Source organism: Bos indicus x Bos taurus, chromosome 15 (assembly GCF_003369695.1).
Source record: "Bos indicus x Bos taurus breed Angus x Brahman F1 hybrid chromosome 15, Bos_hybrid_MaternalHap_v2.0, whole genome shotgun sequence".
Taxonomy (NCBI): Eukaryota; Metazoa; Chordata; class Mammalia; order Artiodactyla; family Bovidae; genus Bos; species Bos indicus x Bos taurus.
Genome location: NC_040090.1, coordinates 54,212,316 through 54,282,714, shown reverse-complemented (window position 1 = coordinate 54,282,714; position 70,399 = coordinate 54,212,316). Strand labels below are relative to the sequence as shown.

General features: G+C 51.3%; 1 protein-coding gene and 1 long non-coding RNA gene across 2 annotated transcripts; both read left to right on the top strand.

The window, feature by feature from the left end:
• Positions 1 to 11,043: 11,043 nt before the first annotated feature.
• On the top strand, positions 11,044 to 21,719 carry LOC113905049. The gene is made up of 7 exons (XM_027562085.1): positions 11,044 to 11,241; positions 11,458 to 11,567; positions 11,726 to 11,800; positions 19,162 to 19,312; positions 19,385 to 19,770; positions 20,033 to 20,037; positions 21,444 to 21,719. The coding sequence occupies exons 1-7, from the start codon at positions 11,044 to 11,046 to the stop codon at positions 21,695 to 21,697; spliced, it is 1,179 nt and encodes a 392-aa protein (XP_027417886.1). The 3' UTR covers positions 21,698 to 21,719.
• A 7,095-nt stretch (positions 21,720 to 28,814) lies between these two features.
• LOC113905750 lies at positions 28,815 to 50,666 on the top strand. Its single transcript, XR_003514726.1, has 4 exons — positions 28,815 to 29,575; positions 40,383 to 40,534; positions 50,134 to 50,222; positions 50,317 to 50,666. It is a non-coding gene; the product is annotated as an uncharacterized LOC113905750 (long non-coding RNA).
• Positions 50,667 to 70,399: the final 19,733 nt, after the last annotated feature.

Sequence of the window (70,399 nt, the reverse complement as noted above, 5' to 3'; positions counted from 1 at the left end):
CTCTCAATCAGGAGCTAAGTATACAGGGCATCAACTCCTTATCTAAAGACTCAGTGACTTAAGGACCCTCCAGCTTGCAACTCCTCAATACACTATAAAGGCACATTCTCTACACTTCTTTGCCTTTCCAGAAAGGTTCACAGATGGGTGTGGGGCCCACAGAAAATGTGCTCTACTGGCAAACAGGGTGTTTTGAAGGCTGATTTCAGAGCTGCAGGCACCCAGTTGATATAGCAACTCCTCCTCTTCCATTTATCCTATTAAATAATTCACTGACTAAGGAGATCCTGAAAGTACATGGTCACAGACTGCTTTTTCTCTGTTTCTCAATTTGTGGTTTTCTTTCCCCTGACAGTCTCTGGAGACTGATCCAGGGTCTCCACATTACAAGTACATCTTGTATATTTAATCTGGAGCCCTTAATAAACTGGGGGGTGGGGTAGAGGCATAAAGAGAGAATGGAATTAAAACCACAGCCTGGGGTAATAAGAACTAAGCCTTGCTTACTTCTTTTCCCACTCCCAGAACTGCTCCTTTGCCCTCCTTTTTTGGAAAGAGACACATCTCTGTTTGCCTAGTGGGGGTCTGTGGAAAGTCCAGTTCACATACACAGTAACCTTGTTGATAGACACGGTCCCCCCATGGGATAGCTGCCTGGAGGGAACGTGTTCACTCACCATCACATTAGGGTGTCTGCAGGTCTTGCTCTCCAGGCAGAATGGAGCTGGGCTGAAGGAAATACGGGAGGATTTTCCTACTAATGGAGAACCTGGAGGGGGCAGGGTGTCTGCCTGTACCTCCAGAAGTGCAGAGTGCAAGAAGGCTCTGCGTGACATGACCCCTGGGGAGATCTCCTGGTGGGGGAAAGCCAGGGAGCAGATCTGAATGCCGGTAGATTTTCTGTATAGGGTGTGGCTGACTCAGAACAAATTCAAGGCCTAGTTCTCCAGGGTTAGCCATGTAGAGCGAAACTTCCACTTCTAGATCAAGAATGGCTTCTGAAGTCTCAGTGTCCCCCTGGGATTCTGTTCCCTTTGGCTCTGTCACTAAACAGCCAAAGGCCACTCCCCACTGGCTCTAGGTGGCTGATCCCGATCATTGCCTCAATTTCCTAAAACACAGCTGAGTCAAGATTGGGGCATTTAACAAAACATTGCACAAAGTTCAGGGATGATGAAGGGGAAAAACAAAACAAAACACAGAATGTAACATGAAACCAATCCCTGTGCCAGCTTGAGGACCTCAACCTGCCCAGAGCTCTATCCTGACCCTTCACACCTGACAGGGGTCACCTGTTTCCACCTTCTCTGTCCTCAGACATCACTTTACCTTGGGGGATGCAAGGGATAACTTCATCAGACAAGAGCAAATAAACTCCTATAAGACTGAACTGTGGTGTTGGAGAAGACTCTTGAGAGTCCCTTGAACTGCAAGGAGATCCAACCAGTCCATTCTAAAGGAGATCAGTCCTGGGTGTTCACTGGAAGGAATGATGCTAAAGCTGAAACTCCAGTACTTTGGCCACCTGATGCGAAGAGTTGACTCATTGGAAAAGACTGTGATGTTGGGAGGGATTGGGGGCAAGAGGAGAAGGGGGTGACAGAGGATGAGATGGCAGGATGGCATCACCGACTCGATGGACGTTGAATTTGAGTGAACTCCTGGAGTTGGTGATGGACAGGGAGGCCTGGCGTGCTGCGATTCATGGGGTCACAAAGAGTCAGACATGACTGAGTGACTGAACTGAACTGAACTGAAGACATAAACACAGATGGTAGCAGGAAGCTCGATTTGTGACCCTCCTGCAGCTCTCTTCCTTTGGAGTGTTCTCTCTGGCAGCAGCCTAAGGTCATGAGGTCCTCTATGAGGACAAGGTCTCCACTGTCACATTCTGTTAGGTTCTTTTTTAATTATTCTAATTTATTTCTCAAATTGTTCAGAAACCAGACTATTCATCCCTTCGCCTCACCACCAGAGACACCTATTTATTGAGGCTTCCATCAAAGACATACTATTGGAATCAAGATACAAATGTGATGGAAAAACCCTGAAACCATCATCCAAATAGAGTTTAATGCATTAAATGATTATGTTTCTTGGCTGGTCCTTGATTGAAGCTTCCTTCCTGGGTTTGTCTTCTTCATAAATCACAGTAAGGATGGTGTGGGGCTGAGGAAGCCTGGCCTATCCTCAGTGCTCCTGGTGAGAATAGAGCAGAGCTCCTAGCAGTTCAGCTGTGGAGCCAGCTTCCCCAGGGAGTGAGAGAGGTCATGGTCTTTCTCTTTGGGCTTCCTGAAATCCTGTGATCACAGGAGAGGGCTGGCGTCGACCATGATTACTTCATTTCACATACCAACCTCTCCCATCCACCTCCCAACTGGCACTCTTGCCTGCTTCTCTCCAAGCTTTTGTGTCTTCAGTAAAACCTTTTAACTCCGCAGCCTCTTACAGCTGCAGTCTTCCACAGAAATAATTTCACTGTTACCTTTCAAAGCTTACATCATCTCTCCTCTGGACTAATGCAGTCATAATAAGAGGAAATGGCTTATAAAAGCATTTGCTATGTGTTAGGCATGGTCTGTGACAACCTAGAGGGGTGGGATGGGGTGGCGGGTGGGAGGGAGCCCAACTTGAGAAAATGAAAAAGACCTTCACAGAAGCAGAGACTCCCAAACCTCTCTTGACCCAATTCCCCTTCCAGCTACCTTCCCATCTCTCTCTCTTACTTTTTACAAAAAGAGTTCACAAAAGAATGATCTCTCCTCTACTCCTTGGGGGGGAAAGAAGAAAAGGAGGGCTTAGATAGTCACTGTCCTAAAAGAAGTTCTGTATAAAATAATTTTTAAAGTGTAGTGCTGTGCCATGCTCAGTCATGTCTATAGACCCCATGGTCTATAGCCCACCAGGCTCCTCTGTCCATGGGATTCTCCAGGCAAGAATACTGGAGTGGGTTGCCATGCCCTCCTCCAGGGGATCTTCCCGACCCAGGGGCTGAACCACATCTCTTTTGTCTCCTGCATTGCAGGCAATTCTTTACTGCTAAGCCACCGGGGAAACCCTAAAATGTAGTACCTATGCTTATAAAAAATTCTGAGCTGTGGCACTGCTCTCAGCTGGGTAGCCCAATCCAGAGCTTTAATAGATGTCCTGTATGAAATAATTTAAAAAGACATATTAAATGACTTTCAAAGTAAATGAATACAAAGTAAATGCCATTTTTAGTTTGGAGACGTCATTTTTGTTTTGCAAGTGGAAATAAAGCCAACATTGAATTTTAAAAGCAGATGGGCTTCCCTGGTGGTCCAGTGGTTAAGAATCTTCCTGCCAATGCAGGGGACTCGGGTTCGATCCTTAGTTTGGGAAGGTCCCACCTGCCGCGGAATAACTAAGCCCATCACCACAGCTACTGAGCCTGCGAGCGCAACTACTGAAGCCCGCACACCTAGAGCCTGTAGTCCTCAACGAAAGAAACCACAATAAGCTTGAGCACCACGACAAAGAGTAGCCCCCACTTGCCACAACTAGAGAAAGCCCAAGAGCAGCAGCCAAGACCCAGTGCAGCCAAAAATAGATAAATAGATAACCGGAGAAAAAACGAAAAAAACAACGTCATGATCTGGCCTGATTCAACTAGACATGTGCTCTGTGACAACCTAGAGGGGTGGGCTGGGGTGGGAGATGGAAGGGAGGTTTAAGAGGGAGGGGCACATGTATACCTGTAGCTGATTCATGCTGATGTATGGCAGAAACCAACGCAATATTGTAAAGCAATTTTCTTCCAGTAAAACGTTTTTTAAAAAATGAGTCATTTTCCTATCTCAAAAAGTAAAATAGTACAACTTATTGTATACATAACTGAACTGGCACTGAAGTGAGAAAGTCCCGAACAGGCTGTGCTTCCTGGACGTGTTGTTCCCAAGGACGTAAGCTTGAGTATTGCCTTGTTCGCCAGGAGTGGTAGCTGGGAGGCAAGAGGAAACCCCCAACTGCGCTATGTCTGAATGAACATTACGGGAGGATTTTCCTGTGATTAAATGCTCCGACGGTCTGAGACAGAATTATCAGAAAGGCCCAGGTGAGGAGGACCTTTAGGGTAGCCTCTCCCAGGAGGTGATGTTTGTGCAGAAGCGTGAATGATGTATGGCAAGAGATCGAGGTCAGAAGGAGTTCGAGGTAGGAAGGAGGGGTAGGTGGGCTGCAGGGCTGACGGCGGAGGAATCCCGGAGCAGGCTGGAGGCAGCGGTCCTGAGGCGGCGGCTGGGGCAGCCCAGCTCCCGGGCTAGGCATGCTCTTCTCCTGCGAAACCCAAACCCAGCATCTGCAACTGGCTGCTTCTCTTCGGGGGTTCATCGTCTGTCTGCTGCCTTCTCCTGACTCCGGCGTCTTCTGGCCTCTTCTAACTCCCCCTCAACCCTAGGAAGTGGTTCTGATCTCATCCCCGTTTTACTGGGGGAAGACGGAGATACAGCTTAGGGTGGCTGCCTGAGGTCACACAGAGGGTCGAATCCATACAGTCTGGCTCAGTGCTGTGCTTTTAACCAATGCCACCATAAACTGTCCCTCACTGGGGCGCTGGCTCACAGCTCCTGATCCCACCCCCAGCCTTGCCTGGGCTGGCCTTGTGGGCGGGTCTCCACCCCCCCACCTTTATGACCACTGCGGAGGCATCTCCATGTGCCCAGGCTTGGCGGGGGTGGTGCTGAGAGGAGCAGGATGGGGAGACTTAGTGAGTGCAGCCTTTCACCACCCTGGCCCTTCACCCCAGGGGAGCCCAAGGCATGGGATGCACAGCAAGGGTCCTGTCTGAGACTTCTTACACCTGTGCTGCGTTCTGATCACCACCATCATCACCACCACCGAGCACCGACTCTGTGCTGGGCCCTGGGCTAACGCTTTCATTTCCAGATGACCCTGTGCGCAGGATAGAATTTCCAGGTATGGCTTTTCTGATCTTAGGGTGACAAAGGGTATTTGTTACTTGGGTGTCCACACATTGGGGTTTGGGGTATGCAGAGATGTCACGGCTACTCCATTTCTTCTAAGGGATTCCTGCCCGCAGTAGTAGATATAATGGTCATCTGAGTTAAATTCACCCATTCCAGTCCATTTTAGTTCGTTGATTCCTAGAATGTCGACGTTCACTCTTGCCATCTCCTGTTTGACCACTTCCAATTTGCCTTGATTCATGGACCTAACATTCCAGGTTCCTATGCAATATTGCTCTTTATAGCATTGGAAAGATCTTCACGACCAAGATAATCTTGATGGTGTGATCACTCACCTAGAGCCAGACATCCTGGAATGTGAAGTCAAGTGGGCCTTAGAAAGCATCACTACAAACAAAGCTAGTGGAGGTGATGGAGTTCCAGTTGAGCTATTTCAAATCCTGAAAGATGATGCTGTGAAAGTGCTGCATTCAATATGCCAACAAATTTGGAAAACTCAGCAGTGGCCACAGGACTGGAAAAGTTTCTTTGGGATTTCATTCCAATCCCAAACAAAGGCAATGCCAAAGAATGCTCAAACTGGTCCACATCAGAAAAATCTTAATTGAAAAAAAAAAGCTGAAAAAAATAGAAGAAAAACCAAAACAAATCCCTTCCCCCTCCATCTAACAGATGGGGAAACTTATACTTACAGAAGTCAAGTAAGTTACCCAGGCATCCTCAGCTGGTCAGTGAAGACGCCAAGATTCGAAGGCCACCTCTGGACTCTGACTCTGGAGGTCGCACCGTCAAACCACAACTGCACCACATCTTTACAACTTCAGCTAAGGCAGGGGAGTTGCGGTGGTGGGGGGGAAGGGGAGTGGGAGTGGGGAAGTGGCGCTCATAACTGGGCATGCCAGGAAGTCTTCCCAGATTGAGGGACATCAAAGCTGATGTTACTCGCAGAGGAGCTGATTAAGCAGGTGAGATGTGTGGGAGGGATGTGAGGGAGTGGGGAGGGGAGGGCATTCCAAGCAAGGGGAACCGCTTGTGCAAAGACTGGGAGCACCTACGCTGTCTCCCACCTGGTCGGTGCCAGGTGAGAAGGTGGAAGGCCTACCCTGTAGGACCGCAAGCATCTCAAGAACAAGGGCTATTGTTTATTTGCCTGTGTACTCCCAGCATGCTGCCTGGTGTCAGGCATACGGTTGCTATTCTGTCGCTAAGTCATGTCTGACTCGGTGATCCCATGGACTGCAGCATGCCAGGCTTCCCTGTCCTTCACTGTCTCCCAGAGTTTGCTCAAACTCATGTCCACTGAGTCAGTGATGCTGCAAACAGTAGAGCTCACAAATAATTCTGGACCAGGGGACTTTAAGGGGAGGTGCTCAGTGACAGGGAAGAGGAATCAAGCTGGGAAAATTTGCCACACTTGTTCCTGGCAGCACCTTCCCTTGGGCCTTGGCAGACACAGCAGGAAGACAACCAAACCCTCCCCACAGGTTCTAGACTGGACACAGTATCCAAATATTCAGCCCCTGGCTCCTAACATCTCTGAGGCTGCAACATGCCTTTGAATGACTTGAGAAAGCATTCCTGCAGAAAGGGCACCCGCTACACCCATGTGATTCATCCTGGAGGGCCTCTCCCCTGACATCCACCTGGAGGTTGCCCCGTGTGGAGTCTGGACCCCCACCTCCCATCCGTGCCTGGCCCTTCTCCCTCCCGACTCTCTGACACTTGCTGTGTTAAGTGACCCAGCCCCTCCCCAGGAAAACTGACTGGTCTCTACCTCTGTCTCTCTCTTACCCACAGCTGGGTCTGCAACAGCCTGCTCCCGGACTAGACAGCCCAGCCCACTCCACTTCCTAACTCAGGCTCCTAGACCCTGAACCTGAGGGCCTGTCATGATGCCAGAGGTCTCCAGTCCCCTGGGTCCCTCCCATCAGCCAGCTTTGCTCTATCCTGGCCCCTCCCTGCCTCTTCTGACTGGGGCAGTGGCTTGGGAAAACCCAGAGCATCCAGGATCTCCAGTGGGAACGGCCCCCATCCTGCCCGGGCTCAATAGCCCCGCCCTGCTCCCTCCCTCTCCCTCCAAGCCCTTCTGTACTAAGACTGTGTGACCTTGCAGCCATCCCGTCTGGCCTGCTATCAGCTCCTTCCACAAGAGGGTTTTTTTTTTTTTTTTTTTGATGTCATTAGAACTCTGTCTCCTCAATTCTCCCTTGTCTGCATTTTCCTTTCTAGTCTGCTTGGATGACATTATTTCTATCATCCTCTTGCTCACTGGGCAAGAGGAGAAGGGGATGACAGAGGAGATGGTTGGATGGCATCACGGACTCAATCGCCATGAGTCTGAGCAAACTCCAGGAGACAGTGAAGGACGGAGGAACCTGGCGTGCTGCAGTCCATGGGGTCGCAGAGAATCAGACATGACTGAGCGACTGCACAACAACTTTCTCACTGTAAATTCTCTTACCACTTTGCCCTTTTGCTGCTCCTGCTGGGCCAAACCCCAGCCCCAGATGGCTGTGGGGCAGAATCGCTCCAACAAAGGGTCCGGTGTTTCCCTGTGGTGCGTTTCCTTCCCCCTCTCCCGCTTGTGCTCAAAATCCCCTTCCATCCCTCACTCGCAAGGCTGTTTTCCATTTCCCCAGAGATGGAGGGAAGAGAGACCGCAGCGACCAAAGGAGGACCATGGGGTGGGCGGGGTTGAAGGGGAGGAAAGAGACTGCAGTGCTCACTGGTGCTCAGCAGTACTCCATCGTGAACCTCCCTCGCCCTCACAAGGCCTTGGCTGACCTGTAGACACCCTCTGCTGGCCCACTGAGGCAGGGAGCTTGGCTGCCCTACAGTGCTGGACTCAGGAGAACAGACCACGAAGATCAGGAGTCAGCGTTGGGCACGTAGAAGGCTAGGTCCCTGAAGACATCCAGGAGGAGATGAGAAGGCCAGTGGATAGACTGATCTGGAATCTGGGAGAATGATCTTGGTAAACGACTTAACTTGAGAACAAAGTCTAGGTTATGGGATCAAATGTGACCACTCAGGAAATATGTATGAAGGAGAAGAGAGGCCGGAAATGGAGCTTTGAGAAATACCACACCTACAGGATAGGGGTGCTGGTGGTAAAGAATCTGTCTGCTAATGAAGGAGACACAGGAGACGCACGAGTTGAGGGTTTGATCCCTGGGTCGGGAAGATCCCCTGGAGGAGGAAATGGCAACCACTCCAGTATTCTTGCCTGGGAAATTCCATGGACAGAGGAGCCTGGCAGTCTGCAGTCCATGGGGTTGCAAAGAGTTGCACACGACTGAGCACACTCACACTCACACACACACACACATACAGGATAGTCATTGGAAGAAGAGCTTTTCTGAGTTTTCCTGTCTGTAAAGTGGATATGATGATGCAAGTTGCTGTAAAGATATAATAAACACTTAATATGTCACTTAATATATAACACTTAATATATCAAGTGTCTGACTCGGTGTTGATGCTCCCTGATGGATCTTGAATGTGTAGCATGTTTTCACAGTGGTCTTCCTCCTGGGTCACGTTGGTTTGCTGACATCCCTTCAAGAGAAGTGACCAGAGGCCTGGACTTCATTGCTGCTGACTGCTGTCCTCCACTGGACATTATGTTCTATTAATGTGGCCCAAGCTTGCAGTTGTGTTTTCAGCACTGCAGTCTGCTGGAAAGTGTTGGCTCAGCCAAGACCTCTGTGCTTTTGTGAGGAATGCTCTGAATCCAAGAGCCTTCAAGGGAAGATGTGAAGGAAGGGACCGGGTCCTGTGGCAGGATCCAAGGGCAGTCCTCAGACCTAGTGGCTGTCATGTCCTTTACAGAAAGGGCAGAGAAGGTGGCCAGCCCCTCCTGGCTCTGCCCTTCTATGCTCTGGGCCTGCAAGGCAGGAGACCGGAAAGGTAGAATGAGGCTGGTGATGGGGAATGTGGAGGGAAGGGGCGGGTCTGAGGAGATGCTGGGATGAGGCGGGGTCTCCAGGCCAGGTGTGAATGCTCTAGGTTCCCTCATCCGTGTCTTTTACCCCTTCAGTGAGCCTGGGCCCACCTCTGCTGCTTCTGATGGAAGGAGTTTGCCTTTGTCTTTGGGGAGGCCAGGCTCCTGGCTGAAGGGCAGTGGCTGGAGCAACACCGCCCCCTCATGGTCTATTCTGCAAGTGCAGTCAGTGGACCCATCCCGGAATTGGGAGCTGCCTTCTGACACCCCACCCAACCTCTTCTGAGGCCCATAGGCTGCCTCCAGATCAGCTGATCAGCTGACTTTGTGGTCCTTGGCTGTCTTTGGCAGCTTTTCCTGTGTACCTAAGAGTGTCCCTTTGTTTCTGGCTTACGTGAGCCGTCGCTGCCTGCTGTATATCTGTCCTGCTCCCTTGGGCTGTCATCTCTGTGTCTGTGGTCAGCACCTCCCGTCTCTCTTCCCATCAGTCTCTGTGCCCCGGTCTGTGTTTCTGCATCTTCTCCTGTCTCTAACTTGCTCCCTGCCCCCCTCCACTGTCTGTATGTCCTGGAGCTGGGGTCATGGCTGCCCTCCCCCCAGAGCCAGACCGATTCTTGAGAAGACTGGGCTTTTTAGCTTTTTCCAGGATGAGTCAGGAACTCCTGGAGGGATGAGGATCAAGGTCCCACCCAGCAGTGGCCTCAGAGAGGATGCCGGAGGTCAGAGGAGTCTCCGGCTGGGCTGAAGACTGTGACAAGAGATTTTCCAAAATATGCTCATATTTTGGGCCAGTGGGAGGCTGGGTGCATTCCTGCGGATGTCTAAGAAGCAGAACAAGCAAGCTGCTGGCTGCCAGTGTGGAGCAGGGCTGCTCTAGCTGCCAGCTGTATGCAGAGCCTTCCATCTCTCCTCAGTCCTCACCACACTTTCTATGGCCTCAGGGCCTTTGCACAAACTTTTTCTTTGGAGCAGTCTTTCCCTCGAGGCATTAGAAAGCACTTCCTTCAGGAAGTCCTCCTGGATTCACAGTGTCTGAGATGAGGCCTTCGTCTGTGCTAAGGTACCATCCTCTACTTGGTTTAATGTAACCTGGATGCAGTTCTGTCTCCCTGACTTGTGTGTCGGTTCTGGGGAGGGGTGGGTAGGAGCTTTCATGTGCCTGCGCAGGGAAGCAGCAAGTGGCAGAGACAGGGCTGGGGGTGGGCAGGGATGATCCACACGGTACCTCCCTACTCCCCACAGCCCCTGCTTGTTCTGCCTGTTTCTATTCTGACCTTTCTTCCCCCAGGTTTCTCCGTATGTTGGTGCCGGAGGCCACAGAAGTTCCAGGAAAATCTGTCTGGCTTCTGGCCCAGGAGCAGGCTCCAGGCAGGCAGTGGGGAAGGGCTGCTCACCGTTAGGTGTCTGTTGAGTCCTCTGAGTTGGCACTATTGGGGGTGGGGGCCACCTGTGTGCAGCCCAGGACTAGGGTGGATGGGTGGAGGAGGGGGCGCCAGGGCACTTTGTAGACTGAGTGGCCATGTCTCGGTGTGGTTGTGTGGCATGAATGGGCATAGGGAGAGCTTACCTGGGGTTCTCACCTTGGTTATGGGTCCACCTGTAGCCTGGAGTTGTCCCTGGGACCATAGACCTCCATGGTACCTAGCGAGAGTGTCAGGGCCCAGCTATTCCCTGGAGAGCTTAAAAATCTATCCCAGGGAAGGGAAAAGGAAACACTCAGAGAGTTACCTCTTGTGCATGGAGGAAGCAGAGCCACCCTCCTTCCCCAGTTTGTTACATTAAAAAAAAAAAAAAAAGATTTATTTATTTTTCTCTGCGCTGGGTCTTTGTTGCTGCGTGGGCTTTCTCTAGTTGTGGAACAGGCTCTGGAGCACAGGCTCAATAGTTGTGGTGCACAGGCTTAGTCGCTCTGCAGCATGTGGGATCTTCCTGGACCAGGGATCGAACCTATGTCTCCTGCTTTGGCAGGCAGGTTCTTAACCATTGGACCACCAGGGAAGTCCCCTGTTTATTTCTGATGGTCTACCTGGACCTCTTGTGAGGGCTGAGGTCTGCCGTTGTCTGGCTCTGTGACCCTGAGTGATGGAACTGGGAGGCTCTGTTAAGAAGTATGGAGCAGTTACGAATGATGGGGGGCAGTGGGGGTTTCGGGGGATGTACTGTCTGGGAGCTCAGGTGCTGACAGTGAATCCATGGTGGAATCGAGCCCAGGACCCATTGGATCACAGATCTGAGGCCACTCAGATCAAGGGTCGGTTCCAGGCTGAGGCTGGAAGCCCAGGGCTGGGGTGGACAGGGCCGGCGGCTGCATCCGAGTCCCGGCTCAGGATCCTGGCTCACTCAGGAGTGATGGTAGGAGGAGGGGCGTGGGGTTTGGACCCGGGAGTTGACTTCAGTCCCAGCTGGTGATCCAGGCCCTGCCTCTGGCCTCTCTAGGCCTCAGGCTCCTCAGTTGAGGAATGAGGTGGCCAGTTCCTGCGGGGCACTCTGAGCGGACGTGCCAAAGCGCCTGCACACAGCAGCGCCGGGGCCCCTCCGGCCTCCCTCAATGGGCTCTCTGTCCCCCAGGTTGTCGTCCTGGCGCTTGCCGGCTGGATGCACAAGGACTGTAGGAGGGCGGCCCTGGGCTTCCACAGCCCGAGGAGACTGGAGACGGCTCGGTCCCCTCCCCCACGTCTGTGAGTTCCAGCCCGGCTCACCTGGCCAGAGGTGCTGCATGCAGCCAGCACGTGCCGCTCACGTGCCGTGTGCTCTCCTCCACCTACGGCAGGCTGCCTGGGCGCCAGGACTTTTGACTCTGGGACAGCAGCTCCTCACCTTCCACAAAACTGGGCAGGGTGTCCCCTGCGGAGCCCATGGAGCAGGGTGTGGGCTGCCGTTTTCTGGAGCTGTGTCGACTGGGCAACATTGGGTGAGGTGTCTATTCTTGTGGGTGGGTGAGACCACATTCCCAGGTTCTGAAGGGCCAGGAGGGCTGGTGTCCAGGAAGCGCTTCTACTTCCCACCTTGGCCCTCAATGTCCCATCACTGACAGTTACCCTGCCGGGATGAGCACTGGCTTTACCTTAATTCTGGTCCTGAAGTCGTGTCGGACGCCATTGAGTGCATCCCTTCACTTTATAGATGAGGAAACCAATGGTAAAAATATCTGCCTGCAATGCAGGAGACCCGGGTTTGATCCCTGGCTCGGGAAGATCCCCCTGGAGAAGGGCATGGCAACTCACTCCAGTATTCTTGCCTGGGAAATCCCATGGACAGAGGAGCCTGGTCGACTATAGTCTATGGCTTCACAAAGAGTTGGAAACAACTGAGCGACTAACACACACACACACACACACACACACACACACTCAAGGCCCAGAAGGAAAAGCACAGCCCATGGGGCCACGGTGGAGTGGGGGATGGGAGGACAGAGCAATTAATTCAACAAACGCGGTGAGGGCTTCCTGTGTGCCAGATGTGTACAGGGCGGGGTTCTGGGAAGAGGAAACCCTAGCCTCACCCTGGAAGGTACACAGCCTGCTCACGGGACCTGAGCTGTGGGGGAGGGAAGCCGGAGGAGGAGACTGGCTTGGACCCTGCCAGGGGGGGCATCTCTCTCAGGTCAGTGGGCCATAACACGTGGGGCAAGGGACTTAGTCTTTCCTGGTTCTTCTGGTTTGTGTTTAAAAATCTGCTACAAAGTGAAAATAGTAATATCAGCGTATGGAACCCGTCGGGTTGTTGGGAGTTCATTTATGAAGTGTTTAGAACAGAGCCTGTGTACACAGTTGAGTGCTATGTAAGTGCCTGGTATCATTGTGGCAGCTTCTCCCATGGCCTTTTGTACCTAGCCCCCGGGAAGTAGCTGGAGGGGAACAGTTGTGTGGTGTGGGGAGGCAGGGGGAGGCTGGGAGCTGGAGGTGGGATGGCTGGGCAGAGGGAAGGCTGGCCCAGACCCACTGTGCTCTGGCCAGGCCCGGTGTCTGCCTCCAGGGGCAAGCAGGGCATAGTTGACTGGACTGGGGGTTGCTGGCCTCACAGCACTCTCTGGCCCAGAGCGAGAACGGAGTCAGGGATGGGGTGGAGGGCTCGGCTGTTCTTTCCTTTCTATTTTGACTTATTTTTGATATTTTTATCTATTTGTTTGGCTGTTCTGGGTCTTAGTTCCAGCACCTGGGATCTTCAGTCTTTGTTGCGGCCTGAGGGAGCCTTAGTTGTGGCCCGTGGGTTCTAGTTCCCTGACCAGAAATTGAACCTGGAGACCCCTGCATTGGGAGTGTGGAGTCTTGGCCATTGGACCACCAGGGTAGTCCCAGATCTTTCCCCTTTAAATTACAAAAGCATCTAGGCCCCCCTCTAAAACCCTTTCAATCCCTGAAACCTTCCTCAACTCTTTTCCCAAAACCTACCCCTCAAGATTACACACCATTAACAATGTAAATTGCATCCTTTCTAGATCTTTTATATCTTTTAATAACCTATGTATACACTTATAAATACCGCTTTTGTTTTTAAAAAAAGGAAAGAAAATTACATAATATTACACTCATTGTTCTGCAACTGTTTCCCACCTAGCGATGTTGCCTCTTTGCTTCCTTCCCTGTCGAACACACAGGCCCCTCCAGCGTCTATTACTGCAGAGCTTTCATAGCACAGATGGACCAGAATTTATTTGACCATTTCCCCAGTAATGGACATCCGGGCTGTTTGCAGTCTTTTACTGTTACTAACAAAGCTGCTGCAGACATCCTGTACATAGATCTTGTGTCCACGTGCAAGTGTCTCTGAGGCTAGGCTTCCGAAGAGGGATGAGACCCAGGGTGTGAGAGACACGGATTGAAAATCATGAAGCCTGATGGGTGGGCGTCTTTAGGGTTTGATGGTGCAGACCTCCATGTGTGTACCTGGGTGTTCAGGGACCTGGAGAGCCACGTTATGTGGGGAGCACAGGGCCCCTGACTCAGGTCCCCACACTCTCAAGACTGCCGGGGCTCCCCCGTCTCCCCAACACCCATAGTGCTCCTCTGCTTCCCTCACCGGACCTCGGCACTGCCCTGCAATGTCCCGAATCCATCCATTTTCCCTCTCTCTTCATTTAACACCTTTGCTCTTCCTGGAGCCCACCTCCTCACTCTCAGCTGATGACCTCACCTCCTGTCTCACTGAGAAACTAGAAGCCGCAATGGGAGAATGTCCATGGTCACCTACCGCCACACCCATCCACCCACCTGCATGAGTGCCTGAGTCCTCTGCCTCTTTTCTGTGGCCAAAGCAGCCCTTCTACTCTGCACAACAAGATCTGTTTTTAAAAAAGCTATTATTGAGGAAAAAATCACAAAACAAAACCTTCACCCTTTTAAAGTGTGAATTCAATGCTTATATATATTTTTAGCATGTCCACAGAGTGGATATGAAACCATCACCACTACCTAATTCCAGAACATTTTCATCACCCCCAAATAAATCCCATGCCCATTAGCAGTCACTGCCCACTCTACCCTGCCCTCCTCCAGCCCCCTGGTAACCACTAATCTATTTTATGGAAAAGTCTCGTGTCCATAAATTCACCAGTAATAGAGCCAGAAATAGACTGTTATAGACGGAAATATAGACTGTTATAGACGGAAATATAGACTGTTATAGAGCCAGAAACCATACAATCTCTGGCTTTGACGTCTGGCTTTCTTCACGGAGCATAAGGTTGTCAAGGTTCACCCACGTTAGGCCTGTGTCGGTACTTCACTCCTTTTTATGACCGGATAATATTCCACTGTATGGATGTGCCATGCTTTGTTTATTCACTCACTAGTTGATGGACATTTGGGTTTCCACTTTTTGGCTATTATGAGCAATGCTGCTATGAGCTTTTGTGTATTCATTTTAAGGCGGCCATATGTCTTTATTTCTCTTGGTACACCTAAGGGGGATTGTTGGGTCATATGGTAGCTCTGTGTTTAACTTAAAATTGTTGTTTATTGAGATATAATTGATATATATCATTATGTTAGTTTCAAGTATATGACATAGTGACTCAATACTTGTACATATTGGGAAATAATCACCACAACAAGTCTAGTTAACACCCATCACCAAGCACTGTTATGAAATTTCTTTTCTTATGATGAGAACTTTTATGATCAACTCTCTAAGCAAATTCCGAATATACAATACAGTTTTATTAACTAGAATCACCCACGTGTAACTTTTTTCAGGAATTGCCAAACTGTTTTCAAAGCAGCTGCATCACTTTATATTCCCACCAACCATGTACAAGAATTTTAATTTCTCCACATGTTATCAAATTGGATCTGTTCTGTTGCTCACTGCTTACAAAATCAATACTCACAGATGAAAAAAATTGCCTTTAATCAGAATGCCAGCAATCTGGCGAGATGGTGGACTGAACACCCCCCCCCCCCGCCCCCGCAAACTACCTTCAAGGATTCTGCTTGGCTGTAAAAGCTTTTAAAGGGAGACAGGGAAGTAATCTAGATAATCATCGATTTGGGGGTCAGAGTCGTCACCATTCTCCACTGTGTGCAGGCTTGTCAGCTCCTTGGGGTCTTTCTCTAGATGTTATTGTGTTCACACAATTTTGTCCCACAGTTCAGGAGATCACTGAAGGGGAAGCCAGGGGAGAGATCTTGTCATCTGTTACTTACTTATTCTTCATTTCTTCTTCTTTGATCTACAGAAAGAACCAATAAGTTAGGCAAGGCATAGAGTGACTAAAAGATCTGAAAAGTCTTCTTGGGTTGCAAATGAGTAGAGCATAGGGGTGCTTGGTTTAAAAGTTAGTTACAGGGGTGTCCCAGTGGTCCAGTGGTTAAGACTCAGTACTTCCAATGCAGAGGGCGTGGGTTTGATCCCTGGTTGGGGAACTAAGATCCCACATGCGGTGTAGTGCAGCCAAAAATTCTTTTTTAAAGTTAGTTACAATATAGTTTTGCTAAATGACAAGACAAAGGGCTTCCTGCTGAGGGAAGTTTCCCACAAAGAGCTGCTTACACACATCCTCACTGATACACATTACTGTCTTTCGGGTCTTAGCCGAAAGGTGAAGTGTGTGAAGTGGTACCTCAGTGGGATGAACAACCAGATATCATCGCTTCTCACCTGTTGGAAAGTAGTGCTCCCATAATTCTTCCCTATGTCTCCTGCAACAGGCTTCTTTCTCTGTCCCTGGTCACCCCTGCTAGCGTCCATGCAGGTTCTTATTCTTTCCCACCTTAAAAAACTCCAGCTACCTTCCCAGCTCTCTCCTCCCTTTTCCAACAAAAGGCCGCAAGAGAATGGTCTTCACTTGTCCCCAGTTTCTCTCCCATCATTCTTTCTTGCACTCACTCCTTTGTCTCCATGCATTTCCAGAACCATTCTTCTCTAGGTCATCAGTGCCCTCTGCCTTTCTGAATCCAGTAGATCCTTCTCAGCCCTTTCGGGGATTAGCCCACCCCTTCCTCTCTCTTGGCTTGGGTCCCAGGATTCTAGAGTTCAGGTTCCCTCTCCTCGTCGCCTTCTCTCCGTTTCCCTGCATCTTCCTGACCTCATTAGTCCAGGGCTCAGACCTTGGCCCCTCACTTTTCTTTCTATTCTCTTAGATCTCATCTAGTTTTGTGACTTTGATATCATGCAAGAGCTGATGACTCTGTTGTAGCTCCAGGCAGGAACTCTTCCTTGAGCTCAAGACACTTATCCAACTTCTCCCTGGATGTCTAATGGGCAATTCTGACTGGACAAGCTCCGAACAAAGCTCCCAGTTCCTCGCATCAAGCTGGCCAATCCCACATCTCAGTAAGGACAGTACCACTCTTTCTGTAGTTTAGGCCAAAACCTTGGGGTCAAAGGTGGCGCTTCTCTCTCTCCCACCAGCAAATCCTGCCACCCCTCCCACTGCCTCAACTACCCCCGGGCCACTTGCTGTTGGAGGTTGCAGTGGCTTCCTCATCAGTGTCTCTGTTTCCACCCTTGACTCCACACAGGGCCCAGTGAGGTCCTTTTAAAATCGAAACTGGGTCGTGCCATTCCTAAGCTCAACACTTGCAATGAAGCCCACTTCGTGAGGTCAACGCCATTGCAATGGCCTCCAAGCTCCTGCAGAATCTGGTCTCACCTCCTACCATTCTCTGCATACTCTACTTAATCCTCACTGGTCTTTTCTGTTCCCCAGACGCTGCAGGCTCAGTGTGGCCTCTGCACTTGTCTGGAATGTTCGTGCTCAGAAATCTACATGGCTCTTTCCTCATCTCCTTCCAGACTTTACTCAAAATGTTACTGCCTCAGAGGGGTCATGTCTGACCACTCTATCTAAAATCGTAATCTCCAGGGCACTGCCTACCTGCTTCTTAATTTGTTTTTCTCCTGATGCTCACCCTTCTAGCATGGTGTATATTTCCACTGACTCAGTGAACGTGAGTTTGAGTAAACTCCAGGAGATGGTGATGGACAGGGAAGCCTGGCGCACTGCAGTCCATGGTGTTGCAAAGAGTCGGACACGACTGAGCGACTGAAGAACAATAAATATTTATGTGTTGGCTTTGTTTACTGTTTCTACCACTAGAATGTAAGCACTGTAAGGGCAGGGAATTTCATCTGTTTTGTTCGCTACTATTCACTCAGCCCCTAAAACAATGCCTGTTGCACGATAGGTGCTGAATAAATATCTGTGAATGAATGAAAAAAATGCCAGTGATCTGGAAGTTATTCCTGAAGCACAAGAACAGCCCCTACAAGCCAGGCCAGATACTGCCAGCAGGTGGCACTGTGACCACAGAAATGGCAAGCTCCTGGCTTCCCAGCTACTTTTTTTTTTCCCTCCAGAAATTCACTCCCTTAGATGCCCCTGTTTCCTTGGTAAAATGAGTGTGACAATGAATGTGGCTCCCAGGTCTCTTCTGCCACTTTTCGTCCCCTGTCAAGATTCCTGTGAACCTGTGATTATTTCCGGTGTGATGAAGATCACCAGCCCTGGTCCAACCTCAGCTCCCCAGGTGGTGGTGAAGTGTCAGGATCTGGCAGCCAGGCTCTGGCAGCTGGGTGGATGTGGTTAGACCCTGGGGAATCATTCAGGGGGTCCTGGGAGAGGGGTGGGGTTTCTCCACCTGTCTCCTCTCTGCTTTTGGCCATGGGATATGTCCAGCAGTTCCAGAGCCTTGACACTTGGGCTCCGTCCAGCTCCCACCCTCTTCAGCAGCTGCAGGGGCAGGGGAAGGGGGTGGGGCAGGGGGAGGGAAAGGGTGGGGGGCCCGCGGTGAAGCAAAGTCCCCTCTGCTCTGCGTGCCTGCTGCGTCTCACCATCAGCATGTGGAGACACAAGCAAGGACCCTAGGCTGAGATCAGGGCCCATTCCTGGCTCTGCCACTTGCCAGTGGGACGACCTTGCCAAGAACTGAGCCTCAGTTTTACCATCTGTCCAATGGGAGAGATGTGCCCTGCCTCATGGTGGGGAAGGTTTGGTGCTTGGAAAACACCTGCCTGGTTCTGGGCTGACTTAGACAGGTGCCCTCAGTAAGGACTAGTTCCTGTCTTAAAGGCAGGAGTGTGAGGTCCAGGCACAGAGATCAGACCAGGACGAGGGCAGGTGGCCGGACCGTTGTTGTTCATTCACTTACTCTAACATCTGTGTGATGTGCCTCTGGTGAGCCTGTATAGAGCTTTGAGGCACTATGGGGATCAGAAGGATACAGGACTAAACCTAGGTGAAAAAAATTTTAAATAACAAATATGAGACAGGGCACAGGAGGTGTCAGCGGGCAGCTCATGATGAATTGCCCAGGGAACAGTTCCAGGGACAGTCCTGCTGTCTGCAGACACAGAGCAGACCAGGGTGACGACCCCAGCAAGAGGCACCCTGGTTCCACTGAGGTTGGTGGGTGGGGGAAGGAGCCACCGTCAGGTTGGGGAGCTTCTCCTGGGGGTGTCGTTAGGACACTTCAGATCCCGGAAGGAACGTTCTCCTGCAGGACCCTGGGGTGAGGACTGAAACAGGAAGACAAATACAAGCGGAGGTCGTGAGCGCCATCCTTGGTAAAACCACCGCCGCCACCTCAGAGAAGGTGTAAGCAAATGAACACATTTGCCACCTTATGTTGAAGGCAAGAAGCTGCGGGGATCTTGGGTTTAGCATTTCCAAGGGCGGTTACAGCTATAGCACCGTCCAACCCTTTCCCCGGCCTTGGACCTCACGGTCCTCCATCCCTGCCCACCTCTCTCGGAGCGATGCCAGCCTGGGCCCAACTTTCTCTGCCAAATCTTAGACCTCCTGCCTCTGACCTTTTCCCTCCCTTCCCCAAGGAAGAAATTGAGGCAGCAGGAAAGACCAAGGAGTCCCAGGTTCTCCCCCACAACCAACCTCAGAGACCCCACACCTGCCCTGGGAGCTGCCTTCTCTCATGGTCCCCCGCGGGTGTGGGGCAGAGAGGCCAGGCCGGTGCTGGACGGTCCGGTTGCTTCTGTCCCTCTTCCTGCCCATCTGGGCCTGGCACGGATGCTCTGCTCGTGTCCTTGCTAAAACCAGCTGCCTGCCTGGCACAGAGGACTTCTGCTGGCCCCCCTCCCCGGGACTGCGGGGCTCTTTACTCCGCCGCCCCCTCCCCCATGGCACAAGGCAGAGCGCTCACTTAGATTAATTAATCTGCTGCCCGGCCTGCTCCTCTGGCCCATCTTTTATTCATGGACAAGCGGCGTTCTCTGCTTTACCAGGACGCGAGCATCAATATTTCATCCTTGCTTCGCCTGCCAGCATCCCGCTCCCTCCTCCCTGCTTCTCACCGGCTCTAGGACCCGGAGAGCTGGGCCACGCTGGCCTGACCCAGGGCGTCATCACAGATGTCCACGCTGCCTTCAGCTTGCCCGCCGTGCCATCGTGGACTCCAGAGTCTGCGCAAGAAGCCGCCCTTCTGAGTAAGTGAGCTGGAGAGGCGGCGCCGGCAGAGGGGCCAGGCCTGGAGGGAGCGTCTGGCTCAGGGCCCCATGGGGTCGAGGGAGACGTGTCCTGGGGTGTGTGTGGGGGAGGAGGGGCGCTGCAGCTGGCATGACAGTCTTGTCCCTGTGTGGCTGGGTGGCTGTCAGGATGGGGGATGAGGGCCGAGCCTGGCACAGATCCTGGCACCCAGCAAGTGCTGCTATTTCTACCTCATCTTTTCTTTCTTCATTTTCCTCCTAGACCAGGTGTCGTTGGTTTTTTCCCACCTCCCAGGCCTAGACAGGTGGATAAAGGAAGCAGCGTGGGTGTTCAGGAGCACACATCCCTCCGGCCAGCCCCCAGCCCATCTCATCTCGTCCACTTGAGGTCACAGAGGAATGCGCTGTGCTCTGCCAGGGGGGTCCTGGCAGAGTGTGGAGCTGGGATGGAAGCAGTTACTCTCAGGAGGACTTTGGGCAGACTGTGGTCCTTTCTCAGGCTGGTGGCCAGCTCTTCATTTCTGTGTTGGGACTGGGGTTGAGGGTGCCTGCTGAGGTGAGCCCCTGGGGGAATTGCTGTGTCTGGCACCAAACTCCCCCTCCCTCCATGAGGGCCAGGTGGGGCGTCCCACTCCCCTCCTTTCCTCACCCCCCATACCTGATCCATCAGGAGTGCCTGCCCCCTAGGCCCCCCAGTACTGCTGAAATCCAGCCTCTTTGACTGTCAGCTGCCACCCTGCCCATGCCCCTCCACCTGGTCTCCACTCCCTCCCATGTCCCCTGCAGTCTGTGCTCAGCACAGCTGCTGTGAGCCCACCTGGCCGTGCCTGGCTCGCCTGTGCCAGCGGCATGACCACACAGGCCAGCAGGCTCCCCGGGGCCTCTGTGCCTTTTCTTTCCCAGGTGTCCTCCTGGCTCACTGTCACCTCCTTCAGGTCTCTGCCCAAGTGTCACTCAGCCCCACCCCTCAACAATGTACTTTGAATTTTCCCCCCAGCATCTAACATGCTGGTTACTCAGTTATCTACGCTCACACAGTAAAAGCTCCCTGAGGGCAGGAAACACTAATATTTCATTCACAGATTCATCTCAGAGTAGTGCTCCCTAGGAAGGGCTCAATAAATGTTGTGGAGTCTCAATGAATGAATGTGTGAGTGAATGAATGAGTGCATAAATGAACAAATGTGTCAGTGAATAAATGATTTAAGTGAATGGATGAATGAACAAGTAAGTGGGTAAACAAGTGAGTGAATGAGTGAGTGAAGGAATGAATGAATTCCCCCCAAGAGTATTCCATGGCCCACTTAGGATGGCCCACAGACGATAATTTTTCTCTTAGACCTATGCACTGGGAAAACGTTAGCCTGTGTTGAGAAACTGATGTTCACTCATTCACTTATTCAGTGTATTTATGGAGAACCCACAGTGTGTCAGGCCTGTCCAAGGTGTTGTGGGAGTGGTAAGGGACAAATTGGGTGGGCATGTTTGTTTTCTAGTGCTGAGTATTCATCTTCAGGGTCCCTGCGGGGGTTGTCACTGTTTTCCTTTCTGCTTTGGCTGCCCCCAAGCCCAGAGCTAAGTTTGTGAATTTTCTGAGTACTAAAACTGCCCCTTTGATCTCTCTTTGTTATTCTACTTTTCTTCTCCCTGAATCTTGTTTCTGATCTTTTCAGATTCAGAAAAGGGACGGTCTTCCCAGGTCTGTGTGGTGTCTGGTGGGCCGGCTCAGGACACCAGGAGGTGGCTGGCTGGGGACCAGTGCTTCCTCCTGGTCCCTCTTCTGCACCTCTCTGGCTCTCTGTCTCTGGCATCTTCACCTCTAGCTCTGTGGCTCTGCTGCCTGCTTCCTTCAGTCCCTTCTGGACCTGCCTTCTCACTGGCATGGCTGAAGATGGGGCCCCGCTACTCTTTCGCTTTGATGAAATAAATCATTTGTACGTTAAATCTTATTTACGCATTCTTATAAACTACTTCAGACTCTTTTGGCAGCAAGATGTACATAGATTACTGCTTAGGGATGAGTGCGCATATGTGTGTGTGTGGGGTGGGGCGGGGCTGGCTCTCCCTGGAGAGAAGGGGCCAAGAGGAGACAGGACTCCCCAGAGGGAGGAAGCTGAAGTGACAAACCTCCTGTGCCGGAGGAGGGTAGTGCCTGCCAGCCCTCCTGACAGGCCCTCTTTAAGAGTCAATCTGATCTGCTCAGCCACAGCCCAGTGATCACTTGGCCCTGGTGTATTTCATCACCAGCCTGCTGTCTCCTGATAAACTCCCCCTCCCAAGCCCCCGCTGGCCAGTCTTGGGCTTCACAGCCTCATTCCGGGATCAAATCATGGACCATTTGTCCTTGGCCCCCTCTTAGCATCACCGGGGCTGGCGTGACCTCTGCATCTGAAGTTTGGGGACAGGAGAAGGGATAGATGGGCTTGAGCAATTGGCACAGAGGGCCAGAGGTGGGGGACATTCAGGGGACGATGAGGAGGCTTTGGCTGGGGGGGGGTGGGATGCTGGCCAATGGGTCACAGATGTGCCTGTGTCTCTCAGTCTTGAACCACAGCTTCTCTCCATCATCACTGCAGCTTTGAACAACTAAACTAGACTCTTGGGGGTTGGGCAGGGGTGTGACCAAGAGAGAAGGGGACTTTGGCCTGAAAACCAGAGGCAAAGGCACCCTCACTGTGGGCTCTTGTTTGGAGGGTCTCACCCTGACCCTTAGCCTCCTGCCCCTAACATACCCTGTGGTCTCAGAAGGGAAGCCTCAGTAGGGGTAGCAACTTCCTTGGTGCGATTGCTGAGGCTCTAAGAGGTCACTGCTAATAGTTACGTACCTCTAAACAAGTTAAGTAACTTCTCTGTGCCTCAGTGTTAGCATCTGCACACTGGGGATAAGGCTTCTCACAGAGTTGTTGTAAAGATTAAGATTACCTAAAAATTCAGCAGAATGTCTGCATACAGTAAGTACTCAGTAAGTGGTAGCCACTATTATTATCATTTGTGACACTCTAGAAGGTTCTTCCCACCCCTGTATCTCTTTCTTACATGCATAGCCTAAAATTCCTTCTCTGCTTATTTCTTTGAATGATAGTTCTTCCAAAGCTCCCAAAGCTCCAATGAAGAAACTCAAAATAGCACCAGACAAGACCGTGTGAAGGTTAAGAACAGGGACTTGAGGTCTAACGCTTCACCTCGTCTGCTGTGTGGCCTTGGGCAGCTCCCTGGCCTCTCTGAGCCTTGATTCTTTTTCTTTTGATGAGATAACAGATCCAGATGTGGGCTTCTTTTTTTTCTTCCAATATTTATTTTTAAATATTTGGCTTCACCTGGTCTTAGTTGCTACATGTAGATTCTTTAGTTGTGGCTTGTGAACTCTTAGTTGCAGATGTGGGATCTATTAATAGTTCCTGACCAGGAATTGGGAGTGTGGAGTCTTAGCCTCTGGACCATCAGGGAAATCCCTCTAGGGTTCTTTTGAACACGAAACAAGACCAAGTGTTTAAGACAGTCAGCGTGGTGTGCGGCGTGGCCTGCGTGGTCGAGAAACAGGAGGCTGTCACTTTGCAAGGTGCTGGTCACACATCACTGCATCAAGGCTGCCCTCAATTCTGAGCCGGCAGTGCAGGGTTCACCACGCCCCTGCTGGGGAAGAAGACTGAGGTCATGAGAGGGGAAGTGACTTTCCGAGCTGGGCTGGACCTTAGCCTCCCGGCTTGGATACTGGCCTTCAGAGCCTGGCTCAGGTGGCCATCACTCTTGAAGTGATGTAAGGAATCAGAGGCTTTGCTCCTGACCTGAGACCAGGAGGGAGGGAAGGGGGCCGGCAGGGGCGGTGGTAGGTCCGAGTATGAGGTTACAGATGGGGCTGGGGAGGGGACTTCAGGAGTCACAGCGAACCTTCCCCTTCACAGCTTTGCCCCAACCCAGCCCACTCTCTGCTGCTGTGTGAGCGACCCCATGCACCCTCCTCCTGCAGCTCCCAGGGCTTTGCTCTGGGCTCAGGGGCAGTGGGTGGCTAGAATAGAGCCTTTCCGCAGGACTGGAAGTGGTGTGCCTGCCCCCTGCCCCCTGGGGCATGGCCTTCTCTGATGCCTCCCAGGCTCAGGAGGGCTAGAGACTGGCCCTGACCCAGGGGAAAGCTTTAGACATGATTTCATTTTTTATTGAGATTGTAAGTGGCGGGGGAAAAGACAAGTAAAAAAATAGCCCATCTGGGCTGAGCAGGGGAGAAAGCAATTTCCTTCTGAAATCTTCTTTTCTCTGATTCTCAAAATATTAGAAGAAAATTTAGAAATGTCTTGGTGCCTCTGGCTGGGGTGTGGGCCATGCCACCTAAGAGTCACTAGGGTGGGGTCCAGAGAGGTGGCTGGGGAGTGGTGAGGAGGAACCAAGGCCTTTTGAGTTCCAGTCCAAGCCTCAAGGCCAGGCAGGGGTGGGGGGGGGTGGGGGGTGGGTGGAGGGTGGGGTGTGGGGGGATCGTGGGGCAGAGGGAGCGCTGAGGATGGAGGGTGACAGGGACTGGCAGGGGTCGGAGGTCCTGGTGGGCAGAAGGGAGGAGGAAGAAACAGCAGAGACTCCCAGGCTGCTGGGGCCGGGGGTCGTCCAGCACCTAAAGGAAGTCCGTGCCTGGGGTCAGCGTCTCAGGAGATCTCATGGGGCAGAAGCACAGATCCATCCTGAAGGACAGGGCATTCTAATCCCCTTCCTGGAAGGACCCACAGGTGCTGGGTAGTCAGGTGGTCCCTCGGAGGCCTTGTCAGGGACTGCAGGGCAAGCGTGGTAAAGGGCCAGCCTGAGCTGGTCCTCTCGGGCCATTCTCCACGTTCCCCAGATGCCCCCTCCTCAGCCTCTGCTTCTGTGAGTGGACGTGGTCCAGTAGGCATGGCATAGCTGTGAGGATTCCAGCTTGGGGGGCAGAGTGGGCCCTTGCGGGTGGGACAGAAATAGAGGCTGAGGCTCACTGTAGGGGCTTCCTCTGGTCTCGTCCTTTCCTATGACATGGTGCTAACCCCATGTCCTAAAGCACCAACCCTCCAACTAACCCATCAGCCACCAGAGTCTGCCAACTTGCCAATTAAGCCATCACCTCACTAACCAATCCAGGAACCACCAGCCAGCACATCACCTACTGTACCTGGTGCCATTACACCACCCTGACAACCCTCTAAGCAGCTACCAACCAACCCACCAACCAGAAAACCCACCAACCCGTCTGCCAACTAAGCTGCTCTTCCACCATTCTACCACCCCACTAACTAGCCTATCAACCAACTCACCAGTCAACCCATTACCTCACGGTCCAATCTGAAGATAGAAGCTACACAGTAATTGAACAGGAAAGGTTTGGTATAAAGAATTACTGACTGGAATAGGGGCTGACTTACTAAGGGTTACCTACTGTCTGTTTTAATAGGAGACTGATTTGCTTACTCTAAAGAAACATGGGAATAGCAGCTGTGGGGAGTGGCCACTGCCTCTGGGGCTGAGGCAGAGGTTGAAGGAAGGAACCAACCCGGAAGAGCCTCCCCCACCTACACCACCTACACGCAACCAGGGCTGATGATGTCACCATTGGGCTAAGGGAGTCACGGCGAGCCCCTGGGATGGCAGAAGACTTGGCGAGGTGCCATGCTGGCAGGACTCCCTGGGAAGCTACCTTTGGGGTTGCTCAGGGAAGGTACGCTGTCGATGCCTCACTGCAGGGGCCTGGAAGGGAAGCCCCTTCTTCCTGCAGTGTCTCTGCTCTTGCTACTAACAAAGCTTAACAGAGGACTTCCCTGGTGGTCCAGGGGTTGCGAATCTGCTTGCCAATGCAGGGTACATGGGATCGATCCCCGATCTGGGAAGATCCCACATGCTGCGGAGCAACGAAGCCCATGCACCACAACCACTGAGCCCACGCTCTAGAGTCTGTGCTCCACAGCAAGGGAAGCCGCTGCAGTGAGAAGGCCCCTGCTCGCCACAGCTAGGAATGAAGACCCAGTGCTGTCAAAAATAAGTACATAAAATTTTAAAATATTAAAAAAAAACATTAATGGAGAGCCAGCTGGTAAAGGAGAAACATTCACAGAGTCCAGCCATGACTCTTCAGGTGTTGAAGAATCATCTGAAGCTAAGAGGCAGTAAGATAATAATCGACATGCCCATTCTCCCACCTTCCCCTAACGCAGCAAATCAGTTCATTGGCCAATCAACCAATCAACGAACAAGACTACTTTTCCAGCAACCCATCCCACACCCCATTAATTGGCCATCCTCTAACCTCTGTACCAACCTACCAAACTACCTACCAGCCAGCCCCAGCAACCTAGTTTTCTCTCTTTTTCTCATTGGTGTGTATCTGTTAATTTCATACTCCTAATTTATCTCTCTCTGCCTTTCTCCTTTGGTAACTGTAAGACTGTTCATGGGGTTCTCCAGGCAAGACTGCTGAAGTGGTTTGCCATTCCCTTCTCCAGTGGACCACGTTTTGTCAGAACTCTCCACCATGACCCGCCCGTCTTGGGTGGCCCTACATGGCATAGCTCATGGTTTCACTGAGTTAGACAAGGCTGTGGTCCATGTGATCAGTTTGGTTAGTTTTCTATGATTGTGGTTTTCATTCTGTCTACCTTCTGGCGAATAAGGATAAGAGGCTTATGGAAGCTTTCCAATAGTCATGTATGGATGTGAGAATTGGACTATAAAGAAAGCTGAGTGCCGAAAAATTGATGCTTTTGAACTGTGATATTGGGAGAAGACTCTTGAAAGTCCCTTGGACTGCAAAGAAATCAAAGCAGTCAATCCTAAAGGAAATCAGTCCTGAATATTCATTGGAAGGACTGATGCTGAAGCTGAAACTCCAATACTTTGGCCACCTGATGCCCAGAACTGACTCATTGGAAAAGACCCTGATGCTGGGAAAGATTGAAGGCAGGAGGAGGAGGAGAAGGGGATGACAGAGGATAGTTGGATGGCATCACCTACTCAATGGACATGAGCTTGAGGAAGCTCTGGAAGTTGGTGATGGACAGAGAAGCCTGGTATGCTGCAGTCCATGGGGTTGCAAAGAGTCGGACATGACTGAGCGACTGAACTGAACTGAACTGAACCTTAAGACTGGTATTTATGTCTTTGAGTCTGTTTTATTGATGTTACTCTGTTCCAGGCACTGTGCTCAGATCTGTGTGGACAGTTTCCACCCTAAAGGAGAAGTACTTTGGAGTAATTTATCTAGATAGGGGAAACATATGACCAGCTAAGAGTTAACAGGGACCCATCACACAGGTGACATCATTAAATGAACAAACTCTGAAGTTAGTGGCGAGAGAAATGGTGTGGGACAGCTTTGTGGAGGAGGGGAAGTGATTTGTGTTTTGAAGACTGAACAGAATGGAGGTTTGGATTGGAAAAAGGGATTTAGAGGAGGGCAGGTAAGGACGAGCATCTCCCATATCTCTGGATGGAGGACTCAGGCACATGAAGACTTCAGCATGAAGGGTTCTCCGTGCTCAGCAGGCCCTTCACCCACAGCTGTACTGGATCTGCCTGTGATGGGGAAGCACCATCATGACCCTGGGAAGGGTGCTGATCATACATACCATCAGCTTATCCCACAGGCAGTGGACAGGCTTTCTATCTAACATGGCTCTTCCATTTTCATCAAGGACAAAAATGAAAAGGAAAAAAGGTTCAGGCAGAATTCAGGAAGAACTTCTAGTTCAGACCAGCAGGAGTCTCAGGAATCACTTCTCTGTAGACCTTAAAGAAGAGAGACTCCTGTCTAGGTGGGCTGGCTGAGATATTAACCTGCTCAGAGGCAGGGGAATAACAGAGATGACCCTTCCTAACCTCATTGTTAAAGAGTTCCCTGTGCCCCAGGTCCACCTGTTTCCAGGCTCCCAACAGCCCAAGTGCCATTAAGTCTCTCGGAATAAAAATCTGACTTCAGAATCAATTGATGGAGAAAGGTTCTCCAAACATTCGTCAGCGAAGGTAATTAAATTCCGATAGGAGAAGATGGAGCGGTGTGACAGGGTGGTGGGGGCAGCATGCTGGCGCCGGGCTGCTGAGCAGTGAAATCGCAGGCGTGCGCAGCCCAAAGCTGGCAGCAGCACAAAGGAAATTGGAGCAGTCAAATATTTCCCTCCTCGTTGAGTTCCATTTACATGTTTATAATAGAGGTTCTTAAGGCCCTAATGAGAAGGCTGCTCATTGCAGGGAAGAGGATGATTAAGGCTCTGCCAGACGCGATCAGGGACAGGAACAAAGGCCTGTTAATTACTACAGAAGGACAGGAGGGGAGCCAGGCTCGGCTCGCAGCTCCCCAGGGCCTCCCCAGGCTGGTGCCTCCTCTTCTCCAGGCACACCTTTGCCCCTAGTGCTTCCCCGCATCCCCCCCTCCTCCCACCTATGACCTCCAAGGGGTGGGGTGGACGGATCCCCAGGGCTCACGGGGGCTCGAAGATGCAGATGTTCCCATTTCCCCTCCTTAGGGGGTCATTTCAGGCTCTACCTGAAGATGCCCTGTGGTGGGGGGAGGGCGGGCCGGGGAATGGAAGGAAGGGACAGAAGAAATGACTGCAGAACTGGTTGGCCTCCCACAGACCCACGGCCTCCAGGAGGCAGCTTGCAGGGTCTTCCGGGCCCTCGAGGGGAACAAGGCCCCTCTTCCCAGCCTTTAGGACAGTGGGGACACAAGGCTATGTCTGTGGCGATCCAGGCCACAGTGACGTGGTGATGTCATCTGATACGAAGGCGGAGAGAGCCTCCCAAGTTGATTTCAAGTCCACTTTAATAACCAGAGTTCATGATGTGGTGGACAAAAGTATACACTTGGGCCAACAGACTTGGGGCAAGACAGACCTAGGTTCAAATCCCGGGTCTGCTATCTGCCAGCAAGCTTCAGTCTCTTCAGATGCTCCCTGCTGGCTCAGATGGTAAAGAATCTGTCTGCAATGCAGGAGACTTGGGTTCAATCCCTGAGTCAGGAAGATCCCCTGGAGAAGGAAATGGCAACCTATTCCAGTATGCTTGCCTGGAGAATTCCATGGACAGAGAAGCCTGGCGGGCTACAGTCCATGGGGTCGCAAAGAGCTGGACATGACTAACACTTTCACTTTTCACTTTCAGTCTCTTCATGGGTAGAAAGGGAATGGCCACACCTACAAACCTACACTGGGCTCGTTTGATGACTGGGTGAGATAATGCAGGTAGTCTGGCACACAGTGGGTGCTCAGTGCATGTTGGTGACCTTCCACTGGTTCTCTGGGGCTGAGTTCGTAGCCTGAGGGGAAGACCTTGGGAGTCTTCTCTCAGACCTCGCAGGGCCTGGGGCTGAGCCTGTTCAGCGCTGGTGTCCTTCAGCAGGTCCCTGCCCTGTGTCTACTCGGCTCATGCTGGGTGTCTGCGGACAATCTGGGAAGAGCAGCTCTCAGTCCCCCAAGGAAGGCTGGGGGCACTGCCTCTGGGTGACTGTCCACCCAGTACTGTGCGTTTTCACCTGTGCTCCATCCTGAGATCCTCACCTGAGCTCCATCCTGAGATCCTCACCTGAGCACCATCCTGAGGGCCTCACCTGTGCTCCATCCTGAGATCCTCACCTGTGCTGCATCCTGAGGGCCTCACCTGTGCTCCATCCTGAGATCCTTGCCTGAGCACCATCCTGAGATCCTCACCTGAGCACCATCCTGAGGGCCTCACCTGTGCTCCATCCTGAGATCCTCACCTGTGCTCCATCCTGAGGGCCTCACCTGAGCACCATCCTGAGGGCCTCACCTGTGCTCCATCCTGAGATCCTCACCTGTGCTCCATCCTACTCCTCAGGGCTCAAGAGGTGAGGGGAAGATGAGAGGAGAGAGATGAGAGGAACAGGTCTGGGTGTCTCCCTGATTTCCCCATGGGGAATGAGGATCAGAGGAACAAGAGTTACGTCATACAAAGTAGAGTGAATCTGGCAGTCAAGAGTGGAATTTGAAAAACTTTGATTTTTAGGAAAACGATCATCTTGTAAAGGCCTCAACCAGAAATTTCCCAATTAGAATCTTGGTTGTGGGCCTGGGGGATATAGATGAGATGAGAAAGATTCTGAAGGCAAGGCAAAGACCTTAAGATGAGAGGCCCAAACTCCCTGGAGAAAATGGTGCTATCTTGGCTTTCTCAGGGGTCACTCATGGGCACTCAGAGGCTCAGCTCAGAGGCTGTGATGTCATGGACGGGATGGTGGGGGAAGGCAACTAGGCTGTCTCAGGTGTCTTGTGTGCCAAGGTGCTTTCCTTGGAGCTGTCTATGGTGCTGGCCTCACATCTCATCTAGCACACACGGCCTGGCTGGCCTCATCTCTCCAGCTGGTTGCTTGCCAGGTCTGTCATCTCCAGAACACCTGGCCATAGCACTGACCCCTACTGCAAGTCCCAGAACTTCCAGGCATACCTAACTTTAAGATGAATTTTAGCTCATGTCTTACTGTTAACAATAACCTAACCCAATAACAATAACCTGATCATAATGTACAGTTTAGAGTTCACCTTAATTAGGACTCTAACTGGAATGCAGACTTGAATCCAGTACAAATCTGAAGTTCAGTTCCACTCTCATCCCTTCCTTGAGATGAATCTTAAACACTATCCTCACTCTAACCTCAGCCCTAGTATCGGTCTGCACTTGACCTCTCACCCTACTCTCAGACTATACCTGAACCCTGAAGTCTTGGGGGTGAGTGAAGACTGGCTCCTCCCTCCCTCCTTCCTCCACTCTCGCTCCTTGTCAACATGGTTGAGCACCTGCGTTGGGGTAGAGAGTTGTGTCCTTCTACCCCTGTTCTCAGGGAACTTGGCCCTCAGTGTCCTCACTCACAGAAAAGCCCAGGGGTTGATTAACTCATGCCAACGTCAGCCCTGATGACATTCTCCCAAGAGGAAAGTCTGTGGAGAAGACATCGTTATCATTTTCCAAAGGCAAACAACAGGTGGGCCATGGGATGCTTTGGGTTCTGCCCACCACCACCTACTGTGTTTCTTTCCCTCTGGTCCATCGTGCCTCTAGTGTGAGTGGGGAGGGGAGTGATGGTACCTCTCGTGGAGGAGAATTTCACGGAGGAAAAGCAAAGAACTGGTTTGTATGTAAATGAAGAGGGGTGCTGAGCGGCACAGTAGAATCAGACACGAAATCACCAGCTACAAGTCCCTCTCGTGCTCATCCCACTGCAGCCTCACAATACTCTCTGAATGGGGAGGTGGGGTCCCATTTTGAAGCCGAGAAAGTTGAGGTTCTGAGAGGTGAAACGACTTGTCTAGGTGGAGAACCTGGGAGTTGTATACAAGTCTTCAGGCTACAAGGCCCTGAAGCTGGGGAAGGGATTCTAGAGGAGGCGGGGGAGGGCTTCACGAGTGAGGGGAGGGGGTTTTCCAGCCACAGGGATGCGGTGCTGGGAGGGGCGAGTTGTGGGTTGAGGTGGGCGTTGAAGAAGAGAGGCTGGTCAAAGCTGAGACGGGTGGATGGGCTGGGAAGGCCCCTGGAGGCTTTGCCTTGACTCAAGGCTGGGCACTGGGGGAAGCTCAGAGGGAGAAGAGAACCCCGTAGCTGATTCTTCCTGCGAGGTCTTCCCATGTGCCACATGGAGAAGCCAAGGAGGAGATGGAAAAGGGGAGCAGTGGAGAAGCCAGGATAAGGCGCGCGATGTTCCTGGGGTCCACGGCGTACTGACCCTCCCCTCCTCGGCAGCGTCCCCCTCCATCCTGGGGTCTTCTGCTCATAGCCAGAGGGACCTTCTGTGATGCTCATGACGACTCTCCTCTCCAAGAAGCTGGGCTGCTTCCTTTTTTCTGCCAAATCCCATCCAACTCTATTTCTTGGCTTTCTGGTCCCTTGTAGTTGAGGTGAATATATAAAAAGTCTTCCAAATTCTTGCATTGTTGAGACTGAAAGGATCACTGATATAATGACTGGGTGGAGGCTGCAGGTGTGATAACGGGGTGTACACCATGGTCTCACCCCTCCAACCCAAACCCTGGGCGCCCTAACACTACCCCCAACTCCTGAGATCCTGCCAAGGTGTGTGCCTACACCTTCTTGGGCCTGGAGGGCTCTTTACTGTGAGAGGAAAGGTGTGGCATGGGGGTCAGAAGCTGAGCCCTGGACCCAGCTCTCCACTCGTGGTGTTCGGATTTTGGGTGGGGCAGCCCTCCTCCTGGGCTTGTCTCCCTGTGTGCTGTGCTAAGTCTCTCAGGTGTGTCCAGCTCTTTGTGACCCCGTGGACTGTAGCTCGCCAGGCTCCTCTGTCCATGGGAATTCTCCAGGCAAGAATACTGGAGTGGGTTGCCATGCCCTCCTCCAGGGGACCTTCCTGACCCAGGGATTGAACCCAGGTCTCCTGGATTGCAGGTGGATTCCTTACTGTCTGAGCCACCAGGGAAGCCCAGATATTCACTCCTGCTCAGCTTCTCTTCCAAGCAGATGGAGAATGTGACAGCACTCAGAAAATGGATGCACTGTTTACATGAGGCTTGCCGGAGTTATTGTTCCTTTTCTTGCCCAAATTTTGGCCCTAATTATTATTTTTTATTTTTAATTATGGTAAAATACACATAACATAAAATTGCCATCTTAAGCATTTTTAAGTGTATGGTTCAGTAGTGTTCATTGTAATCGTATTATTGTGCAACACCTCTCCAGAATTTTTCATCTTGTGAGTCTGAAGCTCTGGACTCATGAAGCAACAATTCCCCGTTCCCCACTCCCTCCAGCCCCTGGCGACAAGCATTCTGCTTTGTGTTCCCATGGATTTCACTACTCTAAGAACCTTGTGTAAGTGGAACTGAAGAGCATTTGTCTGTTTGTAACTGGTGTATTTCACTTAGCATAATGTCCTCAAGGTTTAGTATCATATGATAGTTCCATTTGTAACTTTGAGAGGAACCCCCACACTGCTTTTTTAAGAACTTATTTATTTATTTACTTTTGGCTGTTGCGAGGTCTTGGTTGCTGTGCCTGGGCTTTCTCTAGTTGCGGTGTGTGGGCTTTGCATTGCAGTGGCTTTTCTTGTTGCAGAGCACAGGCTCTGGGCGCACAGGCTCAGTAGTTGTGGCACATGAGCTTAGTTACTCCTTGCATGTGGGATCTCCCCTAACCGGGGATCAAACCCACATCCCCTGCATTGTCAGGCAGAATCTTAACCACCGGACCACCAGGGAGTCCACCATACTGTTTTCTGTAGTGGCTACACCATTTTATATTCCCACCAGCAGAATATAAGGGTTTCAATTTCACCATGTCCTTATCAACGTTTGCTTTTTTTGATAGTCGGCCGACTAATGGGCATGAGGTGTGATATTTCATTGTGGTTTTGATTTTCATTTAGTTTCAATTTATTTATTTAGGCCCCTATTTAGTTTAATTTCCTTCCACCATGAAGCTTTCATTTCCTGCGGCATTCAGCGACCCTGCTCTGCTCCTTCCAGGATTCTCTGGCTGGTCTTGCAGTGGGTACCTGATTAGTGCCCCTCCCATCGATCACAGACTGCCAGCCCTGCTTGGGGGAGGTGGTATCTTTCCTCTGTCAGCTTTAGCACAGCCTTGGGTGCCCAAGGAGGCCCCATCATGTTGACTGGATGTTGATTGAACCAGTCTTTAGTTCAATGTTTTTCAAACTTGAATCAGAACCAATGAATCAGAGTTGTCTGGTGGACTTGATAAACCTTGAATTGCTAAGCCCCATCCCCAATATGGGCTTCCCAGGTGGCACTAGTGATAAAGAATCTGCCTACCAATGCAGGAGATGCAGAAGACTCTGGTTTGATTTCTGGGTGGGGAAGATCTCCTGGAGAAGGAAATGGCAACCCACTCCAGTATTCCTGCCTGGGAAGTCCCATGGACAGAGGATCCTGGCGGGCAACAGTCCATAGGGTCGCAAAGAGTTGGACATGACTGAGGGAGTGCAAACAACACATTCCCAATTTCTGATTCAATAAATGTGGGGTTGTTGTTCAGATATGTCCCACTCTGTGACCCCATGGACTACAACATACCAGGCCTCTCTGTCCCTCGCCATCTCCTGAAGTTTGCCCAAGTTCATGTCCGTTGCATTGATGATGCCGTCCAGCCACGTCATCCTCTGATGCCCTCTTCTCCTTCTGCCCTCAGTATTTCCCAGCATGACGGACTTTTCCAATGAGTCGGCTATTCCAGTCAGGTGACCAAAATACTGGAGCTTCAGCTTCAGCATCAGCCCTTCCAAATGATGCAATTCAGGGTTGATTTCCCTTAAGATTGACTGGCTTGATCTCCTTGCTGTCCAAGGGACTCTCAGGAGTCTTCTCCAGCACCACAGTCCGAAGGCCTCAGTTCTTTGGTAGGGCCTCAGAGTCTGCCTCAGGTGACGCTGATGCTGCTGGTCCAGGGACCACACTTGAGAACCACTGCTGTTTTTAGCAAAAACCTTGCCCACCTTCCAGGGATCCTTCAGTCTAAGGGGGAACGGGCTGAGAGGAGATGTTCTCAGGGGGGTTGTGTGTGTGTGGTGGGGAGGAGCAGCACCTTAGACACCCAGGAGGCGAGCTCCTCTTGCCTAGAGGCAGCAGCAGCCTCCACTGTTTTTGGAGAACGTTCATTCGTGTTGGCTGTCCTCAGCCAGAGCTGCGCCATCCAAGTTTAATCTGCGCAGAGCAATTAGAGAGAGGGAGCCGAGCGGGGAGTGGGGGCTGGGGGAAGGCAGCTGCATATTTCATGCTGTTCCAGGCTTTGAAGGTCCCGGGAAGGCAGGCTCATGGCAGTCAGTGACAGCTTCGTTGCAATGAGGGATGGGAGATACACCCTGCCGGGGGCGGGGTGCAGAGCCTGGGGCTCATCACGGGGGTGGAAGGACTGTGGAGCAGGCAGGGGAGGTAAGGGTTTAGATGGAAGCAGGGGAGGAGACTCTGTCATCAAGGCCCTCTGGTAGCCCAACTCCTTCTCCTCCAGGATGTAGGGGTGGTCCTGCGTTTCCAGGAAGATTTTCAGCTGCAGCCTCTAAGGGCTTGCCTCTGTCCCCAGGGACATATCTGGACCATTCTTCTCCCTACAAAGAGATATCTCAACAGTCGCAGAAGCTTCTGGCAGAGCAAAACCCCAGGGTCCCTGAAATTGTCCCCAGCTGGTGGTATCAGGAATCTCTGAATTGAAGAGAATGGGGCTTCCCTGGTGCCTCAAATGGTAAAGAATCTGCCTTCAATGCGGGAGACCTGGGTTTGATCCCTAGGTTGGGAAGATCCTCTGGAGAAGGGAATGGCTACCCACTCCAGTATTCTTGCCTGGAGAATTCCATGGACAGAGGAGGTGGGGTAGGACACAACTGAGCAGCCAATACTTTCACTTTATTTTTCACAGGGCTCTTTACTATTTGGTCTCAGATCTGCATCCTGTTTGCCCCTTCCTCCTCCATCCCTCACCCCAACCTCCCACCAGTAGAGGTCAATTTTTGAAAAGCTTGTAACTGAGGGTTTGGTAAGAATCTCTGAACATTCTAAAAATGCCCCCTCCTTTCTCTTAGTTAGGGTCATACTGCCCTGGATCCTTAGCACAGACCTGATGTAGGAATTTAGATCTGCAATTCAGGGTGATAGAAGAAAAAAGGAGGCAGGGCCCTTGCTCAGAGACAAGCCTGGCTTGGGGACACTGACTGGGACCAGAGTAGGGGTCTGAGTGGGGTCCGCGCCTTCAGTTTTCAAGATACAGACTCAAAGGGCTGTTAGCACCCAGAGTTGGCTGCATGGACAAGCATGGCCTCTCTGGGCTCAGCAGGATACCATGTGAGCCTCATAGAGTCTGTGACTGTGGTTTCTTTACTCACAGATATCCAGATGGTCATCAGAGGTAGGTTGGTATGGATACTTGGACAGGAGCCAGGCAGCCTCAGCTGCACTTCTGGCCTGTCCCAGCCCTGCCCCATTTCTAGGGCTCCATTTGTCCTTCCAAAGGACTTTTTAGAGCCATGGGGTAGGACCAGTCCCTGGGAGGTGGGAAGGGTTGATGTCAATGTGGTATGTCTTTCAATCAGAGGGACCGGGGTTCAGATCCTGCCTTTGCTTCCTAATTTCTTGAGAGGTGAACTTGGGCAAGTCATGTGACTTCCAGAGTCTCAATTTGCTCATCTTGAAAGTGGGGATGTAATTTCAATTTTGCAAGGATGTTGTGAGGATATGATACATGAAAAACAGCACAGTGCCTGGCACCTGTGAGCTCCTGATAATGGGCACATGCAAGACCTTGGGAGGGGTGCACTGAAGCTGTTCAGGGCCTTATCTGGCCCTGGGTAAGATCCCTCCAGCCCAGACCAGGTGGAACCAGGGACCTGGCCTCCAGCCCCCTCCCTCAGAGCGAGTTGGAGTGAGCATTCAATCCTGATTAGCTCCACCAGGCTCCCTCGTAACCTTTTCATTAGGAAATTATGTTTAATAGAAATTGTTCTGACATCTCTCAACAGCATTTCCCTGCAATTCATTACCACCTCGGGGGAGGGGGGCAGGTGGCTGAGTGACTCTGGGGCCTGGATCCACAGGGAGGCCCCCCCATCCCGTCCCCTCCCCTTGTCCAGTGCTGCCTGTGTGGACGTGGGATAGAATCTCGGCGATCCCACTGAGAGGCAGGCCAGCTGTTGGAGTAGAGACAGGAACGCTGCTCTCAGCACCCTCCCCGGGGTCCCATTTGGGACTACCCAGCTGCTGCCAGTGATGCTTGTGCGTCGATGGCGTCCATTCTTTTCTGTTGTCGCACTGCCCCCAGCAGGGAGAGAACGCACTGGTCTCCGGCTGCAGTGGAGCGGGAAGCATGGGCGGTGTGTTCTGGCCTCTGCTGCCCCTCTGTCTGCAAACTCTCTCCCCTCTGCCCTGCTGCCTTCCTTCTGAAGCCTCCCGGGAGGAGTCCCTTCCAGGTGGGCTCTGCTGTCACTTTTCCTCCTTCAGCACCTGGCCCAGGGGAGGAGGCATGCACACCTCTTTCTCACTTCACTAGGGGAGTCTGGTCTGCATCCCTGGACTGTCTGGGAATGGGGAATCAGAGACTCAATCAATCCTTGGTCTCATCCATCAGGGCCTCCCAGGCCTAGAATCCTCCTGTTTCTGTCCTGGCTCCGACAGTTCTGCTTCTCACACTCAACCCTGGGGCGTGGGGTTGAGGCGGGAGGGCTGAGGGAAGTTCTTCCGTGTCCCTCCTCTTTCGGTCCCAGGCCCCAAGATGCCTTGCCCCGCCTTGCTACCTTGGATTTCCCGCTCTGCGAAATGAACCAGGTCGCTCATCCTATTCTTTCCTGAAGAAAAGAGAGAGCAAGGAAGCTTGGTGCTGAAATGGTCCTTGCTTCTCAGGGCTTGGAGGTCCGAGGTGCCAGCTTGGATGCCCCCATATACTTTTCTGACCCAATGGCTGGTGAGACCCCCTTATTTCCCCACGAAGGATCTGATATTAGCAGCAGCCTAATCTCTCCCTGCCATATCACTCAGTGGTGTAATTGTGCAGGAAAAAAATGTATTAAAATGCAAAACACTCAGTTGTACTTCTTTATGTTAAATCCCTTCTTTGCTCTATCTTCCTTTTAATTTTACAAGGTTTTTTTCTCTCTCCCCCTTCTATAAAAGGGAAAGCTGGGCATGCAGGGAATCATTTCAACTTCCCTATAAATCTCCAAAATGAATACTTAAATTCGAGGAAAAAATACATTCTTACACCTTTAATTTCCCTGCTATGAAGTGTAATGAAAAAGCCTGATTATTTTTAATTCTTCCCTTTAATAATTCAGAGGCAGAGTGATTTAAGACTAGGATTCATAATTACCTTTCTGCTTTCTTGGCAAATGAAGTTTTAATAGAAATGAGAGCCCTGGCGACTGAAATGGATTTCAACAGGTGGCTGAGGGGTCAGGCCTGATACCAACTGGTGTCGGAGCATCTCTAGGGCCCCTCCAGGGTGTGGGGTCTGGACGAGACATGTGGGCCTAGGAGGATGGAGGGAGAAGTGAATTGCTTGTGCCTACTGGGGACGGTCTGTCATACCCTTAATTAATGGGCAGCGTGCATGTTGAATGATGGACCCATTTATCCTGAAAGGGAGAAACGGGTGAAAAGCGGCCATCAAGAAAGTCTTCCTAATCAGCAATCATAAGCGAATAACCACGAGGTTAATGACAGTGGCCACTATTACTGGAGCAAATACATGTGCCTGGCACAGTGCTAAGTGCTTCAGGGACAGTCTCTGTTTTACTCGACCCATGTGGAAACAGAGGCTCAGAGAGGAGCTAACAAGCCAAAGTCGAGGTACATGGCAGAGCTTGGGTCGAGCCTCATTTCTGTCTGACTCTAAAGCCATCACTCCCCTCTACTGGCTGATTTCTCAAGCACTGGCCAGAGTCCATCACCCAGACATGGAACCTGCCCCCAAGGAGCTTGTAGACAGAACCAGACCCGGCGGTGGGCTGTGGTTCCTGAGACTGGAAAGGCTACTTGGATGGGGAGGAGTCAGAAACCCTGGGGGCTTCTGCCAGTCCCAGTGCCTCTGAGCTTGGACACTCCAGGAAAATCGCTCAGCTTCTCTGAGCCTGTTTTCTCATCTATTAAATGGGGATAATAAAACCTGACTTGTCTAGTTCAGGGGACTATAGTGAGAGGCAAATGAGAAAATACATGTGAAAAAGCCTTGTAAATCCTCAATTGCTTTGCCAGGATAAAATATGATTACCATTATTTGACAATAGAATACTTAAAACATTCATTTCTATTCCTCTCCCAAAGCCATCTTTTCCTGCTGCTTGCATGTCCAGCCTTTCTACCAAAATTCAGCTCAGACTTTACCTCCTCTTCCAGGAAGCCTTCTGGATTGATGACTCTTAGGCCCTTCATTCTGTGGCTCTCCACCCACCTTTTTCTCTATTTTTTGTGTTTGGTTATTTGAGTCCTTAAGTTCCTTGAGAGCACATGTGTGTGTGTGTGTGTGTGTGTGTGTGTGTACTCTCGACTGTCAAACCCCACTTCAAGGTATTTTTGGTCCCTTTCTTTTATAACTTCAAAACTCTGCCTCTGCATTCAGGGTGTAACACATCAATACAGTTGATTCACCGCTTGAATAGAGACATAGACGGTGAAAATCCACAGACAATCCCAAACCGTGAAGTACTGGTACTGAGTGCTGAGGTACGCAGTGAGACGCCAGCGCAGACACACACGCACACTCTCTCGTCTCCATCACGCCTGCACCTGACTCATCTGAGCTTGCCCATGTTGTGCTGATGATCCACTGGGGACAGCTGTACTTAGTCCGCATTTTATTTTATCAAGTGCTTTCTTAAAGAATAAGATTCTCGCAATAGTCTCGTGCAAAGAGGCAGGGCAGGAATCATTGCCTTCTTTTTGCAGCAGAAGTTAGGTGGCTTGGACCTGGGAGAGCCTTAAAAGGCCTTCATGCACTCTCTGCATACGGCCGTCTGGCTGCAGAGGGAGTTCTGGTCTGTGTGCAAGGGGAGGAGCCTGGCCTTGGTCCTGGAGCACTGACTGAGGGAGGAGGTGGCTGCCTGGGGTGGGGACTCAGGACCCCCAGAGCCATGAGCCTTGGAGACAAAGCCCTTCTTGGGCCTGGCTGGAATCTCAGCTCTGAGCCAGACTCCTGTATACATCTCTTTGAACATCTCTGTGTCCGGTCTTTCCAAGGACTGAGGAGTCAAGCTCCCCACCCTGGAGTCCTCCACTCTCCACACTGTGGCATGAGCTAGCTTGCCCCTAGGGGCCTTGGGAGGCATGAAGGGGGCTGGAGTCAGAAGGGTGGGTCTGAGGGCCTCTGCCCAGACCTGCACCTCCACGCACCGTCCCCTTCCACCCCTGCCCTGCTGTTAATGCTCCCTGGAATGAGAAGGCAGCAGAGGGGCCCTCAGAGACACTTGAGTCCTGATTGGGAATAAGTGTCTGATAATGACTCCCATCAAATGTCAAGCGGCCTGCTCAGCTCCTCTGGGGCTGATTGCTTCCCCTGCGTGGTGGGTGGGGAGATGTCTGATCCCAGAAGCTTCTCTACCATGGAGACCCCACCTCAGGGCTTTGTCGGGCTTTGTCTTTGGGGCTAGCTCCTTCTGGATAGTGGACAGCCTTAATCTCATCACAGCCCTCCCTGCACAGACTGTTTCTGGAAAGTGCCAAGAGTGGGCATTGTGGGTGCCAAGGTGGGTGGGAAGGGTAGGGCTGGAACTAGACCTGACCTCACTGGTCCTGGATGGGCCAGGCCCAGCAGCTGGACAGACTAGATAGAAACTCAACCAGACTCTTTGCAGAAAAGGGTCCTGTTCCTTCAAGGCCCTACAGGAGCACAGACCTTAACTTCTCTAGCACTACAACTTGGGATCTTTTCTTCAAGCCCAAAGTATCTGTTAGTTGGTGCTTTGTAACAAACCACTCCAAAACTCAGTGACTTAATTATGTTTGTGATTTCTTGTGAGTCTATGAGTTATCTGGATGGTTCTTCTGATCTTGGCTGGAATCACTTATGTATCTGTGGTTGGCTGTGGGCAGAGGAGGCGCCTCTGTTGATCTAGAATGGTTTCTCATGTTTGGGGGTCAGCTGGCTATAGGCAGGTGTAGTGAGGCCTCAGACGGGACAAGCAGGCTGTTTTTAACTTGTCTCTCATCCTCCAACAGGTTTGCCCAGAATTGCTCACGTGGTGCCAGCTGGGTTCTAAGAGAGCGTGGAAGCTCATATGGTCTTTTGGAGTCTCACCTTGGAGATGGGATGCCATCACTTCTGTTGAATTTCTACTGGTCAAAGAGAGTTAAAAGGCAGCCCAGATTGAGTAAGAAAGAAAATGGACTCTACTTCTTGTTGGGAGAAGCTGCAAATCCAAATTGCATGGATCTCAGTAGGGGAGGATTTGGGGACACTTTGTAATTAATCTACTATATCCAGCCTGAAAAACCTCTTGTCTCCCCTCCTCCAAGCTCTGAGTGGGAGAACTTGGATTTGATTACCAGGACAGGATGGGCAGGGCCTTGACCACATGACCTTCTAGGATTCTTCTAGTTCTGACGTTTTGGGGTGAGCTTGTGGTCTTCTATTAGTGGATCCATTGCATCACCTTCCAGCTTTGTGACCGAGCATTTCTCACTACATCTCTTTCTGCCTCAGGTTCCCCATGGGTGAAATTAGGATTTCCCCATTTGACGATTAGATGATTGACTATTGGGAAAGTACTCTAGGCTAGGCATTATGCCAGGTATTGAGCTAGAAGACCAGTACAGGTCTTCCAGTGGCATAGTAGTACATGTGGGGAGAGGGCAGAGAGCCTGAGGGAGTGGGGGAGACTGGTTATGGGTTCACATCCTTCTTTATCACTTTGGGGAAATTGACTCCCTATTCAGAGCTAGTATCCCCTTGGGCAAAGCTGGTTTGTAAAAGTATTTGGTAAGATACTACCCGAGAATACATTTGTTCACTGCTAAGTGTGGGGCACACGTCAGTTGCTACTTACCCGCCCTCTCCTGGACATTGGCTTTTCTGTGAAGGACTGCAAGGATTTTACTTACTTCTGGTAAATTCTGGCATTGGTTTCTCACTTTTAAATAAGTGTTCTTTGGGACTTCCCTGGTGGTCCAGTGGTTAAGAATCCGTCTTTCTATGCAGGGGACATGGATTGGATCCCTGGTCAGGGAAACTAAATTCCCACATGCAGTGGGACAAGTAAATCTGAGCGATGCAACTAGAGTGCTCGTGTGCTGCAAGGAAATATCCTGCATGATGCCAGAAGATCCTGCATGCTGCAACTAAGACCCAATGCAACCAAATAACAACAACAACAAAATGTGCTCCTCAGGCTGAAGGAACATGGAAGGCTCTGCTGTGCTGGACATGAAGTGGGGAAGCTTGTAGAAACAGGGTCGTTGTATGTCTCAGATAGATGCTCTGAGACATCTAGGTAGTCTCTCTTCGAGTGTATGTGCAGGCTCAGGTTCAACCAACATCCCTGGTCACCCACCATCTCTTAGATATTACCGCATCTGACCTCATCCTCATTGTGACTTTTGGAGGCCGTGTTCTTTTTCTACTGTACAAACAAGGATGCCGTAACCTGTGGCCCACAAGAGTAGAATGACATCTGTCCATCCACACAGCTAGTAATTGTATATTTAGAATCTGTCTTACATTTGCTGGCTATAAAGAGAACCACGGCTAACAGGCATGAGGTGGATTTGAACGTAGCTCATTGTCTTCCAGCACCATTATTTTTCCTACCTCATCACACTAGAGACGGCTGAGTTCCATGCCCACTAGGAAGGGAATGAGCTGCAATGACCTTAAAAGGCAGTGGGTAGGATTCAGGTTAGATGGATCAGGAACTTTCTAGCTACAGGGAGTCATAATAATAATAATAACAATAAAACAATAGCTAAGATTACTGAGGATATACTATGTGCTCTTTGCAAAAAGCATCTCAATCTTCAGAGGTACCTGTGAGGTTGGTACAATTTAGGTAGCCTACCCAAGGTCACTCGGAGAGTGAGAAGTGGAACTAGGGTTTGAACCCACGTGGCCAGCTCTATCTGATCTGTGGCACTGCTAGCTAAGGTAACAGGTCAGGTGCTTTCTGCCTTGGGCCTCCCAGGCCCCCCGCTGGTGAGAGGCTGTGTGCTGCCTGGGGAAGGGGGAAGTGCTTCTCTCGTCCACACCTGGGAAAGTGCAGTTGGGGCTGGCGTGAGTCTGCTCCTGGTGGAGTGATGCACGGAGGAAAAGTCTCGCTTTCTTTTTCAGGGGGTGGTTTATCACTCAGAGACCAAGGCCATTAACTCTCTTGATGGGTGCCACTCTCTGCTTCGTTGTTTATCACGCTAAGGTGTGAAATTAATTCCAGAAAGCTTGTCCATTTCCTCTGGCTCTTTCTGCAGAGGGGATAGAGAGAGAGAGAGAGAGAGAGAGAGAGTGTGTGTGTGTGTGTGTGTGTGTGTGTGTATGGGCAAGTTTGAAGGGCTTGCCAGGATAAAGGACACCCTTGGATTGGCAATGTAACCCATCTGGGTATATCTCTCCAGGGTCTTTTGGGAGGTCACCTCTATGCCAAGGATGGAGATCTCCCAAGGCTGTCCAGGGCAGGGCAGGAAGTGGGGGCAAGGCTGAGATGGAACCAGCTGGCTGGAAAGAGTAAATGTAAGGCAATCCCTCCTGGCAAGGAGGGATTAGGGAACTGGGTAGGGGTCAGAGGGCAGCCCTTTGGTATTTTAAAGGACTTCCCAGTGGGCACTGAAGTGCCTGGATGTGTACCTGGTTGCTGATTGTGCAGAAGGGGAGGTCAAGATACGGGCCATTCTCTGTGTGTGTTGCTCAATCCAGAGCCTGCTATTGGTGGGCTTTTTGATATCACTAATGAAGACAGTGGCAGTGATCACATCACAACAAGTACTTAATGAGCACCTATTCTAACCCCGGTTCTAAACTAGACTTGGGGATATAGTGGGGCAAAAAGTGTGGTCCCAGGTCCCAGGGAGCTCAAAGTTTACTGTGTGTTAGTGGGGGTGAACTGGAGACACACAGAGGGGCTCGGGCCTCTGTTAAGGTTGCTGTAAGAGGCAGCAGCAAAGTGCCTGGGCTCAGGGGGATTCTGGGAAGGGCCACCTGGGCGAGATCTTCACAATGAAAAACTCTCACCAAGGATGGGACATGCTAGGGTTCATGGTCTTAGGCAATAGACACGACTCTGACTGATTGAAGAATATTAGAGGAATACTGGGTGTCTTGTCTAGTCGCAGGGAGGGGTAGAGAGCCAGACTGGAGGCTCAGATTCCAGGCCTGATGCCCTGCTGCACACAGAACCAGACTGATGGGGAAACCGGACTCGCCTCCCACCAGGCACCAGAGAACCTTTGCTGTCACTCCCCACTGATTGCACTTCTTGGACCAGGAACTTAATCTTGTTGTCACTTCTACCCAAAGCTGGACACTTCCACTTCCACCCTTGCCAGCACTGTGGACTATGGGCATTGCCTCCTTACTCTAGTACTTCCCTTCTAGAGTGAATGAATGAATCTGATTGGTGGGATCTGAGTCACATGTCTGTGCTGGAGCTGCAAAGGAGGCTGGGTAACCCAGTTTCTGGTTTCTGCCTTGAGAAGGTGTGACTCATGAGTCTCAGTTCAGTTCAGTCGCTCAGTTGTGTCCGACTTTTTGCGACCCCATGAATCGCAGCACGCCAGGCCTCCCTGTCCATCACCAACTCCCGGAGTTCAACCAGACTCATGTCCATCGAGTCAGTGATGCTATCCAGCCATCTCATCCTCTGTCGTCCCCTTCTCCTCCTGCCCCCAATCCCTCCCAGCATCAGAGTCTTTTCCAATGAGTCAACTCTTCGCATGAGGTGGCCAAAGTACTGGAGTTTCAGCTTTAGCATCATTCCTTCCAAAGAAATCCCAGGGCTGATCTCCTTCAGAATGGACTGGTTGGAGCTCCTTGCAGTCCAAGGGACTCTCAAGAGTCTTCTCCAACACCACAGTTCAAAAGCATCAATTCTTTGGTGCTCAGCTTTCTTCACAGTCCAACTCTCACATCCATACATGACCACTGGAGAAACCATAGCCTTGACTAGACGGACCTTTGTTGGCAAAGTAATGTCTCTGCTTTTCAATATGCTATCTAGGTTGGTCATAACTTTTCTTCCAAGGAGTAAGCTAGACACTCCCAAATTTGGCAAAACTTCGCAGGCAGTGAAACCAACTGGCAACAAACATGATAAAGTCCACTGTAGGGATGGTAAGTCTGCAAGAACAGGAAACAGACTGTTTTGCCAATGAATCTTCTGCCCCTAGCTTGTGCCTGGCATAAGGTGGGCAGTCCAGATGTATTTGTAGAATGAGTGATGCTGACCGTGGGGCTTGCACAAGCCATTCCTGCATTTAGGGGTAACTTGAGAAAGAGTTAAGGCATCTGGATGGCAATTTGTGTTTGATCTGGTCCAGTCTTGCCAACTGGTCTGCAATCTGGGTCACTGATCTGACTCTCTGCTCTTTGGAGGATGGGCAATAGTCTGATTCTTGGGATTAGGCAGAAAAAAATTGATCCAGTTAAAGTATGGGGGTTTAAACAAACATGGTTATTGATTAAAACATGTATTGATTTCAATTATTCAAGTGTTACTTCAATGGGTACTGTCTGCTCAGCACCAATGCCCACTTCCTCCTCCCTCATAGGAGCCCATGTTTGTGTAGAGAGAAGGTAGCCCCATCCCCAGCTTCTGGTCTCTCTGACTGGTCTAAAGTAATCCCCATCTCCTCACAGACATTAGGTTAGGATAGACCAATGAGATGCAAGGAGAGTTTTCTGAGAGGTGGGTGGGAGGAAGCCTTCTTCACATTCTGGGAGAGTCTCTGAGAGTTGCCCTCTTCTGGTTTTCTCTGAGCATCATCATGGGTGGACCTAAGGCTCTTAACTGCCCCCTGCCACCACATCATCTAGTCTGAGGGTGATGGACACACAAAAAGCAATCACAGGAAAACAGGACAAGGCTTCCAGATGACACCAGATCTACCCCTGCAGTTTGCCCTGCCTCCAGGTTTCCAGGGCTAATAAATTTCCATAGTCTCAGCTCCTTTGATGTTCTGTCCTTTGCCCCTGAAAACCCCCTAATAGCTACATGATCACTTGCTTGCATGTAAGGTGATCCAATCCCAGGAGATGGCAACACTGGCAGCTGAGTGGTACTAAGTAGTGGGGGAGGGGGACTAAAGACAGTCCCTCTCCTCACCCGCAAAAGGCCTTCCCACTGGCCTGTGGGACAGTGCCTGAGATGTACCAAGAAAGGGTTTCCTTTCGAGGCAGCCCTGTGTCTAGGAAACCCTGTTTAGGACAGAAATGCTCTAAGGAAAGGTGACCCACAGTCAGCATCTCAGAACATGCAGGACTTTTTCAGGGAGGTGTGAAGCCCACATCATTTGTGAGTCAGAGGAAAAGAGACCTTGGGCAGAAGTGGAGAGGGGCATGGAGCCCCTGTCTGGCTGTCACTGCCCAGCAAACAAAGTTGGATTGCTTTCTGCCTACATCCGTGCCCTGGCCGGGTCACAGCAACCCTGGGTGGGGTGGGGTGACACAGCCTTTGGTGAGCACTCGGCCTGTCCTGTGACCCCAGCTGGGACACCAGCTGTCAGAGCCATTTGTCTCCCAGTCTCCACTCCCAGGGGCCCCGGGGCAGCTCCCACATTATTTAAAGAGCGGTGGAGGCCCTGGGCTGTAGAGCGCTCCAAACCAGTCCATGTTTCCCTGGGAGGGGATTTGGGTGGAACATAAATAAGACAATTTATTCAGAGAAACCATCTCCCCTATTTACATTTAAATTGAATAATTTAAAACACCTTTACCCATTTCCATAAATTATCCCCTGTTGGACAGGCAGTTCAGCTGCGTGGAGGGGGTGCCGTCCTGGGGAAAGACCTAATTACATTCACTGCTACAGGCCTGGGGTGGGAGGGGGAGCGTGGGAGGTGGGGAGGGGCCGCAGGCCCGGGATGAGGGTGGGGGCGCTCCAGAGGAGGAAGACATTTGTCTTAGAATTGGCAGGAAGAAAGAGGGAGCTACTAAGAAGGTGCGGTCCATTTAAGAGCCTTACAACTGAGAGGTAGAGGGCAAAAAATAAAATCCTGCTCTTATCACAGGGGCAAGGCATTGGAACCAATCCCTGGCCTCCTAGCCAAGAGTATCACCCAAGTTTGACCGGGTCAACGGTCCTATATTTACATCTTCTGGAGACCTGAGCTCTTGGTGCCAGGGAAGAAGGGGAAGAGAAAGAAAGAATGGGGCTTCTTCTGTGATTCGTTACTTCTGAGTATTTCCCAGGCACCTGCTCTTTCCAGGCTCTTTGCTGAGGACACGGGGATGACTGGCCCAGCCCTGCCCTCCAGGGCTCCCGGGGTGGGTGAGAAGAACTCCTTTCACACAGGCTGTGTGTGCTCAGAGCAGATGAGTGGGCATGGCAAGACCCACCGGAGGGGGAGGAGTGAGGAGCTGTTCCAGACAGTCCCTGGGTTCACAGGGGAGGTGGCTCTTGAGGACCCTCAAAGGCTGAGTTGACTCAGGGGGGTGCTGAGGATGAGAGAAGGCATCACCAAGAAGGGACCAGTGTGAGAAAAGGCTCAGAGGTGACAAGGTCTTGCCAGCTCCTCTCCTCTCCGTCAGGGAGGGGGCACTCTGGACAGAGGGGAGCCCCAGAGCACTCAACGTGCTCCACAATTGGAGGCAAAGTGACCAGTAAAGTGTATGGAGCAGGGAGCAGAGAGGGGTGGGCTTAGGGGAGGCGGGGGACAAGCCCTTTGATGCTTATGACATCCCTAGGAGGCAGGCACGATTAGCTCTGTTTAAGAGGTGAGGAAACGGGAGCTCTAAGCTCCAAGCTGGGGAAATCAGGATTTGAACACTGTTCTGTCTGCCTCGAAAGCCCGAGTTTGCAGCCTATCGGTGGAACCTCAGGGCTCACAGGGATGCAGACCAGTAGTCTCCAGTGAGCAGTCCTGTGCCAGGGGTTGTGTGAGCAGATGCGGCATAAACCTCTTTGGGAAAACAGATGAAAGTGGCTGTGGTCGTGCTTAAAAGCTGTGCAGTAACCTAGCATGTTAATGGAATCTTATCAATGTGTTCCTTTGCCATCTTCATAGACTCTCCTGGGTAGGAAGACAGTTGCAGCAGGGAAAAAGGCCCTTGGGTCAGGTCATACTTGGTCCCTTCTCCTGCCTTTTCAGAGCCAAGGCTCTTAAAATAAGCTCCTCTGTTCCAGGGAAGAGAGTTCCCAGTGGTTGTCTCTGAGTGATTCCTTGGCCTCCCTCCCCAGCCCCCACTGTCCCCTTGGGTCAAGCTTCCTTGCGTTTGGTCCTCTTCTACTGGAACCAGACAGATTTAGGTTCAGATCCCGAATCGATCATTTGCTCACTGTGTGATCTTGGGAAAATAACTTGCCCTCTCTGAACCTGACTTTAGGATTGTAAACTTGATGTCAGAAGGTTGCTGTGAGCATCAGATGAGACTGGATAGTAAGCTGCATGGCATAGAGCAGCTGCTCAATAAATGTCACCTTTTTTTTCTGACAGTTCTGCCACCGTTAATGAGATCCTTCCAGCTATTGCTCATGTTTCTCAAAAGTCCAGGGAACTTTGTCTGAGAGACCTTCCACAATTCACTCCCTGAAATGACTGTCATCCTCTCAGAATCCCCCCGGGGAATTAAGGGGCCCATTTGCAGGTGCTGTTGTGTGGTTGGAGATAGAGTCAGGCTCCATCAATTTCTTGCTGTATGACTTTGGGCAATTGATTTAAGCCATTTGTGTCTCATTGTCCTCTCCTGTTAAAGAGGCAAGATAATATCTACCTTACAATGATGTTGTGCGAAGTAAACGAGAAATAACATGTGTTAAGCACCTTGTATAATGTGGGGCGCCCAGCAGTCACTCAGCGATGCACCCTGCTGTCTTTTCATGGGTGTGTGGATGTGGTGTGGACTGCTCCTTATCAGGTTGGGTCCTTCCTGGAGGGGACTGCCTCCTCTTTGTCCTCTCTGTCCTCTTTCCCTGAGCACCAATCAGAGACAGTCCCCATCCTAGAAGGCTCCGCTATTGGAGAAGTGCCCCCTTCATTCCCCTTATAGGTTCTTAGGCCATTCATCTCACAAACTTGGTAACTGTTGGCGCCTGGGTTGCAGTGTGGCCAGAATAGCCGTGGAGTCACTTGGGGATGAATTTCACCCCTCTGTTGAGATTTCCCATTTGAGTTTAGGGTGTCAAAGATCTATTAATATAAAATACGGATCTCCTAGTTTATTTCACAATGAGCTTTTTTTAAAAAAAAGATTTATTTTATGTATTTATTTTATTTTTTGCCTGCGGTGGGTCTTCGTTGCTGCGCATGGGCTTTCTTTAGTTGAGGCGAGTGGGAGCTACTCTTCATTTGTGGTGCTTGGGCTTCTCATTGTGGTGGCTTCTCTTGCTGTGAAGCACAAGCCGTATGTATATGGGCTTCAGTAGCTGTGATGCATGGGCTTAGTTGCCCCATGGCATATGGGATCCTCTCAGACCAGGGATTGAACCGGTGTCTCTTGCACTGCAAGATGGATTCTTAACCACTGGACCACCCAAAGAACTTTTGAGGCTCTAAATGATTTGAGTACAGCCATTCCTGAGTTGTATCCTGGTTAGCATTTGGTCACTGGAGACAACTCAAAATCTTAGCCACAAATGCCCCTGAGGTACAGCCTTGCACATGCCAGTTCAGCCCCAGGGATGGTCAGTCAGCTGGGTTATAGAGCCCTGAGAGAGGGAGGTCAGTAGGGGCAGAGGCTGGTGTCAAGGGGGAGCATTTCCAGGAATGTCCTGGATTATGGCTTAGATGCAACTGGCTGTTTGATTTTTTGAGTTTGTAATTTCTCTGGGCCTCAGATGTTCACAAAGCAAAAAATTAGACTAGATGAACTCCAAGGTCATCCACAAGTTTTAAAATTTGATTTTCTAGGTCTAACCTGAGTCCCTCTTGCTATATTTGAAGTCAACAGAGATTATACAGTTGGAAATAAGTGAGCAGTGTTGGGTAAGCCCTAGAGGGCTGCGTTTTTCAACCTCTTATGGTGGGAGAGCTTTGGTGGGATTGTATTCTAATTAAATATTTAATGGGATGTGTCTGCCTTTAAAATCACTGCCAGCACCTTGGGAATGGTTCTCTTTTGTGTTCTTATTTGCAGCTTGCCTGTAAATTGCAGGGCTGAGCGCAGCTGGAAATCTCCCCCCTGAGACTGTGTGGGGTCTTGGGGTCTAAACAGATTGGCCAAAGTGCAGAGGAACATCTCAGAACTCTGAGGTTGACCTTCCTATCCCACTTCCCAGAGCCTATAATGGTATCCTAAGCAGGGTCCAGGAAATGGGATCAGCCCCCCTGTTTGGAGCTGCTCTTTATTCTGTCTGCTCTCTGAGAGCGGGGGAGAGTGTGTGCTTTTTCTCTACGTTAATAAAACCAGAAATGAGTCTTCATTAAGGGCTCCATTAAGAAGCCACTGTTATTCTTGGCACTCATTAGCGTTCTGCTCACCACTCAATTGCCACACCAGTGTTTTCCCCGGGCTTTGCAGAGTCCCCTCCCGATACTGAGAGCTGCTCATAAGAGGGACCTCAACTTGCAGAACCTTAGAGATGGAAGAGTTAGAGCCTCACTAGTTCATCTCATCCATTCCCTTGTCTCTGAACAATTGCTTGTCCTGCTCCTAAGCCTCTCTCAGCAGCCTGAGGATCTAGTCCACTAGATCCTTAGTTAGACAAGTTCTCCGTCTTATCTAACTGCCCTCTTTGGCTGCAATGTAAGTCGATTTGTCGATTTGAATCCTTCACTAGGATAATAAAGAAATCTTTCTAAGAACTTTTTGTTGTCTTTCATTTACTGAGTTTAGGTCTGAGAGTCAATCTGAGGAGTGTTGAAACCCTGCCCCTTCCTGTATCCCTGTGGTAGGACCTATCCTTAGACAAAATCATCATGTAGGTAAGTTTGTCTCTCAGTTTCCTGCCCATCTCCCCCCATTCACACCTCTCTTCTCTCTCTCCTCAATGCCCATCTCCACCCTTGTTCTCTCCAGGCTTCGGGACAACTCTCAGGCACTCATTCAGGACCTGTGGCTGCTTGACCCCTTCCTTCCAAAGAATCAACTAACATAATAAATGCATACTGCACGCCGTGCCGAACACTGTGCTAGATCCTCTATCTCATTTGGCCAGAATTACAAGCCCATTGAGGAGGCGTTATGGGTACCATTTTGTAAAGGAAAAAATCCAGAGCCTCAAGCAGGTTCAGGTCTTTGGTCACACAGGATATCAAAGATAAAGCCAGAATTGAGCCCAGGCCTTCTTACTCCTAGTCACCAAACCATCCTTGTCTTCTCACCCCTTCAGGGCTCAAGGTAGTAATTAACTAACATAAGGAAGGACTCAGAGGGACTTGCTTTGTGGTCCAGTGGGTAAGACTCTGGACTTCCACTGCAGGGGGCATGGGTTCAATCCCTGTTTGGGGAACTAAGACCCCACATGCCACACCACATGGCTGGAAAGAAAAAAAAAAAGACTCAAATCCATTGCTAGTGGCCGCTGTGAGAAGAAAAATTAGATTCAGTTTGTTTTTCTCCCAAAGTCAGAACTTTGAAGTGGGTATTGTTCCCTTCAATGTAATCCTCTTGGAAAGTTTGATATGTATTCCAGTCATGTCCCACCGGCAACGCACCTTCACAGCTCTCGTTGGGAAGTCTGTGGCATATGGGTTTGAATGTTGGTGAGTATTTATCTTGGGGCGAACTAGATCTTTGGAAATACCCCAAAGTCATTGGATTAAAGTCTGGAGAATAAGGTGAAGCACTAAATGGGTGGTGGTGCTTTGGGTCAAAAACCTCTGAAAACATTTCTCAGTGAACTATAGTAGAAACACTCACTGTTCCACAGGCCCCAGCTTTTGGACGGCACAGAGATTTCTCAAGTGTTTCAGAATACTGACATGTGAAATAAAGCTTCATTGGCTCTTTGATGGGAGAGAGCTGTGGGGGGAGGGAGGGCACTGATGTTTGAGACCAAATGACCCATGATCTTTTCACATCAGGGAGAGATTTTGGAGGCACTTTTTGGCCAGGGGAGCTGGAGTTTCCTTGGTAGATATTAATGCATGGGTTCTCTGGTCCCAGGTTAGCTGGTCCTGAGGCACTTCTGGTTCACTAAGTATCACCTTCCTGCAAAAGGTGTTGCGAGTCCAACTTTATCTGGAAGTTACAATCATGGGAAAGCTCTCTCTTCTGTCCAGCATGAGTGTGGCTCTACCTTTTACAAAACTTTTTTTTTTCTTAAAAAGTTTCATTTTTGACTGTGCTGGGTCTTCATTGCTGCTCATGGATTTTCTGTAGTTGGGCAAGTGGGAGCTGCTCTATAGTTGCAGTGTACGGGCTTAGTTGCTCCACGGCATGTAGGATCTTCCTGGACCAGGAATCGAACCAGTGTCCCTTGCATTGGCAGGCAGATTCTTATCCCCAGGACCACCAGGGAAGTCCCAATCTGTTTTCTTGTGGGACTCTGGTTTGTTTTGTTTTGTTTTTGCTTTAGCTGAACTCTTTAGGCATCATTCTCACTGTTAATCTTCTCTTTTAATCAGCTGAATCTTCCACCATTTTCAATATTTTCAGTGGACATGGGGAGGGAATGGAGTGGGCTGGACGCTGTTTCTGGCAATGTCCTGTGTATCCTCCTTTTTTTTAAGCCTGATGAATCTCTAACATCCCACTGCCTTTGACCTTATCTCACTTCCACACACTTCTTTGAGCCTCTCAAGTGTTCCCTTTGCAAGATTTTCATGGCTTTGGCTCTGTATGGCCTTGGTTTTCAGGCTTCAAGAATACCCACTCACTTCATGAGGAACCGACTCAGTACACTCCTCCTGTCTCCATCAGGATGTTACTGCAGTGGAGACAGAACATGTGTGCTGGTTGATGTGAGGGAGTTGCTGCTGTGGGCTGATACATGTCAATCTCTCCTCCTCTGCTTTCAAGGGAAACCCATCTGGTAAAGTTATTGTCATCTAAAGTGTGTACAGTTTAGTAGGGACCCCTGGAGTTAGATGGCCTTTCCTCTTTTATTTTAGACAAGCTCAATGAAAACTATGGGAAATTACTCCACCTCTAGAGTTTCAGACCCTTGAGAGTCCCTTGGATTGCAAGGAAATCAAACCAGTCAGTCCTAAAGGAAATCAACCCTGAATAGTCATTGGAAGGATTGATGCTGATGATGAAGCTCCAATACTCTGGCCACCTGATGTGAAGAGCCAACTCATTGGAAAAGACCCTGATACTGAGAAAGATTGAAGGCAGGAGGAGAAGGGGATAGCAGAGGATGAAATGGTTGGATGGTGTTATCAACTCAGTGGGCATGAGTTTGAGCAATTCTGGGAGATGGTGAAGGACAGAGAAGCCTGGCACACTGCAGTCCATGGGGTTGCAAAGAGTCGGACATGACTTAGCAATTGAATGACAACATGAGCTTCAGTTTGGTCATCTGTAGAGTGGGAATAACAATACATTCTGGGAGGTGGTGAGGACCAAGTGAGAGGATTCATACTAAGATCTTGGCTCATGACAATAAGAGCTCAAAAATGAAAGCTGTTTTTGCAATTACCAAAATGGTCATGGTCATCATTACTTCTCCAGGGGGCTCTGAGCTGGACCTGTTTTTGGCCAAGTGAATGAAATGATCACAGAGGGAGGGGAGAAGAGAAGAGGGCAGTGGGATCTGTCCATGGTCCTGATTCATTTGGCCAGGAAGCCATTTTGATCAATCTGAGTTCCCCAGCCAGGGACTGAACCCACCCATGCCCTCAGCAGTGAAGGCATGGCATTCTTCTTATCTCCTCAATGTCCATCTTCGCCCTTGTCCTTTCCCGGTTTCAGGACAACTCTCAGGCTGTTATCTGGGACCCGTGGCTGCTTGAACAGGGAATTCCTAGTGATCACCTTCTGTTGTGTCAGGTACTTCTCTAGGCACCAGATTGTTCGGACAAAGGGAAAGCCTTTTATTTAGATTTTCACACAGTCTCATGTGTGCATCAGTGAGAGTGTATGTTACATGGCCTGGTCTCATGTGCATGTACTTAATGTAGAGTTTTTAAAACATTTGAATGTGGAATGTGAGTGCATTTGTGTGTGCATGCATGTGTGTGTGTGTGTGTGTGTGTGTCTTGGGGGAAGGAAGAGTGGCTTGGGGCCAAAGCATAGGAGAGGTATTGCTGTCATGCCACTCACCTGGGCAAATAGCCAGAAAGAAGGCCCTAGCGTGGCCACAAGGGGATGATGGCTTCCTAGAGCTTCCTGGAGAGATTGAAAGGCACACTCCCCCGCCTCCTGGCCGCCAGGGCAGAGTAAATCTGAGACCAGAGCTGGGCTGCTCTCCTGCTGGGCACTCTAAACTAATTTTCTGGTGCATTATACACTTTGCCTTTTGAACAATCAATGGCCTTAAATGCTGTGTGGTTCCTGCAGCCAAATCCAAGAAAAATAAATAAGACATAATCCATCTGGTTGATGTGGCCAGAGCAGGGAGGAAAGGAGAGAGAAGGAGGAAGGTTTGAGCTGCCCTGGGGATCTCTGCTTGGCTCAGGGAGGAGGTGGGGAAGTGGAGGGATCTGCCAGCTTTCGAGGGAATGGGCCTTTAAGAGATATTGATGGCTGGCAAATCATAGCCCCGTTTGTCTCAATACTTCCTTCCCATAGAGCTGCCACTCCTGCAGGAGCTGAGCTCTGTCGGGGAAAGGCTGGGATATAGCTCAGGGCTCAAGGTACAGACTGAGGGCCCTGGCCTTGGGTGGGAATGTCCCCCAATCCTAGATGAAAGGGTCTGGCTTGGGTCTCAGTCTGGAGTTCGATTTTGGACATAATCCCCTAGAAGCCCTGAGATGGACCAAGTGAAGTCAACTCGGTCTTCCCCTCAGGCTGTTCCCCACAGGAAGAGGGAAATTGAATCACTCACTTTCAGAGCATCTGCTCCTACAGGTGGAACTGCTAGAAGGATAAACAGGAGCATCTCAGGCGTCCCTGCTGCTCTGACAGCCTGGCTGGGAGGACTGCCTCCCAGGGACCCCCCACATCTCACACTTCTCAACTACCCTCTGTCCTGTTCTCCACTCAAAGGAATGAATTGCCCAGTCCAGGGCTCAGTTTCCCCATCTCTATCTAGAAATAGTCAGCGTCTAGAAACAGATGGGTGGAAGACAGATCTCTGCTGGACCCAGGGGCTTGAGTCATCCCCTTTTCTCAGAAGGAAGGAAAAATGATATTCACGGTGTGAAATTGATCAGGCAGCAGCCTGGTGAGATAGAGGGGAGGAAGGAACATGTCTTCCCAAAGGACTGTTTAGGGTGTTTCCCTGGGGAAGGCATGCAGGGGGAGGGGGACAGGAGGGAGGTGGGAGGTGGCAGCTCTCCCAGCCTCCCTGCACCTGGCTCTGGGGAAGGGGGCCACCACAAGAGCCTGTCTGCATCTCCGAGCACTGCCACATGCCTAGGTTGCTGCTGGTGCCACACCCGAGACCCAGCTGACCCCTCAGTGTGGGGGAGGGCAGCAGGGCCATTAAGGGGCTCACCCCAGTGCCGGCAGAGGCACCACAAGCAGGGGACAGGGAGTCTGGGGTAAGCACAGCCCCCATACCTGGGGGGAGCTTCAAGATGGGCTGTTAGGGGCTCACTCAGAGGGTGATGGAAGGGAGCAGAGAAGCTGAGCTCTGAGTTTGCTTGGGCCACTGGAGGCCCCCCAACTTTACAGCCAGAACCTGGGGCTCCCCTCCAAGGCCTGGCCATATCTGGCCCTGCTTAGCTAGAGAACCGCTCCTGCTTCTTTGGTCCAGGACAGCTCAGCTTTCAGCTGCTGCAGCAGCGAGGAACCAGTGGCGGCGGCAGAGGCTCTCTGTCGGGGGGTGGGGGGGAGCCCTGTGCGTCTCCGCTGGGTAATTATGCTGAGAACGTGTTTTATGGAGATGCAGGGCTTGTCTGACAAGGCTCACGCTTGTTCCTGCTGCCGAGGCAGCTGGGAGCTGAGCGGAGAGGCCAGGGGCTGAAGGTGACGTTCCTGCTTGGGGAATCTGTCTTGGAGAATGAGATGCTAGATCCCAAGGGACACACATCCAGGTGGGCCTCCCATCCCTCCCGTGGACAGGGAAGGAAAGAGGGGGCTAGGCCGGAGAACCCCTCAAAATGGAGCTGGGGGAATGTCACACACTATGATAACAGTTATTATAACAATTTATTGCTAATTGTTCCAATAGCAGGGATATCTAACATTTATATACTGCTCTCTATATATCTATTTTTCACTGCACCATGTGGCATGTGGAACTTCCCTGACCAGGGATCAAGCCCGTGTCCCCTGCAGTGGAAGCGCAGAGTCTTAACCACTGGACCACCAGGGAAGTCCACAGTGTTCTGTATTTTTCAAAGCATTTTCATATTTGATTCCCACCATGATCCTTTGATGTAGGGATAGACCTGTATCCCCATTTGGTTAACGAAAAAGGGAGATCCAAGAACATTAGGTGGCTCGGTCAAGATCCCAGGGCAGAGCCAGGTCCAGAGCCTGGCTTCCTGACTCACTGTTGGGGGCACCTTCTCTGTCCCCAAGTTGGGCAATCCCTCTGTTACACTGAGCCCCCAGCCTGGTGTCGCTCCAGAGGCCCTGTGTGTGTGAAGCCCCTGAAAGAACAGAGAGGAGGGAGAAGGGGACTGGGTCCCTGCTTCGGGCCGCTCTGGCAGTAGGCCAGGCATTTACGGGAGATGGAGTGAGGTTGACCTAAAGGCACAGGTGATGAGAGTGAGGCTGCCCAGTAAGTGTATCCACAGGAGGCTGTGACACTGACTGCATGCGGGTCTGCTTTAAAAGACACTGTAGCCCTTTCTGTGGACTCCACCCATGAAGATAGTGCCAGTGAACACCCTGTGGATTCGGTACTGAAACATCTGAGAGCCCAGAAGAGGTGATAGGATTTTTCACTGGGACTGGGGTCGACCCGGGAAGGCTTCCTGATGGAGGCACTTCTGAGCAAAGCCTGGAAAGAAGGAGAGGACAGGTATCATTAGAGGGGGAAACGGAGGACCTGGGGCAAAGAGGTGAAAGCGTGTTTGGGATGGTGAGCAAGTTAGCTTGGAAGACTGGGGTGAGGGGCTTAGGGTGGATGAGGGGGCCTGGGGTTGCTGGTGATGGAGATGGCAGGTCAGATGTGAATTGGATAAGCCAGAAACTAAGGGGCCCCCAAGGATGGTTAGAAGGGAAGAAATATGATCAAAACAACATGAAATGCTTTGCCAGGCTTTGTGTAGAATGAGGGGTAGATGGAGAAACCGAGGACAGGGAGAGGATGATCAAGCAGGAATTGGGAGTGGTCTGCTGTGACCTGAAGCTCAGGTGCTGGCTGTGGGGCTCTAAGGACCCTCAGCATTTCTGACCCAGCCCTGCTGCCAGGCTGGCAGGCTCCCCGCCCCGCGACACCTTCCTTCACCAAGCCAGGACCCAGCTTCCCTCTACAGGATGCCGGTTCAGTGCTAGATTCTGCCTCGGGCCCCAAGACAAATCTTGCTGCTCTGGAAAGATGCCCTGCTGCTCCTTCTGCTCTGCTCCGGGGTGATTGATGGCTGCAGTAGGTGGGTGAGGAACCTGCCTCCCCCAGCCCGCTTCAGATGGTAAGAGTGGCTGGGAAGCAGGGTTCCAGAGTCATCAAAGAATTGTGGCAGAGAGGACAGGCTAGGGAGATGACCAGGGATGCTCCAAAGAGTGCTTCTAGAAGGAGTGGCTGGTGCCAGGGGCCAGGAGATGGTTGCACAGTAGCATACAGTTAGCCTGATATCAGATTCTTCTGAGTAGAAAGCAAGTAACATTTTGCAGCCTCATTTCTTGGTTTCTCAAGGCCACCCGGCACTAGGCCCTGAAAGACCCATAGTGGCTGGGCTGTGAGGGCCTGCTATCAAGGGCAAGCTGTGGCTCAGGGAAGAAGGAGGTGGTTTATCCTCTACAGGCTATAGCTGGTGAGCCCCACTGCAAAGTGGGAGCCCCACCGTCTCAACCTTTGCCTTCCCTCGGGGCTCCCACAGTGTGAGTTTCAGAGGAAGTTTCGTCTCTCTCTGTCTCTCTTGCTGCCAGGCCTTCCTGGGGAATTTTAAAGGGGTAAATCCTCTTCTCAATATCAGGGTTGAGGGGAATCCGGGATCTACAGGCACCTGTAAAACCAATTTAAAAATCAGTCTAGCCAACCAGCCCCCAAAGGAACCAAGGGATCTATAGAGTAACTCAAAAGCAGACACTAATGGAGGAGAAAAGAAATGTAGTTACATATTCATCAGCTTTTAAATATTCATGAGGATTGTAAAGCAGATTAATTTTCATGCCTCATTTCTCCCGTGGTTCCCGCTGTCCATATTTTACTGCAGCAACAGAAGAGAAAGGAGCTGTGGATCACTTGGCCACTGCCCTCGCCATCACTTAAGGAGCAGGGTGCGTGTGCCTGTGTGTGGTGGGCGGGGGACGGGAGGAGTGATCACTGCTGAGGTGAAGGTGTTCATCTCCTGAGGGGCAGGTCTCTTTGGCCAAGTCAAGATGATGTGAGGAGAGCAGGAACACAGCAACACAGCTGTGTAGAGAGGGCCAGGAAGTGGAAGGCCAGGAAGTGGCTGGGGGAGAGGGAGCTGCCTGGAGCGCTGGGGCTCTGGGGGCATTGAGATAACTGCCAGCATCCCCAGGGTGACGAGAGGAAATGACCTTCACTGGAGTCAGCAAGAGGTTCGTCTCCACTCCCCTAAACTAACTGTCTGAGACGAATGATTGAGTGGGATGAGAGAGCAGGGGAAAGGGCATGCAGATGGGGAGTGAGGAAGGTGCGGGCGAGCCTGAAGGACAAAGAGGAGAAGGGCATCTGGGAGAGCAAGAAACAAGGGCAGGGAGAAGGAAGCAAGAGGGCAACCGAGGGCCCCATCTGTTCTAGGGGAGAGCATTAGAATAACAGGACATCAGGCAAGAACAGTGAGGATGGAGGTTAGATGTCTGGAAGGACTTTCAGATCCCAGGGCTTTTGGAGCTTCTCTCTATAGGGAGTGGGAGGAATGCTCCCCTGAGTCACACATCAGACGGGAGGCAGAGGGAAGGCAGCCTGGGACCGGAGATGCATTGATGATTGCTTGGGAAGCAAAGCCAGCGAGAGCGAGGAGACTCAGTGTCAGATGTGGGGCATCAGGGCGAGCCATCCTGGAGCCGAGGGGAGCAAACATCGTCATGCAGAGTCATGAATGTGAGCCAGGGAGCCTACAGAATAGCAGGTGACAGGCCATGTCTCTATGGGGGACAGAGTGGCTAATGCAGCTTCTTCTTGGAGGTCTTGGATCCTGGGCAGTGATGCGATCTGACAGCCCTCAGTGATTTGGGTCAACTTGGAATAAGAGGAGGGACGAGCTGGCCTCTGAAGGGCCAATCCTGGTTCCCTGGCTCCTGCCCCTTCTGTGGAGGCAGAGAGCTGTCCTTGGAGGAGGATCCTCAAGGTGCTCTTGGGTGACCCTAGACGTCACCAGGCAAGACTTCACCAGTGGGTTCCTTTCCCAGCTTCTTCCCCTCCATTCTGTCTTGGATCTCTCCACCGAACTCCTAACTAGTGTCTAGCTGCCCACTGGATCCCTCCACGTGGGTGTGTAGAAGCCATCTCATACCGAACGGGTCCACCATCAAACTGGTCTCTCCTGCCACCCCACCTACAGACTCAGTTGGCCCTCAATCTTCCCTGTGTTGGTAAATGGTATCTCCCTCCTTCTACCTGCTCAGACCAAAAACCTTAGGGGTCATCCTTGATTCTTCTCTCTTTCACTCTTTTGACATAACATTCAGCTTCTGAATTCACTTCTCACCAGGTCTGTGGCCACCACCCAGGTCCAAACTTCTCATCTCAGTTGTTACAGTAACAGCTTTCCTTCTGTGGCCCCTAGGGCTCATCACAGTCCAGCGCCTCCCCTTGGTTTCAGATCATGTCTCTTTCTCATTCAAACCCTGATGGCTACACTGGTCTCCCTGCTGTTCCCTGAGCAAGCCAGGCTTGCTCCCACTTCAAGGCCCTTGCACCTGTGGCTCATTCATTCCCTTCCTTCAGGGCTTGGCTCAGTTTTCTTTGACTGGAAGAAGCTTTTGAGAGTCCCTTGGACAGCAAGGAGATCAAGCCAGTCAATCCTAAAGGAAATCAACCCTGAATATTCATTGGAAGGACTGATGCCGAAACTTCAATACTTTGGCCACCTGATGCGAAGAGCTGACTCATTAGAAAAGATCCTGATCCTGGGAAGGATTGAGGGCAGGAGGAGAAGGGGGCGAAAGAGGATGAGATGGTTGGATGGCATCATCAACTTAATGGATATGAGTTTGAGCAAATTCCGGAAGATGGTGAAGGACAGAGAAGCCTGGTGTTCTGTAGTCCATGGGGTGGCAAAGAGTCAGACACAGCTGAGTAACTGAACAACAACACTTTCACGGTGAGGTTTTCCCTGAGTTCCTTATTTAAAATGCTGCTCTGTTCCCCAGCTTCTCTCTCTCCCTGCTCTATTTTCCCCTCTACAGCACTGTTCACCTTCTAACATGCCGCACAATTATTATGTTTATTACTGTTTATTGTCTGCCTCACCCACTGGAATATCAGCTTCATGAGGTCACAGATTATGTCCATTTAGTTCAATGCTTTATTCCCAGCACAGAGAGCAGGGCCTGGCATATTGAAATCTATCAGAGAATTCCCCAATAAATGTTTCTTGCTTAGGAATCCTCTCGTTCAGCCCATAGATTAACTGCTATGGTAACTGCCCACCTGCTGAAAACAACTGGAAACTGGACAAAAGGTTTGAAACAACTGTTTTCAGATAGTGGGCAACAGTTAGCAGAGGATGGTGGTCCCTGAGAGAAAGGCAACAGCCGATCACAGCATCAGTTTCCTCACTAGAGAAAGGCCCAGGAGGAGGACAGGGGAGTGTCCTGAAAAGAGCCTGAAGGTTGAATTGATAAGACATGGGTTGAGGCTGAGGAGGCTAGGATTTGTGTGGGAAGAATTCTGGAGAGAAGGGTGCTGCTCATGAAGATTTCTGGAAGTCCGTAGAAGGGGTCTCGAAACTTTGGCCATTGATTTGCACACAATTGGGGTGAAACACCACAGAGTTAGGGAAAGAACCGCCAGTAAGAAGACTGACCAATTTCTAGAGCTCACACAGAGCTGGAATGGTTCAGATTTCCATCAGTGTTAGTGGAGAGAGCTTGTAGTAAGTGTTACATTGGATAGAGTCCTCAAGAGGCTGTTTACTTTAGCCCAAGACCAAAAGCTGTCCTGGATCTGTTCTCACAGACCTTAAAGTCAACACTTAGAAGGGTCACGGTGACTCCAAAAAACTGTGAGGTGGAACCAAGTCTAGCACTCTTTAAAGGAATACAACAAAATCTAGACCCCAATGGAAAATTCACAATACTGGTCATCAAATAGAAAATTAACAGCCATGCAAAGAAGCAGAAAAATAGGACCTATAACCAGAAGAAAAATCAGTTCGCAGAAAGAGACCCCCAAGTGGGAAAGTTGATGGAATTAGCAGACAAGAATGCTAAAGCAGTGGTTATAAATATGCTCCATGCTTAGAAGTGTGGAGGAAAACATGAACACAACGAGGAGCAAAATGGAAGATTTTTAGAAAATGAACTTATAAGGATGAAAATAGATCATCTGAAATGAAAAATACTGTTGGACAAATAAATGATTTTGTTTCTTCCGCTGCTACTACCAGAAGCACATGGAGAGTGGTGGCATTTTTTCCCTTAAAGCTTATTTCCCCGTAGCTGGCGCTTGCTGCCGTCTATGGGGTCGCACAGAGTCGGACGTGACTGAAGTGGCTTAGCAGCGGCAGCAGCGCTTGCACCTTCTGTGAGAGCGCTGCGTTTGGTTTCTCCGTTGCCCAGGACTCTGGAGAACTGTATTTGGTTCTCAAAGGCAACCTGGCTTTCAGGTAGTAAGCAGCGGCTCTTTTGGGTCTCGTTTCAGCTAGTCCTTCCTGAACCCCTCCTGTACCCTCTGATCTGAGCGCTCCACCTCCTGTCCTGCTCCTCAGTGAACCCCTCCTCTCCAGCACCCCCACCCTCCGTTATCCAGCAGGGCAGTATGGAGCTCCTGAGATGGGAGGATGGCTCTGCACTGTGGAGCCCCAAGTCTAGCCAGGGAGGTGCAATGCAAGGAGGAATGTGACAAGGCTTGCAGATAAGTGTGGATAAAGTATTTAGGGAGGGAGAAAACTTCATTTGGAGGGGAGGGAAGGCTTCACGGAAGAGGTGGGTTTTGAAAGATGGCCAAGATTTAGGCTGCTAGGAATGAAGGGACAAGCCTTCTGAGGCAAAGCCGGGAGTGGCCTTGAACTCCCTCACTCTTGTGTTCCCTGTCTGAACTCACAAGCACTCCCCTTCTCTATGGGTTCTAGTCAGCTCTTGGATGGGGCTTTGCTGTTGGGAGTGAGCCCTGCAGGCTCCAGGTCCCCAGGATCTTCCCAGCAGACCAGCGAAACCAGTGCGGGCAGCCTCAGGGCTTGATCACCCTTCACCTCCTTGGGCTGTAACCAGAGAAAACAGGGCCCCGGATGCGCGGTTTGTGGTCAGAGTGTTTCCAGGACAGGTTCAAAGCCCGGCCTGGGGGAGCAGGTGTGAACCAAGACTAGACGACTCAGTCTCTCTGGCCCTCAGTCCCTTTCAGCGGCTCCCCAGTGTCCAGGTCATCACTGATGCCGTGAGGTGCCCGGCCAGCGGCCAGCACGACCTCTAGGTGCGCCTGCCTGGTTTGGGGCCTCTGACCACCTCATTTCTCATCTTCCTCTCATCTTAACTTTGCTCTCCCCTCCCCGACCTTCTCCCCATCCTCCGTGTTGGGTGCAATATGACCAGCTCCTAAAAAGGGAATTTTTTCACTGGCTGCTTCCCACATACCTCCTGACCCCCAAGGTCACTCCACGGCGTGGTGGGCATGCACAAACAAGAAAGGCTGGGGGGTGGTGCAGGGGCCCCTCCTCCAGGCATGTTTGGTATAGATAAGGAAGAGCTTGTCAGTGACAGTGACTTCACTGCACAGAGCCCAAGGTGGTAGGACCAGGAGTGGGGCTTCCCCAAGGTGGGAGGTTTGAGCAAGGTGGGTGGGGAGCTTAGACACAGGCTTTGAGGTGACGTATGTGCCCCTCCTCACCTCCTACCTTCCTGCGTCTGCCACCTCCCCTGGAATGGCCTTTAATTGTCACCCAGGCCAGCTGTTCCTCCTCTTCCTCCTCCACACCAGGGAGGAGAGGTGTGTCCCCATGTGGCTGCCAGGGAATCTGGCGAGCTCTTCCCAACCCGAAGCCGCAAACCCCAGGCTGGGGCAGTGTGGCCTATGGCCCTGGGCATTGAGGCCCATCTGGGGAACTCTCAGAAGAGGGCACCGCGGGGAGGTAGAGGGGGGCTCTGAGTCCTAACTTTGTTGCCAGATGAGGCCGAGTCTGAATTCCATCTCCACTATCTGTGTCATAACCCCTGCTCCTCTGCTTTTCCTTATCTTATCTGTAGAATGCAGATAATTGCACTCCCGCCTTCTGGTAGGGGGCCTGCTGGGCACTGAGTAAATGCAGGTGTTAATCACCTTTCTGTTGTTGATGGACTTGCTGCGAGGATGGAGGCTGCGCCCCCACAGCCCCATCCTGGCTCCCACTGCACCTGCTTTCAGAAAGCTCCCAGCCTCCCGACTGTTGCTCTGGATCCTTGTCTGACAGCCCCCGGAGGGACCCATTGCATCCTTAATTGCAATTCTCTTGCTTGGCAAAGCCATCAGCACCTAATGTCCCATGTCATTGCTGGTTCTCTGCCTGCGGACACCTCACTCCTGGGGGCTGCTCAGCCACCCAGGATAACGCCATCTGGCCATGGATACCGTCACGGTTAACTCCATGGAATGGCCATGGCGGTGGGGATGGGGGCAGGGCCAGGACCCTGTGATGCCCTGGTGACAATTTGCCTACAAGTAGTTTAATATAAGAGGATGAAGACCTCTGTGACTCTGTCTCTGGTCCTTTCTACCATCTAGGACCTCCATCTCTTCCCCTTTTTAGAAACCAGAGAGGTACCGCTGATCTCCTACACCAGAGCCTTATCCATCTCCTCACCTGAGGGCAGGCCCTTAGACCCAGGAGAAACTCAGGTTCCCTACATCCCCAGCCCCACCCCAACTTGGCTCTGATGCCCACGTGGAGTTTTAAGGTAGAGTCCAGCAAAAAGTCAGAGCTGGGCAGAATGAGATTGGAGGAAGATTCAGAACCCAGTGGAGACTGGGATCAAGGGAGGGTTTATCTTAGGTGCCCGAGTTCTCATTCCAGGGTCTCAGGGGCCCCAGATCCCCTGGGCTAGCACCTATGGTGAGCCCCTGCCTGCCCCAGCACCCGAGGAACACCCAGGAGTTTATGTGCAAGCCTGGCCTGAGGGCAGCTCCAGCCCTCGCCCTGGATGGGGCAACAGAAGTGGGCAGCTCTGCAGGGTTGCCCAGGTCAGGACGACAGACTTACTCAAAGGAAGCCAGGGTCCTCCCCACGTTTGAGAAAGAGCTCGGAGAACAACCAGGGTGTGGGTGGGGTGGGTAGGGAGGAGCCTCCCAGCTGCTGTCCTTGCCCCCTCCTCCCTGCCCCCAGTCCTCCTGGCCACATTCCTGCCACCACCCCTCCCAGGCTCCAGGGGATGTCTCTTTTACCCTGAGCCCAGGAAGAGACACAAACCCCTTGGTTGTTTCCTCTCCGCATTGCTGGGATCTGCTGGCATTTTCACAAAGAACTTCCATAAATACTAAGGGAGAACAAAAAGGAAGTAATTACAGAAAATACAAACAGCATGAAAACAGTCGAGTTTCTAAAGTACAGGTTTCCCCGCCTCAGATAACTACCCTGGAGCTCAAGACACTGGCCTGCCTCCCCCAGGCCTGGGCAGACCCCAGCCCCTGCAGACTTGCCTCTTGGCTCCTGGGGGGTCAGGGCCCAGGCCAGCCCCCTCCCCACCACCTCCCTTCAGTCTCCCACTTGAGGATTTGCCTTGGCCATAGCTGCAGTGTCTGACATTCTGAGTAACTCACCACCTGGCTCAGGTGGAGGCTTCAACCCCCTCCAGAGCGCCTGCTGAGACAGGTCAGGCCCCATCACACCCCCAGGCCTGTCTGCCGCACACCCACTACCCCAGCACATCTTTGCTGTGGAATTACTGTCCAGCTCCCCGTGGCCCCTGAACCGACCTGCTCGCATATAGTAGAGGGCACACGCAGCCTTTGTCCAGTGTGGCTGGATGCCCTGGCCTGAGGTTAACTGGACTAGAACAGGCACCTAAGCCAAGCTGGGATGGTCAGAATTCTGACTTTGGGGTATTGGAATTGGGGCCTACAGGCTGTCTCTTCATGCCGTTCTTTATTGATCCCATGTGGGCTTGGGAGCCCCAAGTCACCATCTTGAATTTTGGAGTCTTCCCGGGTATGCAAGGAGAAGCCGAGGATGAGATGGGGATGCGGATGCCAGGTGGGGAGTAGGCAGTGGGAGCTCCTGGGTCTGATGGCGTGCCTGTCCTCTATGTCCTTGACTGAGGCATGACTGCACTCCTGCGCTGGGGCTGTGCAGGACACTCCTGTGTCCCTTTTGTAAAGTCCTTTTTTATTTAAATGCTACGTTGAGTGGGTTCTGTAGCTTGCAATCGTCAAGTCTTAGCCGATACCACCAGACCTACAGTGGGGACACACAGTGCAGCTGGGGCTGCGGAGGACTCAGGCTGGGCCCATTCAGGGACTCGCCTGAGGACCTGAGAAGTCCCCTGGGAAAGTGTGAGAGCATCGTGGAGCATCCATCTTTTCCAAGTTGGGGTGGGGGGCCTGGGGAGCTCCTGCATGGTGCTGGGCTAGCAAAGGGGAGATGTGTTAGTGTACTGTCTGCCCTTATGATCAACACTGACGGGTCAGGGAGTGGCCCCCTCTTTCCTTCTAGCATTCCACCTCTGGCCAGCCCCCTCCCAACCCCTCCTACCCCATGGGGATGTAATGCACAGGCTAGGAGTCTGAGATCCAGCTCTGGCATGATGAGCCGTGTCGCCGTAGATAAGGGACTTCACCTCCCTGAGCCACGCTTCCCTTTCCCCAAGTGGTAACCATAACCCCTTCATACATTGAATGATTCCTTCAGATGTTCCCCTCCCTTCTTCCATCTTCCTCCTCCCCGGTTGTCTCCTGCTCTGAGGTGTCTCCCCAGCAAACCTTCCCCTTCTGACTCCATCCGGTCCAGCACATTTCGACCCCCTTCCTCGAGTTCAGGGCTGTCACGTGCTGGACACTGGTGTGTAGGGCTTCTCTGAGTCTTACTTTGGGTTTGCCCCATCAGACTGAGACTCCCCAAGGGTGCACTCTTCCTGTCTCCCCTTCCACTCCTTCTAGACCTTCCACATCCTTGGCACAGGGCAGAACACAGAGAGGGAGCCTGGAGGCAGCCTGCTCTGCAGCCCTCCCTACCCCGCCACCCCATCCTGGCAGCTTGTTCCCTGCCTGACCTGTCTGTCTGCTCTTTCTTTCCCTCCCCTAGCAGAGAGGATGTTCCAGAATCTACTTTCTAATCTAAGCCAGAGTTAGAGACTCCCCTGGCCTCTCCAGAAGGAGGATGCATTCTGGTTAGTTCCTCCCTATGTGCCCACCCTTTTGGCTCCTGCATCCTTCTCTCTGCAGGAGAGTGGGGGGCCTGGCGTGCACCACCTGAGCCAGCCACCGTGACCCCCTTGCAGCTGGCTTCCCCCCTTCCTCTCTCACTCCCTAGCACAGACGGGGAGAGTGCTCTCCCTCCCATCACTGCCATCCATAGTATCCCCTCCTCCCTCTCCCAGCTTTTCTGTTCCCATCTTGGCTTGTCTCCCCTAGGCAGCTGAGAGCAGGGCGCCTTCGATTTCTCTATTCAGTCTGAGGCGTAGCAATTTTCTGCTCTCCCGTAATTAGGGGAATTTTAAGCAAACTCCCCGACGGATGATTACAGCAGGTTCAATCCCAGCTCCTTTGATCAGGGAAGAATGAAGACGTTGTTGGAATACTCCTCGACCTGCCGACCAGACAGACTGCGAGGCAGAAAAGCTTGCCTCTCTGGCGCCCCCTGGAGGGCTCTGGGCTTTCATTCTGGTGTCTTCTAGTGTCCTGGGCACTGGAGAGTCTGGGCTGGGTTCAAAGCTTAAGCAAATCCTTAAGCTTCATTAAGGATTGTCCAAGATGTGGCTTCTCTTGGCTTAGGTCCAACTCTGGACTCAAAGCCAGGGTGAAGCCGGAGACTTAAGTGCAAAAGGAAATTAGAGTCACCTAGGAAGGTCTCCCAGGACTGCTATAAATGGTTTTGCCGGGCTTGCTCTGTGTTCTAGAGGTGATGTCATTACCTTTGTAGCCTGTGTGAATGGAGATTCCGAATGTCCCACCTGCACAATACACTTGATAGCTTGAACCTGCCTTCAGGAGACTTGAATCACTCTCTTTTTCTAAATGTCAGAGGGAATAGGGCCTCCTTAGAGTTGAAGGGGCCTCTTTTCTTTATTTCATCCATTTCCTCAAGTCTTCTGTGCCTGCCTACCAGAGGCAGTAAAAAATAGCTGGCAGAGACTAGCCTTTGGAGCAGACTAACTAAAGAATGAATTCCAGTTTGGCTATTTTCTGGCTGTGTGATCTTGGGCTCATTAATGAACCTCTCTGAAATTTAATACCTATAGTAAGGGATTATTTTGAAGATTAAATAAGAAAGGGATTTGAACACTGCTTGGCTCATAACAGGTGCTCAGCAAATATTATTCCCTTTTTCCTTTCCCTGTTCAGTTCACATATTTTTAAATCATCACCGTGCAGGGCAAACTGTATTCTCCTCTGTCTGCTCCCCCAGGCCTGTGTACCCCCAAAGCTGTGCCAGAGAGTGGCCCAGGTATATTAATAGACTATTAATGTCTCCGACATTCCCTACCAGTGGCCCGGCTTTTCCATAGGTTAATTAGGCCACATTTCAGGATAATTATGGTGGTATATTCCTACACTAATTAAGTGGCTTTAAACCATCTCCGCAACTGCAGCTTCGTGAATCATAATTAAGCCTTACCGCCAGTGCTTCTGCCAGCCACGGAGCCCCGCATGCGGCAGGCTCAGCCCGCGCTCAGTCACGAGAGAGGATGCGCTGGAAGCGTGGTTTTGAAAAGAACTTATTTTCCTGGGATCATGTCAGGATGATTCCCGGTGAATACTGGATGAGGCTTTGCACTACTCCTCTTCTTTTTTTCACAAAGAGAGAGACGAAGAGAAACACCGCATTGATACGGGTTTATCGTCTTCTCCTGGCTGCTCTGTTGAGTAGATTTGAATAGATTCCCAGGGGAGGTAGGCGGAGGTGTAAAAGGGAATGCCGACGAGCTCGGCGCCTGGTTGCGCGTGCCAGTCTGTTGGGAGTGAGCGTGGGGATGCGTGTCACAGCTGTTATTCAGTAGAGATCTATGTCAAACATCAGCCTGCTCTGCTCACGACTGCCTATTGCAGACAGCCACCCCAGGACGGACGGACCGCCTCCTTCCTGACTTGTGTTCTTGACATGTCCTGTAAGGTGAGCATCTCACACATCAACAGGGGTCACCATTTCAGCCACTGTCCGGACTGGCTTGTGTCATGGGGGGAGGACTAGCACCATTGCCATAAGATCTAGTTCTGCATCCTGGTTCCACCACTTGCTGACTGTTACCTTTAGAAAGTCATCTGGCTTCCTGAAGCTCAACTGTCTTATCTGGAAAATGAAAAGAATACCAGCTGTCTCATAGGACTGCTGAGAAAATTGAATAAGACAAGAGGAAATAAGACAACCAATGACCCGGTGTGAGAAGACAGCAAATGCTCAGCTATCCCTCCAGCCCTGGAGCAGAGTGGCCTGGATGGAGCCGCTGCCTTCCGGGGCTCCGAGCACTTATTTGTTGCATGGCTCTTGGCTCTTCAGTCTGTCTGTTCACAGAGGCCACAGAGTCCCCGGGCCGCTAGATCCATGGCCTCAGATCCAGTGGCTCCATGCGTTCACCACTGGGGCCGCCAAGACTCCAAGACTCGAGTTTCCTCCTGCCCGAGGGAAAACGCCAAGTGTCTCGTCAGCTCCTACCCTGGGAGCTTGGAGAAGCTTCCATGGGCCATGGTGGCAAGTGGAGGATGGACACGAGATGCCTGGAAAGGTCCCCGGATCCGAGTTCTGGGAGCCTCCACTGTAGACTGGCTGTCCTCCACAAGCTTGGCCTCTCTGAGTCTCCTCTGCTGGCCTCCCTGACCTCACATGGTGCTGTCACTCCACTCTGCTTCCTACAGACCTGCCTCCCCCACCCCAGCCGCCTTCCCGGGACCAGATGCTCAGGCAGCAAAAGGCAAAAGGGAGGCTTGTCCTTGCTCTCTCTTCCTTTCTGTGGAGTGATGGCCCCAGGCATTTTGAGTAAGACACAAATCAAATAAAGACAGGTGACAATACACTAGCATCTTCTCTGGAAGCCGGGGAGACACTCAGCTGTCCTCAGCAAGAAGACAGGGAACTAGGGGGACGGGGAGGATGCAGCATTTATTTAACCTGGTTGTCATACACACAGCCCCCGGCTCCTCTGACAAGAGAACCATATGAAGACGCAGATAAGCTGAGCTGGAAAATCGACAGTCACAAAGGAGGCCCTGGCTCCCCGTTCACTGCTCTGTTAAGCAGAGGGAGGTGAGAGGCAAGTCAGGCTTCCCGCCAACACGACCTGCATATAGAGGGTAAGCAGATGAACCTTGCTCCCCTGATGACAGAAAGGCCCTCCTGGCCTTGTAGGACATGAGAGCCCTGGGCAGGCACCCAATCAGATTGAGAAGGAGAAGAGGGGCGGTTTTATTGTAGAGAGGCAAGTCAGATCCAAAGTGAACGTCCTACTATTTGCAACGAGAGGAGGAGGAGAGGGTCAGGCAGGGGCCCAGCACAGCACAGTGGGAGTGGACTGGTGGCCACACACTGCCCACACAGCTCTGCTGGCAGCATGAACAAAGCCCTCTGGGGACCTCAGGCGAGGAGGAGGACCTCTGTGGGAGGGGGAGGCAGGGCAGGAGGTGGGTATGAGCAGTAAGCAGTCTGGAAGGGGAGAGGTAGTGGGGAGGGGAGGGGGTTGAGGAGGGAGGATGGTACTTTCTGGGAATAGAGTCTGGAGGCCTGGGGCCAACCCTAAGAAGACAACCCCCAGCACATGACCCTCACACTGATCTCATCAGGAAGACTTGCATGGACATTTAAACACTTCATGCATGTTCACGTGTGAACACACATCTGTGGACACACACTCAGGTGAGCATGCACACATTAACACGAGGTAGCAGAGGACAGTCTTGGCTAGACCACCGATCCAAGGTCACACCGTGGCCTTCGGTATATAACTGTTCTTCCATTAACCTCAGTCTCCTCATCTACACAATGGGAATGAACAATCCCTAGCTGTCTCGGTGATGAGATAGAAGAAAGGGAGGAAAAGAGAGGGAGTGAAGTCAAACAGAGGGTGACCAGAGGGCTGACTATTTTAGAGAGTGGTGAGGATGGTCTCTTTGAGGACGTAATGTTTGAATTGAGATTGAATGATGAGAAAAGGTCATCAGCGTAAACATCAGCAAGGACAGAGAAGGTGGAGGAGGAGAAGGACATTTTAGGAGAGGAGGGGAAGAGGAAGCCCTGTGAGGGGAGCATGCCTGGCCTCTTTAAGGTGCTGGGAGAGGTCCAGAGTGGCTGGAGCAGAATTTTAGGCAAAGAGGACAGCGATGAGTATGTTGGAGGAATCATCAGAGACCAAGTGCCTCCAGGACCCAGGAGAGGGCCTGGCACAGAACAGATAGGAATAAATGCTCCTGAATGAGTGAATGAATGAATGGTCCCAAGAAATGATATCCTGGAAATGGACTTTCACCATCTTCCTGACTTCCTCAGCTTCAGCATCAGAGGGACCAGCTGGGATGGAGACTTGGCTTTGGGGAACATTCTTTTCAACTAAACCCAGCTCTGTGGAGCATAAGAGGATAAATAGAGGTCAAAGACCTTTTCTAGGGACAGTGTGAGATAATAGAAAATATGCATATTTGTCC

Excerpts from the sequence above, each read along its gene's own strand:
- LOC113905049 (XM_027562085.1), top strand. The coding sequence starts at position 11,044 with ATGTACTGTCTGGGAGCTCAGGTGCTGACAGTGAATCCATGGTGGAAT. Across the intron at positions 11,801-19,161 it reads TGTCGACTGGGCAACATTGG|GAAGAAATTGAGGCAGCAGG; the intron begins GTGAGGTGTCTA and ends CCCTTCCCCAAG. Across the intron at positions 19,313-19,384 it reads GGCCGGTGCTGGACGGTCCG|CTGCCTGCCTGGCACAGAGG; the intron begins GTTGCTTCTGTC and ends TGCTAAAACCAG.